This window comes from Liolophura sinensis, chromosome 7 (assembly GCF_032854445.1).
Source record: "Liolophura sinensis isolate JHLJ2023 chromosome 7, CUHK_Ljap_v2, whole genome shotgun sequence".
Classification (NCBI taxonomy): domain Eukaryota; kingdom Metazoa; phylum Mollusca; class Polyplacophora; order Chitonida; family Chitonidae; genus Liolophura; species Liolophura sinensis.
The window spans coordinates 51042874-51114962 of NC_088301.1; the positions used below are offsets into that span (position 1 = coordinate 51042874).

General features: G+C 38.7%; 4 protein-coding genes across 5 annotated transcripts; all 4 read left to right on the forward strand.

Annotated features, from left to right (window-relative positions):
- The first annotated feature begins 8407 nt into the window (after positions 1 to 8407).
- On the forward strand, positions 8408 to 13991 carry LOC135471006 (elastase-1-like). The gene is made up of 5 exons (XM_064750054.1): positions 8408 to 8610; positions 9107 to 9206; positions 11503 to 11761; positions 12427 to 12560; positions 13467 to 13991. The coding sequence occupies exons 1-5, from the start codon at positions 8408 to 8410 to the stop codon at positions 13671 to 13673; spliced, it is 903 nt and encodes a 300-aa protein (XP_064606124.1). The 3' UTR covers positions 13674 to 13991.
- A 7984-nt stretch (positions 13992 to 21975) lies between these two features.
- Positions 21976 to 40370, forward strand: LOC135471233 (protein artemis-like). Its single transcript, XM_064750361.1, has 11 exons — positions 21976 to 22115; positions 25350 to 25404; positions 25958 to 26039; positions 29402 to 29461; positions 30702 to 30757; positions 31908 to 32009; positions 32423 to 32636; positions 33500 to 33607; positions 36654 to 36917; positions 37460 to 37583; positions 38407 to 40370. Exons 1-11 carry the CDS (start codon positions 21995 to 21997, stop codon positions 39468 to 39470), a joined length of 2250 nt encoding a protein of 749 aa, XP_064606431.1. The 5' UTR covers positions 21976 to 21994; the 3' UTR covers positions 39471 to 40370.
- Positions 40371 to 42315: 1945 nt separating this feature from the next.
- Positions 42316 to 53938, forward strand: LOC135471562 (monocarboxylate transporter 4-like). 2 transcript variants are annotated; one of them, XM_064750841.1, is made up of 5 exons: positions 42316 to 43125; positions 47318 to 47579; positions 50439 to 50582; positions 51020 to 51829; positions 53208 to 53938. In XM_064750841.1, the coding sequence occupies exons 2-5, from the start codon at positions 47354 to 47356 to the stop codon at positions 53474 to 53476; spliced, it is 1449 nt and encodes a 482-aa protein (XP_064606911.1). In that variant the 5' UTR covers positions 42316 to 43125; positions 47318 to 47353; the 3' UTR covers positions 53477 to 53938. The 2 variants fall into 2 exon arrangements, with proteins under 2 accessions (XP_064606911.1, XP_064606912.1); XM_064750842.1 differs by lacking the exon at positions 42316 to 43125 and having other exon boundaries at positions 47092 to 47579.
- A 1373-nt stretch (positions 53939 to 55311) lies between these two features.
- Positions 55312 to 56850, forward strand: LOC135471007 (potassium voltage-gated channel subfamily A member 7-like). Its single transcript, XM_064750055.1, has one exon. The coding sequence runs from the start codon at positions 55312 to 55314 to the stop codon at positions 56848 to 56850; it is 1539 nt and encodes a 512-aa protein (XP_064606125.1).
- The last annotated feature ends 15239 nt before the right edge of the window (positions 56851 to 72089 follow it).

Consider the following 72089-nt stretch of genomic DNA (forward strand, 5'->3'; position numbering starts at 1 on the left):
TTCATGATAGTTTTCCAGCAAACTTAGATTAAATGTTAACACTGACCAAGTTACAGACAACGGCAATTGCTTTACTGAATAATCAGTTATCTAGTATAGTGAGTCTTCTATCACTTGCTTGTGACTCACCTCTAGGTGATGATTATAGAAAGTGTCATGTGTCTGTAAGAAAATCATTTATTCTTGTGTGACCGGAGACTACTGACGGACTGGAATTCTCACTGGCTTATAACGTGCTATAAATACAAATCTAGACAAATCCTGATACCTTTGTCATTCCGAGGAAATGTACAAAGCTCTTCTTTGAATGTCCTCCTTCTCGATTACATTAGAAAATGATTTTATTGTGACTTATTGTCTCGGCCGGGTGACAAGACTTTCGGTAAGTTTAAATGGCACGTCAATCTCACCGATCAAGCAAAGGACGTTCATACATCCATGTGCACCATGTTCACCCGTCTTTTTTAAATATGTTTTTCAGGTACCATGGTGCAAATTTTCCTCCACTTCCGACGAGAATGGCTTTCTCATTTTCTGGGACACAGATTCCAGTTACCTGTTAATTAATTGATTTTGTATGGATCCTTTGCTTATGCCTCCAACACTAAATCACGGTGATCATATGGTTTTGTTGACTTAGCATCGCTTCTACTGAGACACATGAACTTAATATGCAGCCAAGTCTCTGACCATAGGACAAACCGGCCGATTTGTCAAAGAAGACGGAGGGTTATGCTTCAAACCAAGTGTTTCCCGTGACTTAGTACCCTTCACTCAGTTAAGCAATAATATTTATCTACCCTTAAAGTTGTTTACGCCAATAATTCAGTGCGAACTGAAGATGAAGGGTGTATAGCAGATGATAACACTGTATATACACGCCGCTTCACCATAAGAAACAAGCTACGTTCCATTGTCTGTTATACATTATCTCTTAGATTAGATTTGAAGCAAACAGTTCAGTGTCAGTCGAACTCGCCAATCGTGCTCAGTTATATCTTTTGCGGCGCGCTTCCTCTATCCACTAAAATAAACTGTGGTCATCAGTTTCCCGCGAGTTAAACCTTCTGTAGTACTAATTAACCAGGGCGTGATTGATATCAATAGTCCCTGTGATTTACACATTAAATCAACGAAAGTCAAGATAATTGAACATCAAAGCAATGCACACGTATCTCTACACCGCCTCCATCTAACAACTCTGAGAGAATCTAAAGAACACTACATTAAATCTGCATCCTCACCCTTTTGTAATCGTGAATCTGAAATTTAGCACATAGACTTTTATTGCCGTTGACCTCAGGCCCCAGGATCATGACGTTGTCTTACATAATTCAGATATTAATGTAGCTCGGTAAAATCCCAGCCCATTTTCAAAACAATGTATCCGTAAGTAGAAATATTACATACTGATTGTTCAAATGTTAACGAGCTCCTCTTTTATAATTGGTTTGGAGCTCGCGGCATTAAAGAAAACATGAAAGAATAGTGTGTTCCATATTTCAGGTTAAAATGACCCAGCTTGGAGAGGTCAAAACCTGTTATGTTACCCTATGTGTAAGGTACATTGACAATTACATGTATTTAGCACGCCCCGAGCATAGCTGTCCCGAATATTACACTAATGTGTACTGTGGTAGTTAACAACATTTTATCATGTATTTGGAAGCTGTGGGAAAATGAGTCGAAAATTCCAGCGTCGATATGCCTCGAAAACAAGCTTTCCTCAATGGTCAGTTGATAGAGGTCACCTGGATATGTCGAGTTTATGTATGGGTTTTATTCCAGTTCTAACACACAATAAATAGTCTGCGCTATGAACTATAAATGGCCTGATGTAGGAGGACGGTTTCATCCAATAAAGATGTAAGCCGCTGTACAATGCATCTGTCCTGCTTTTATCTTTTAAGCGTTGACTTTGTATCAGACGAATGGCAATACAGGTATTACTCTAGTGAATTACGGATGGCCACGTTGTCCTTAAGAAATGGTAATTAACACCACAACGAAATACCGTGCGTCATACCTTTGATGGCGTAGCCACCTGGCTTTTATCAGAAGTGCAACGCTATGGTCACTGTCGATAGAAACAGATTGTTACAAAATCTAAGGTAAGTTTGCTTCTATGGCCATTATCTCATCTGTCAAAGCAAAGTAAGACATCAAATCCTTGTGCAACCTTTTCTCGTTAGGATTCCTCGTTGCCAAGTCTAATTTCATTCGACGGGAGGCAGGTCGGTGCTAGCGGGGCGTGGATCTTTGTGGACACTTGTTTCCGTTGATACGTGTCGGTGAAGTAGAGCGGGAATCGTTCATTAACGACCCTGTCCGGCGAGCCGTGAACACACGTTGCTACGATGTTCTTCGGCCTCTACTTGCTACTGGCTTTCGGAGGTGAGTTATGGATTCTTTCTATCCTGATGATTTATGTGGATATCTTGGTTTGAATAAGCTTCTTTCTCTTGCATTTCTTTGCAAATGCAGATGGTGCAAATACAACAAGGCTTTTCCATTATTAATGTTTCTTTGGGGTGTTTTTGCACTGTACGCCTTTGTATTGTTACAGCAATGCTTTCCGTTAAAATGCTAGACTACATTTTATAATTCCACGAAACAGTATTTAATCCCATTTTGTTAACTTTCTTTCAACAGTAACTTTGTGCAAATCAAAATTTTACCTAAGGAATTATTACTAACACCTTGTATTTGAAAATGCTCCGCAGGAGAGGAGAGGTTATTTGGCTATTAAAGAAGACACCATACAATATGCCAATACACCGCACTCATAAAATTGTCGGGGGAGTAAAATTTTAACTCCTATAATCAGATACAACGCTCTCAAACTGTTGTTTTACAAAGTGATGCATATTTCTTACACATGGAATTACAGAGGAGTCATGAAATAGATTTACAGATTCCAAGCGTTGTAAATTTTTTTCTTGGCTTGTTACTGATCTAAAGTTACATGTTGCCTAATATTAGAGGCTTTCGAGATGACAGCGTTGTAATATTTGGAACTGAAACGTATTCTTTCATCCAAGGTTCTGGAACTGCATAAGGCTTCTTGTGACCATGGCCTTATCTAGCACTGTAGAGCTATGAAGGGCTTCTGTCCTCTCCTTTTCTCAGCATCAACACTCAGTGATAAGGAATGCGATGGTGTAATATTTTATTCCCGTGTATCATTTTCTAAGAATCAATTAAGGATGATTCCTTGGACTTTGATAAGGAGGGCTAGTTTTATGTGTTAGATAGCTGACTCGTTTCGCAGTAAATTACTGTATTATTTAATTTTAACACATATTTAAATCTTGATTTATGAGTTTAAGGCACAAACACACATCCTTTTTCCAGGAACGAGCATTTTTACGTCAGCAATTAACGAGGAAGAAAAATTATATTCTTTATAAAATATGATAGAAAATAGCCACGTAGCAAGGAATATTTGTGAATCGACCTTTTGTAATGTCCATACATGCAAGAAATTGGATGTCGACAATGCATCGTTCTTTTAGTTGTAACATTTCTTATATTTAAATCACACGTTTCAGCTTTTTAACAAATAGTTTTATTATTTTAACATATAGTTTTTGAATTTTGAGTAGACTGTGTTTTTCTATGTACATAATTTGTCCAATATATTTAACACAAGCTCTGTATGTAAAAAGTGAGCCATTTTATTCCATATTCCACGTCAAAATGCATTTTAAAATCTGAAATGGTAGGTTGTAACTCATGAAGCTAGAGTGGAATGGTTCCACAGTTTCTTCACTGAGCGGCAAATAAAACCAGTCACCAAACTGAACAAAATCTGTACTGCCTCAACCTCACAAAAACAGACGACTGAGTCAACTATGAGAAATATAATGGATATGGAAACACTTCCACATTGATACATCCATGCAAAATTAAAGTGATAAAATTGCGATCCACCTATTCACAGATCGTCGGACCTGTACGTCCACCTGCTGGGTGTTTGCGCCTATAATGGCCGATAATCTAACCTAGCATTGTAATCTCGATAATTGCCAGAGTTACGAAACGTCACAGCTTAGCCCGGATAAATGCTAGACCACTGAGTAGTAAATTAACCCAGTCAATCTCATGCACTGTAAGGTTCATATTGCTGGCAAGTGATAAAGGTGAATAGTTCTCCACGTGTTTGCTATGGATACGCCCTGCAGGAGAAATAAATCCAGTCGTCTGTGTAGTGAATATTGACAAATGTATCACAAACAGTCTGCAAAATGGTCATGGACTACACATTACCCGTTGTCTTGATCTCAGCTAACGCAGCATCTGTGTGGTGTCAGCTGAGAGCTTATAAATAATTTACCATAATCCTTATATGGCCTCCAGTATGTTATATCGGCATGTGCATAACATCCAGTTTATATAATAGCTTCTAATGAAAAACTACAGAACATCAACCACCCATGACAGGCCTGATACACCCACAGTTTGAGAATCACACTATCAATGTCAATTACTTCTTTTATATATACTTTGATGACGCTTGTTCGTTATCTTATTTATACACGTTTAAATAGGAAATAACGGTTATACTTCTAAAAATTGTTATATTTAATGCAAAAGCAAATAGTTTCATCTGGATTTGAACCTCCAACGTCATTAGAGGGTTAGAACAAGGTGTTTTGGGCCTGCCCTCGATCTAGAGGATAATCTAAATGTGTGCATCTGTGTAACAATATACACAGAGGTGTACGAGGCGCGTGGAGATGACGTAAATCTGTTGAGGCCAGTATAAAATATAGCCGACTATACACGACAGTCTGCAACACAAATTTCAATTCTCTTTTTAGTTTGAGCTAATGGGTTTTGGTTGATAGAAGCCGACATATCACAATTCCCATTATTACATAAATATTGTCAGACTAGAAATCTAATGCATCAAATATCGATTTTTACTAATTTACATCATCTATTGTCAGAACGGTTAATATGAATTGTGTAAAACTAGGTGACATTCCAAGTGTCCGAGTCCATGGATTGAGTTTCCAGTACAACTTGGAAAGTGTTAGTCGACGACCGGCAATAATGTAGCCTCGAGTGATCAATATATAATGTCAACAATCTTCGGAAAAGATAACACTGTTACATCGCATTTGGTGTCCTTGGCACCAATAGAGAGCATGGTCGTTTACATAAATACAAAAGGCTATACGCTTGGAGATTGAAACCAGAGCAACAGTGTGATAGCTGTCACACACAACCGGTGAATTCCAGTCTCTTGTCAATTCACCTCAGTTAGAGTTTTATTCAAACTGTACACGAAAAAAGGCACAAAGGCCATGACAGATAACAGATTTGCGCCATAACACTCGTATTTTCCCGTCACAATCATCAACATTAGATTACACAAGTAAAAGTAAAGGACATATTTCACGAGCCTTAGACTTCTCGTAAATTGTATGTTGGTACACTATTCTGTAGTGTGACAGTGTCACAATCAAAGGAGCACCACTTTTGTTCATTATCAAATTTATTTAGAATTGTAATGAAATTATCCCAGAAATTTGTAAAGGGAATATACGCTAAATCTATCTGCTTGAAATACTTGTGCATTTGTTTAAATCCATTGGTGATAACTAAAAGATTTCACAAAATACCAGATATGTGCCTTTGTCCATTTAATCACAAACTATGTGTGCCCTGAATCTGACCATTGTGTTATTACAAATCTATTGTTACTGCCGTAAGATAAGATTATATACATTATACTTCACTTCTTACACTCGACTGGTTGTAAACGTACTCACTTATTGAAAACTAAAACAACAAATACACACACCCTGATATTGAAATATGCACCGTATTTAAATTAATAAGGTAAATGGTAATCCTGGTATTCTTGGAATCTTGCAGTATAAATGTAGAATTAGCTGCGAATTGTTAAGGTAACAAACATCCGCATTTGTGTGATATATGTGAATAAAGTTGCAAAGTTGTACTGAATCAGTCGACTCATGGTTATTTACGGTGGCTCCATTCCTTAATCTCCGGTAAAATATCGTATACAGCTCGCGAAACTGGCGAAGGTATCCCACTGGAATGCTTTGATCAGCTTACTTTGGTAATTGTGGCTCGATGTGGGTCTCATTTCCGTTCATCATCGTTAAAGGTGACGTATGCACGTCAGACGATTTCCATTTAGGGATACATCTATTTATCAGATCGTTAAACGTAGTGCCAGATTCACACAGTCCCTGTATAACAATTAAATGGCTGGAGTCTGGGTAGTGTTGCATTTCCCCATGGGTTGTCAAAGACGTTCAGAATGAGCAGTTCCGGATATATGGCTGTCTAGCCACCCACACTATATGAATGATCGAAAGGCTATTTCACTTCGTCACTGCAACCATTATTATACGTGTATTTCATAAATACAGCGAGTGTTTCCATATAAATGGTTACACACCTGCTTTGATATGCCAGTGGCATTGTGTTCATTGGTAAGACAAGGAAAATTACATGGCTAACTTAATTTGTTTGTAGGTTAATGTAATTCTGGCAAGATACTGCCAGATAACTCCTATCAAAATTCCCCTAACCCTCTAAGGGTGAGCTGAGCTTTAATAATTACCTATTATGAACTATTTACCAATATCCCGGACTGCATTAGTTACATATTTTTCTTTACAGCGTCGACGACGTCAGGGTTCGATCTTTGTAAATATTTCGGCGGGACATGCGGCCAGGGTTGTACCAATACTTTGACTCATAGGTGGAACATTTCTCTCTGTCCAGATGAAAGGTTACTGTGTTGTGCAAATCTCCCTGTTTTACCTCTGCAAAGTCAAGGTAATGTGGTTGGAAACTGAAATGAATTTAAGATGTTTCTTTAAGGTGATAGGCCTACACGTTCGTTGCTTCGATTTGTTTAGAGATGTTTTTTACAACACCAATGTGAGCAACCTGGTGGTTTAGTCCGTATAGTTTAGTGTTGACATATTTTATTGTCTCAAGAACGGATTAACGAACCTGTAAATCTAACTTCCGTAGTCAGACGGGTCAAACTGATTTCCCCCAAACGGGCTATCATTCTGTTCATCGCTTACAGCTAGACAAATGGCCACTAACATTCTTGCTCCACACAGTAGTCTTCGATATTCTTGCAATGTTCAAATCCACGAGAAGATTAAAATATTCATGTTTTGGCTTTACAGCGCAAAATCCGCTGAAAGATTACCTGTACGTTGCTTTGTTGGATAGTTCGTGTATTACAGCTGATATTCTGTTCTCTTTCGCTGTAGTCAACAACCTTTACACACACCTAAAAGGTTTTTTTTGTTTTTTAATTCGTTTTATTTATTTACTTAGAACATCTTTTCTACAGACGTAGGTCAGTACATGCATGGACACATGGAGGCCCAATCGAACCTTATAAATCTTATATTTACAGTAGTGCAAGTGACCCATATTGGTGTCTCGAGTGCCCGAGGCTTGTTTGGGCACTGTATGGGACAGGAGCTAAAAGCTCTTCGCGCGACTTTTCATGGATGAAGTGCTGGGTACACACCTCTGATGGAAGCGGTTTAAAGCTTGGAACAAATCGGATATATCGGCCTTAATGTTTGCTCTTAACGGCTGAAGCATGACTGATGGAAGAATATAGGTATAAATGAAAGAAAAAAAACTCACTTGGAGTGAAACTTCATTTTCAACTGGCATCTACACCAGAGGGTCGGAGTGAATGTTTGGCAGCCACCATATTCCAGCATGTTTTGATAAACCAGGAAATTAATTTAATTTATTAATCCTGCATTTCATTTACTCCCTGCTACAACCCACTGCAGTATTTTCGGCGAGCATCAACGTCCACGATATCCTGTTCTTGGCTTACATATCTGTATGTCCACACATCCCGTCTCCCTCTTGAACAGCGCACCAATTCAGTAAAAAGTGTAACATTGGCAATCCTTTTACAGGGTCGAATTCCACAGCCGCCCCGCAGTCCACAACGACCACACCGCCTACAACGTCCACATTGGCAACAACAACTCAGACTCGACAAACCCCAGTAGCATTTTCGCTCCATCCACGTCGTAAGTCTTGAAGAGATTGATGTCATAAAATGATCATTTGAGTGACTGACTGCATGTAACAAAGTTAGCTGTTTTCCCGTATAAAGTGCACGCAATGTTACCTGAACCGTTGAGCACTACATCAAATTTCCAATAACCTTAGGGATCGGGTAGGTCGTTGAATTTATCGCTCAGTGTCATGCACATATGTCCTCCCTTGTCTTTCACACACGATATATCTGCATCCGTTAGATGATTTTCTTGTCAAATAAAATACAGATTTCATCTAATGCATGTGATAATAAAGAACAAATTTCCATGTTCTTCCATATCGATGTCTTCTTAAATGAACAAAACATGATATGGGATCTCTTCCATTTGTAGATAAACGCTGCGGCACGGTTAGCAGTCAGAGTAGATTAAAGAGAATTGTGGCTGGTAACTATGCGCGCCAAGGGTCTTGGCCCTGGTTAGTTTCTCTGAGGACCGCTCTTGGGTACCATATGTGCGCTGGGGTGCTCATATCTCCAAAGTGGGTGGTAACCGCAGCTCACTGCTTCAGATTGTAAGTACCATTGGCTGATCGCATGGGACTGTCATTATGAATTACCAGTGCTGATTTTCTTCCACCGAATATTGTACTGAATGTCAGTAAAACGATTAAAAATAAACCTTTGCACTGTCTTTCTCAGGTATAATCCGCTTTGTTACTATTTGAAATAGATACAGGAAATATAATATAATTAAAGACGTACATGACAGATTTGACATAAGTTAACATAAATGAGCGCAAGCAGGATACATGAACAGGATTTTTGGTATGTCACGCTTTTGAATTCTTTTTTTGTTTTCTCGAGTAGCAAAACAACCTGATGTGTCTGCCGTTATGTTCTGGACGTATGAATTCGTTAAAACTCAGTTAGAGGTGACTGAGTGCAAATCCCGTCAAGCGAAGTGCCTTAGCCAAACAAATATTCTGAACTTAATTAACTCAGCTTCCTAACAGCATTTTGTGTTAAGTAAATCTTGGCTTAATATACATTTACTGTGTTTCCCCCCAGTTTTCTCTACCCCAGGTTCTGGAGGGTTCGCGTGGGTGAACACAACTTGGCCACCCGTGACGGCACCGAACAAGACCTTCGGGTGCTACAAATCATTAAGGTAAGCTTTGTGATAAAATGCTGTAACTCAGCATTGTATATCTGCAGGAAAGTGTATACTTATTGTAGTATACTTATTGAATATTCCAAATTAACATCGACTCGAATCGTTAGACGCGCATCAGCTTACAGGCAAACGTAAAACAACGAATACAGTAGTAATATATTTTTGTGACAAAAAATAGGCTGATCTAACATCGACGTTCTATCTGCCCAAGGTCTACCTTGAAAGGAAAACATATATGATCGTCCAAATGATATTGTCGTCTATTGCCAAGAACATTTTGGGTGACCAGTATGTTTTATTGTTTTTAACGGTAGGATCGGTGTTGTTTTAAGTTTCTCCTCAAGCTACAATTTCATGACATAACACAAGAGTTTGTTGGTGAGAGTTTGTGAACCGTATACCCAGTGTTAAGAGACTCTCACGTCACAAGAAGTTTAGTCAATCTACAGAGCTTTTAATGTAGAATAGCTCTTAATGTCCATGTAAGTAAAAAACGTTAAACAGTTTATTAAAAGATCTAGTGAAAGAAAATATAAAAACAAACTGAAATGACGTCAGAGTTCCTCATACCCCCCCCCCCCCCTTTCCGGCAGTAAGGCCCCACCTTACAATTAGTCCAAAATACGAACAACTATTTTTAATATTTTATTTGGCTGTGAGGTTTCTTAATGTTGAGCTGTGTTTTCAGCCATTTATATAATATAACATATATCAAAGATACGGCGAGTTGGCAAATTGTTACACTTAACCGGTGGAATCTTGTCTCCACAGTTAACATCAGTTAAAGCTTTATTCGAACTGTTTTTGTAAATTTGCTACGCCCTCACCATTTTTGATTGCTGCAAAACGTGTCCAACGTTCAGAAAATGGCTGTAAATTGGACAGTGTTTGTGGGGGCCTAGGATAACCTAGGCGGTCTAGCTATCTCATTCAAATGTATTCCAAAATTACTTCCATAAGAAAGTGTGAACCTGTGTCAAAAAAAATATTTTTCATATTAGCCTCTATGCCCGATGATTACAGGCCCATAGTATATTAAATGTTTATTACTGCAATCAAAAACTTGTATATTTTAGTCCTAGAATAATTCTAATTCATATAACCTTGGTCGTGATACCTCATACGGGTAACCGGCACATCGATTCGAACAGTATACACACGCTTCATCTACCGCTATTTCACATAAGATGATTATATTGCTATGCCACAGACTCGGCTCCTCTTCCCAAATTAAAAGCTTTTTTTCCAAAGTAGTTATTAGTTGCTTCTGTCCCACATCACATAGAATCCAGCAAATGCTACATATTGTGACAAGATATATACGCGCCATGTGAATGATCCTTCAGGTATCCAAGGGAGGGTAATAAACAATGTCAAAATCCCCACGTCTTCGTATATAGATATAAGATGCGATGGGCCATCTGGCCAGTATGTAGTTTTCTTTAATTCTAGCTAAGGTGGAATATATTATTTATAGCATTTGCTCTATACGATGTTTAAGGCTAGATATATCAGATGAAAATGAATGAAACGTCTGGAGCCTGATATTAGTAATGAATGTAGTCGTGTTAATATGTTCTCTTATTAACATAATTCTTCATAACATATTAGGAAATATTGTGATATGAAAGCATCCTTCTGATATGACTAGGCATGTTAACAGGTGTTAAAGGACGGATTCAATCCCACCTTTTGTAATAAAAGACTTACAGCATTTAGAGCAAAACCAGAGCAGTGACTATGATATGATAATTGACAAATGCATGGTCACACGTAATCCGTGAAATACGGCAACTTGTCAGTTCACCTAGGGTTTATTCTAACTCTTCATGCAAATGCTTAAATAGTAGCATATTACACCCCTCTCCTTCACCCGAGGCCATGAGTGAATCAGAATTAGGTTTAAAAAAGGAGTGATGTTAACTGCGATTTATTAGACATCACTCGTCTAGAATTACTTAAAATGTTGTGTTATCACATTTAAGACACAATAACATTAAAACAATACAAAGGACGGTCACTGGCTGACAGGTGTAATCATGCCTATGTGAACCTTCCGGTCATTAAATAAACAGTTCAGAAAAGGTAAAACAAAAACTTGGAAAATTCATTTTGTTTTGTTTTGTCCATTTACATTAAAAATATGTTAACAATGTCCCGGAGATTGAAGGCGTTCATACAACGGTGACCTAAGAAACGATATTTGTGACTTTCTGATTTTGATAACTGATATAACTCCAAACATCTCACAACATGTTTAAAAATTACTCATTTCCAATACGTGTTACAGTACCCAGGTTACCAAGACAGGTGGCATGCGACATTGAATTCAAAGAGAAATGGTCAGCTGTCCGGGCGCTTCAGTCACGATTTGGCCCTGGTGAAGTTGAGAGAAGACGCACCTGTCGACCAACCCTTTTGCAACTCCATCTGTTTAACATCGCAGATGATGCCGTCTCTGGTAGCCAACGTCAGTGATATTGACCGAGATACAGTGATTTTCACAAATAATAACCAGTGCTGGGTCGCTGGCTGGGGAGATACCAAAGGTAAAATTCGTCAACTTCAGGGAATTGTATTCGTCCACTAAATATGACTATATATGATCAATTCAATTTCCTTGCTAAATGTTTTGCCAAAGGTGGAAAGGAACTGGTCTCTTTCGGTTCAGGTGTTAAAGTATCATTGAACTCTATATCCGCATATTAGACTTGTTCTTTGATACGTCCGTCAAACCGACAGGAATCTATTGGTGTGTATTTTCACAATTTCCAGGGCATTCTCCTAGAGAATCTGTTCATAGACATAACACACACACACACAATTACTATTCGTCGAGAAAAATTGGAATATGGTGTGATTAAAAACAATTACTGGTTTCACAGATAGAGCAAGAATTTATTCTATGGCTCTTTTACTGAAGCCGTAATAATCATATCCCATGTACTATAGCTTAAATATTCAGAGTAACTCCCCTGAAGGGATTCAGCGAATGGTATTAATTTAGTTTTATCATCCAAATGTTATCAACTTATGTTTCCCGGGAGAATAAAAATTTAATTCATAATGTTTTCAGTATAATCCACATCAGGCAACTTGACGCACTGCTCCAAATGATAAAAACAGTTTATTATCCACCTTGCGAATCTGTTTGACTCATTGATTAGACGGTTTATCGTTTATTGAATATTAAATGTCATATTTCCTCTTTTAGAAAATTTCACCAATACCTCGTTAAAGGAAGTTCAGGGATATGTGATTGGTCATGAGCAGTGCGAGAGTATTTGGCAGAAAGGGATCGGCAGCGATATGGTTTGTTTTGGAAATGGAACTTCTGGGCCATGCAAAGTAAGATATCATAATTGAGGCTATGTAGTAGTTGAAAGACTTTATTAAAGATAAACCCCAGCCTGCAAGCACTGTGCGTTGCAAGCATATCCATCAAAGATTATATCATCTTGCCCATCTAGACAGGTCACGTCATTTAAAGGGTTAATGTTATTTATAGATCAGTGATTAGACATGCATGCAACCGAATATACGGTCAATCAATACATCAAAAGCCTGATTTCATTTGCATTAGAGATAGTTGTGTCAGAGTAGAAGGTCTGAGCGAAGTCAATCTATCTTGGTTACAAATTGCATGCCAAGTGGAAGGGCCTGTGTATCGAATAATAAGTCTGTGGGTAATGGCAACTGGAGACTTCCAACTTCAATGATATTACATGTACCTGAAAATAATAAATTAATAGAGTAGATTATATGACAATCGCTGATGGAGAGATGTAAAGTATTACATTGAAGACAATGATAGAGCCTTGCCATATGGTCACTTGTACTAATCCAGGCCTAGATCACCTTGGTGTGCTTTTACCTTATACAGTTGTCAGGAAAAAGACCTTGGTTTCCTCAGACACTGCATGTCTTTCTCCACCCGTGCATTTATCACCGTCGTATCTTAATGAGATAGTCTTGAGGCGCTGGTAAATTACGAAATAAAATCAACGAATGAACATGATAAACCCCTCCTTCTGCAGAGACTAATCTCTACATGGTGTCTTAATATATGCCAATATAAAAGATTACATTGTGTTCATGTTGTGTTCATATGTTGAGTTCAATTTATCTGACGTCACTAGTCTATAATTACTTAAACATGTGTCATCACATAGAATAAACGTTTAAATGAAAACAATACAAAGGGGCCAGGCTTTAAGATGTTCACGGAAATCTTAATTTTATCATTATCCCCAGGGCGATTCCGGTGGGCCGCTGATGTGTCGCAAAAATGGCCAGTTTTATCTGATCGGGATTGTGTCGTGGGGAACAGAGCAATGCATTCGCACAGGCTATCCAAGTGTATTTACCAGGATCTCCAACTACATTCCATGGATCCGTCAAACCATGTCCGGCGTGCCAAGCACACAGGACGACCAGCCGGAACAGGAGCCTTTTGAATAGGCCTCCGGCATTTCGGACGGCCTGGAACTATAACCAGGAAAGGTGTAGCTCCAATGCCGTATCTAATATAGTATGAAATTGGTTTTGCCCTTTCAAGGAGATGCTTGGTTGGAAACAGGGAGACTCTCTTGTGAAACGTAACAACCCGAAGTCAGGGGAATGAGTGACACATCCTTGACAAGCACAAATTTTAACACCAATCATCGCTGAAGTGTGATTATTTGCATGCAGTTAACATGGAATGAAATAATGTGATTTGGTGGACTGACGGGAAAAACCATGATCTTATTACTGTTATGAGTTTGTGCAAAATAAAACCTTCCCACAAAATTTCTTCTACCTTTTTATTGCCATGATGCCTGTTTATTACCCTTGTGTTTGTTGATCAAAGGCGCATAGGATTATTACCGTCTCACCGATGACGTAATCTATTACTTTGTTCTCTCCAATATGTCTCCATGTGTGTAAATATTTAGCATAATTATTCTGATGGAAATAAGAAATAGAAGAACTTGACCATTACATGGTCTGTACGAAGTTGCTTGCGTATAGTAATTTATGATACCATGGTTAGTCGATGGAATACTAGAAAAGCTGTTTTATACTTAACAGTCTGCGCTATTTAATAATGTATTAAATTCCTCTCATCAGATTCCCGTCCTCGCACCTACTTTCATTGTTATGTATCTAAGCGCCATCTACTGGTGAAACCTTGTAATACTTCAACGGTGACCACGTAACAAATGCTGCCCATATTTAGCCATCGATCAACACCACAGTCGAAACAAAACAAACGAAGAAAATCATGAAGTTTTAACTTGCAATTTTAATTATACAGTTCCATTATGAAATCCACACACAAGCATAACAGTACCTGCTTCGATTTTGTAGTCTGTTGTCTTTGTCAAAATTCACCAAACCATCAATTAGAGACGGTGAAAGACATACCTGAGGCAATACCATTTAGATACCATCTGCTGTAAAGCAAGCCTCTATCACATCTTCCAGTGACATTAAGCCATGGCCATTCATTCACCTTCAAGCGGAGAAGTCACAGGGCATGGAGTGTAAAACTGGTACAGCGATTAAGGTAAATGGTCACATGTAGCCGGTGAAAGGCTACAAGGGTTTATTGACTTCGACATTACTTTAGTTCGTGTATTATGTAATAATACATGAGTAATGTAACACCCACTGTGTAACGAAATAAAAACGTTCTTGTAATACTGTATAGCCGGAGGCAATTGTGTCAACCTTATAACCTTTTAACCAAGAGAGCGCCGAAGGTTTACAATTCCATTGGACACTTATCTCTTTCCAATTCGTAAACTCTTAGGTAACACCCAGCGACACACATGTACATGTCATAATGCGTGTTATTACATAAGTACATTTTTCAATACAGTACCCGTTCAAATATGATTATATCTCACGACAAACGTTATTTCGTGAAACAGTGATATTACATTATATGGGATTTTTTATCACATCATCACGGTGAGAGCCGTGCTTTAATGTTAATTTATTTCAGGGTAATGATAGCAATAGTACTTCTGTCTAGATTAAGTTACAACAGCAACTTAAGAATTTCACTAAATCTGCCACTATTAATCTAGTATCTTCAATGCCGCCGTAATTTTTGCCCATTTTTGTTACTGATTCGCATGCAAACAGAAAGTTACAGAAAGTTTTCCTTTTAACCACTGATTACTCATTCAAAAGGTAACTTGTATTTTATCACTGAAGGAATAGGGTACACAACTGGGCTAATGCGACAGGTGAACCTTAAACAACTTGAGGCTGATACACTCATGGATACATATCACTTCGGTGCACTTATGACAGTACTGTACTGATAACGTTTTTGTTGGACTGGAATAGAACTCTCACTCCTTGTAACCATTTGTCTCTTCCATACGCAGTCACAGCGTACGGAAGAGTAATGGGTATTCCTTTTCAACAGAAGATACGAATGTTCGCTTTCATTTGTGATCTGAGAAAATGGATTTCAAATTGTTCTTGCTTCACCGATCTTGTTAAAATTACGTGGGTAGTAATTACGTGATAATTTTCCAAGGTTTCTTGGAGGTTTATTTATTAAATTTTGTCACCCGAGTTGATCGTTTTGTATCTTCGCGCTTTCTTGATGAGGCAGGGAGAAATAAAAGTCTGACTGACAGTTTGTGTCTGGTATAACATGAGATGCCTTTGGTCTAAACACAGCAGACACACTAGTCTCTAAAGTTTAGAACAATATTCAGTTTTTCCAGCTAATTTATTATTAAAGCACATTGGGAGGTTGTATACATGTATTGTTACGGAGCCAGGTAACACAATATTGTAAGGATCGTCCATAAAGCCTAATCCCCAGGGACAGACTTGTTTCAAGCAGGGGCTCCCGAGATTGTTAGACGAACCAGAACACACTGGATGAGTTTGCGACAGTTTATTGAAGATATATATATATACAGAGAGGTAATGCGCACGCACCGGCGTGAGCACTTCGTAATCAGGACAGAAGCTGGCGTGATAGGCTCCGATAGCCTTCTGCAGGCTGTAAGCTTCGTTTAATACCCGCCAGGCCTTATTCAGGAGTTTTCCTCAATATCCATATTCAGGAAAAGACACAAGTTCTCCGAGCGAGCTCTGCAAGAACTGCCGTTGTACAACTCGACACCGCCTCATATAGGGCAAATCACGTGGTATATTAACACAGGTAATGACATCTAGTGGTTCATTTACGGGGAGATAATCCATACAAAGGCATTATAAAACAGTGGAGTATTCATTCACAAAACATATTATTGTAAGCAACATAATACAAACATTTAATAATAATACGGAAACCTAACAGTATATTACCTTACATCTATCCTGACAGTTAGCCCAGTTTTAAAACTGCTAAGACAATATTAGAATAAAAAAAACATAAAGAGTAAAACCAGAGGAATGATGATGGTGTGATACTTCACAAATGATCATTGCGTGATAATATACTTTAAGGAAAGTGGGAATCTGATGATGGTTTACTATATCACTGACAACTAATTCTCTGCGCTGCTTATCGTACAAATGTTTTCAACAGTTACTTGCTTCTAAGATCCCTGGACATTTGGGTGTGGGTAAGACAATTCCTAAGATAAACGCCAGGTACCACTGGTAGTCCATAAGGGAAGACATTCGTCAGTGGAGCAAACAATCTGACAAATGCAGTTCACTTCCTCGTGCACAGCTAAGCAGTATTTAGTGGCAGCAGATGTGGAAAGACTTTCAGTTGATGTACTTCGTCCATTTCCTAAAACAAAGAAAGGAAACCAGTATATATTAGTGGTTCAGGATTATTTCACAAAATGGGTACAAGCATATGCAATAAGAAATCAAGAGGCAGAGACAGTGGCAGGGAAAATTGTGAAAGCGTTTCTCTGTAGATTTGAAGTTTCGAGACAACTTCAATCAGACCAGGGTACCAATGTCCAGTATAAATCACGGACTGAGGTGTGCTAACTCCTACAAAGCGATAAAACAGGAGCAACTCCATATCATCCCCAGTCAAATGGAATGGCGGAGAGGTACAAAACAACACTAGAATATGGTAGATAAAATTCGTCCACCTTGGGACAAACAGCTTCCATCCTCACTTATGGCTCATAGATCGTCGCAACATGATGTAACTCGGGTATCTCTAAATATACTTATATTATTATATTATACTTCGATCGTTACATGATGAATTCACGTGGTTTTCCTGGATTTGTTTGCAATTGTGGAAGCAGATATCGCTCCAAGTCAAGCCTGTACAGGCGCAAGCAGGTGTGCTGTACCAGAAGGGGGAGAGGTACTGCTTTTGTTATGGCTGTTTTGAAAATCAATCCAAGCTGTAGTAGAATTTTGAATCTTGCGTCAAGGCCCTTCTGGTGAGATAATGCACTTGCCCTGTTCAGCAATCAAGGAAACCATCAAAGCCTTCATCAAGAACTTGAGGCCGTGGTGGATTCAGGAGTGAAGAGTATCGAAATCCCTTTTCTTGATGAGAGTCAGTCAAAAGCTACAAATATCACATGCACACCGATCGCGTAGGTCCTGTCCACATTATCCCTTGTTGTTGCACCACCACTAATTCAGTCTCATCTCCCTTCAGGACTGTTCAGCCTGAGTATTTTTCTACTGATACTCAGACCAAACAAGGGCCTTTGTTTAACCATATCCATACTATAACAACTACAAGGTATCCAGGAGGACGGGTTGTGAAACATGAGATAGTGAAGAGTCACTGTACTTGTGGCCTATGTGCCAAATAAATTTTGATAGTACATAAACATTTCTTATAAAGGACAATCATTTGGACACTTGTGATATCATACCATTTAATGACTTATTAATATTTGTAACTTTTATGATAAAAACCTCAAGCATATTTTAGAATATTAAATTTTTCATATTTTCGAGATACGTCTGCTTGTATCCTACATCTATAAGGTAGTTATGTAGTGTGTAATGATTTCTACCTGAAGATTTCAATCCTTGAGTTACTCAACAACAATGTCCTAGTTTCATGAAGGTTCCAATATTATGTTTACAGTTGCAGATGTATTTTACGTTATCCCATGGCGAATAATTAGAAAGGGGGCATGATGTAGCAGGATTTGAGAAATAAATGTAACATGGGAAGTTGATCATATCATATTCATGTTTTTATGAATTTTCATGGAAGTTTTGTGAAGGCTGCTGCCTAAGGCCATCCTATTTAATTGTAATCTCGTAGGAAGTTTTGAATTTATGTTTATCTGTTTCATGAACAGGCCACATTGTTGTTGTATCGACATAACCAGAGACTAGAAGATGTATATTCATCGTGTTGAATTAGATATATGAAATATATGAACAGTTGCTATCAAAGCGCAACTGAGATACATATTTTGTTATCGACAACTGCTATTCTAGGCCCAGAATTCTAATTCTGATTGCACTCAGTCGCCTAGAACATATCTTGCGTCCTTCCAGCATCACTGAAAAATGTTGACTGCTTCTCTATGCATGGTTCCGTCCTATTTTCCTACTTCACATACTTTCTTTGGTTGTTTGTGTTATACGTCGTTTTGGGGATTGGCCTTGCGATTATTGGCCCTTACGCATAGATTCAAACATATTAAAGATAATTAGAAATACTCTTTAGCAACGTAGTGATAATAATGTAAAAATTACGAAACTCTATGTCAATGTCTTATCTGGAAAACCTATACTTTCTATTTCATTCTTGTTGTATACGGTAAAATGACATTAATGGTCCTCAGATCAACCTTGAAATCAGATGTTTGTGCTGCCGCCTTTTTTGTACTTTTTATTTGTAATTATGGTGTCCATAGAACTCGTTTGAAAAGGAATTTATCATTCAATACCCTTTTATGAAAACTGGATATACTTTAGGAGAAATATGGATAAAATATGGACTTCTTAGGCATTGGCATATAGATTTTGGATTCAAAGGAAGGCCATTATATTGCAGTTTTTGGTTACGATCGCGATGACGTCATCATGTCATCTGTGTTAACAAACTGTCCAAAACTACTCTCCTGACCAGTCAGCCTCCTATTTTGGTTAACTGCTCCGCCCACACCATGTGAAAATCTGTAAATAGGCTGATTTTTCAGCGTCTGTGCATGGCATTGGAATCTGCCAGATGTGGAAATCAAACTCTTTTGGTAAGCATCCTAGTACGTATATATCTCATTAAGAGAGGGAAAATTCTTGTTCGGTGAAGTAGGAAACAGTCCCAGTGTCAAGAACGCTGAATTGTGATCCAGTTTAACATCTCTGAGACCGTTGACGCTTGGTGGCAACAAGTCTCATGAAACCTAGTATCCAGTGTCAGAAATCTGGAAATCTTTCCCAGTCCCAAAATTCTGGGACTCTTCAGTCTCACGAAGCTGAAAATCTTGTTCCATGCAGTCTCATGCAAGTGAAAACTATTTGGGATTTCAAAAGCGGACAATATAGACTATATACCAGGATATATAAACTGAACTCATAATAAATAATCACCATCTGATTTACTGGCAATCTGTTGCCGGAGAATTTTCATTCTGAATGAGAACTTCGAATCTGATATACAAGTTATAACCGGCTAATAACCTACATGCAGGAAATTTTGTAAGATAAGAAATAGAATCGACGTCTCTAAATTCAGGGGAGATAATCCTGATTGGTTCAGTTATTGACTTCACTCGGACCGTTAAATATCGAACAGGATTGAAGTGAGTGAATGGTGGTGAGTGAATGGAAACGCAATCACCTAAGAGATTTTCCCTCTACAACATGCATCTTAGTTGCGCTTTCACTGCATATCCAACATGGCCATCTAATTCAACACGATGAATATAAAGTCCCTAGCTCTGGGCTGAGCGGAATTAGACACAATCGCGAAGCAGAGCATCAGGGATTCTGCACGCCCTGTCCATATTTACTTACACGGAAAGTATACTCATTGGAAAACCTAACTTAAAGTGACGGCCTGTGATGGAATAACTTTGGCAAACCAGTTTTTGCAGCAACAACTTGTGACGTTGATTGAAATCGTCACACAAGACACGGGATCTAACAAATGCTACAAGGCGTGATATGTATAGGCCATATGCAGGACCCTTCGGTATATTGCTGACCAAGTAAGAATAATTTACGATGTGAAAATTAAAACTATTCCTCTTGTAAAGTTTGAGAGAGAGGAAACCGTTATGGTCTTTAAACAAATATAGGTCCAGATAAGATGTACCATCTGGAGAGCCTGTGGTTTCCTTTAAATCCAGCAAAAACTATTCACTTTTCGCTGACACAAATGTATATGTGCACTTTCTTTTCCATGATTCCGTCCTTTATATACTTCCTTAGTTCTTCGTTTTGTGTTGATTGTCCATTGGGCAATTGGCCTTGCGATTATTGACCTGGAATGTCCATCTTGGTTGACGGCTGGTATACGAATGTCTGCTTTGACACATAGATTCTGCCTTATTCACATTGGCTATGTCACAATCCCGTACATGATTACACTTAATTATAGGCCTAGTTAATTTATTTATTATATTTGTTTTATATGAATCCGGGCCGAGCCCAGGGCCACCCACTACCATCCCAAGGTTGCTGGAAGATCTTTCCACGTACGGCGGGAGAGGAAGCTAACCATAAGCTGGACGAACTCACAGCAACCGCATTGGTGGGAGGGTGCTATTTCATTGTGCCGTACTGGCCCCCTCTAGTTAATAGATATTCATCTCTGCATTCAGGCATAGACATATTGTACACTTATAAATAAACAGTATCTTCTTATTCCACAGAAACTCCACAGAAGAAAAAACACCATGCCCCTAAGAAAAAATATTTAGAATAGCTGTTGAGTGACCAGTGAGAACCATGGACTTTCCTGAATTCGCAAACTTTTCCATGGATCGGGCATATACTTAAATTGACAAGTTAGATGCATAAAAGTATAGGCCTATGCTCGATTGCTTTATAATAGGTCTGGCAGAAAAAAACACTTACCATTATCTTTTAAAAGGGGACATGGTAAATGTTTCACAGATCTGTCATATGATTTACAGGGCAAAATTCGACATGTCAACTCTTGTCTATGCAATGAAACACAAAACGTTGGATCAGTAACGAAAACAAACTTGACAGTAATAACAATGCTGGCAGTTGTCTTCCTGTGAATTAGCAATTTTATTAAAGATGCACGAAACACTTGGTATTCATGTGTTAGTAGGCCTATGGAGTATATGATGTGGAATACATATAAAATCAAGAAAAGTTTCTCAGCTTTCTTCTACGGTGGGCAAAAATGGATTTAAACTACAGTTTCCCTAGGTCCCAGCAGTCAGATCGGGAATGAAGTATTTATTTATCTATTTGATTGGTGTTTTGCGCAGTAGGCTTACACAAGAATATTTCACATGTTCGACGGACGCCAGCATTATGGTGGAAGGAAACCGGGTAGAGCCCGGGAGAAACCAACGACCATATGCATCCGAAATTAAGTACCGGTACCGGTATCATGCTTTGGTGAAGTCAAAGTCGACAGCTGTCTGAACCACTTTGTTGGGGTGAGAAAAAAGCATGTTCTTCGATGAGGTCAGTTTCGATTATTGGCGGAAAGTTTGCATAAGCTAGGTTGTTAAAAGATATAAAATTCGTTGGATAAAATATGGATCACACTGAGTTCATATTCAGATGAGCTATGATTAACGTGGGTACACGGGTCAAAAATACAACCCTTGTTACCTCCCCTGTCGTAACACAAATCAAGGTTTCTGATCGGCGAAGGAGGTGACACAATGAGTTCCTTCCCAGGGAAAATGCGTGAATACGACAAAATCTCCCTTGATAGGTTTGACAATTACAAGGGAAGTTACAACTTGAAGTCGACAGTGTATTTTCTGTCACATTTTCACAAAGGTATGTTTATACAGTTTCTTCCGATAATAGACGGTAGATATTATTCATGACCCAGTTTTCGTGTTTTGATGCCCCAAGTGCTGAAGTTTGCATGAAATGACAAGCTTTCTACGTCTTGGTAGGCTGTGACAGTAATTAATAGTGCGTGTTGTTATTCATCTTAAATGATAAGTGTCCAGGAGCACGCGTCTCCTCGGGTGAAATTATGTAACAGCAACAATATACACTGAACAAAAATATAAACGCACGAACAAATATTTTCTGTTATTTTTATGTCACAAAATGTAGTACATATCCCAAAACAATGGGACATATTTCTGAACAATTCAGCTTCAATTTGCGAGCATTGCAATCAATTCTCAAGCAATAGCCCTGCAGTAATGGCAGGAAGAGGACAATGGGGGTCAATGGGCCAAGTTCACAGACGTCAGTAACGCGTGTGATCACCATTAGCCTCGCGTAGAGCTGTACACCGGCGACGCATGGACATCACCAAGTTGTCAATTGTGGGCTGGGGGATGTTGTCCCAGTCCTCCTGGAGTGCCACTCGCATTTGGCGAATGTTCTGGGGAACTGGAACCCGGTGGCGGACACGCCTATCCAGAACATCCCAGAGGTGTTCAATGGGTGACATGTCTGGTGAATACGGCGGCCAGTTGAGGACAGGAATATCCTCCTCCTCAAGGAAGTCCCTGCATATCCTGGCAGTGTGTGGGCGGGCGTGGTCGTGTTGGAAAGTCAAATGATGGAGCACCACAAAGGGCGCAACAGTAGGTCTAAGGATTTCATCTCGGTAACGTTGTGCATTAAGGTTGCCGTCGATGAAATGCAGACGTGTGCGCTGTCCATGACAAATGCCTGCCCACACCATGACACTTCCGCCACCATAAGCCACCCGTCACAGGACATTAGCGTCAGCATACCGCTCACCAGCACGGCGCCAAACCCGAACTCTGCCATCAGCATGGTGCAGCTGGAAGCGAGATTCGTCACTAAAGAGCACAGTCCTCCAACGAGCAAGTGTCCAGCGCACATGAATATTGGCCCAGTCCAGTCGTGTCCAACGTCGGGCTACTGTTAGGTCGATGCCCTGGTGTGGTCGACGTGACCGCAGCCGGTTCCTGACTGTCTGGGCTGAAATCCGCCTGTTGTGAAGACCGACAGTCTCATCAGCAGTCCTGGTTGCTGGGCGGGTCCGATCACGCAGGTGTTGGAGCCGCATGTGCTGGTCTTGTGCGGGCGTGGTCACACGTGGCCGGCAGGCATGTGCGCGGTTGACTGTGGTACCAGTCTCTCTGAAGCGAGTCCTCAGGCGGCTGATAGTGGAATGATGCACATTCAGTTGGGCTGCCACAGCAGTAACAGATAACCCAGCATTAAGCATGCCAATGGCATGCTCCCTCATGATTTGTGACATCTGTGGCATGTCGGCATGTGGCACAAATCCACACTTTGGGGTGGCCTTTTACTGAGCAAGCTGTAAGGAATGTCTGCGTGTTGCTCACGCACACTGACCATCGCACTGTCACGCCCCATTGGTCACATGAGTTGACTTTCAGCATATGAGTATACCCACTCAGAATGGTCAGTTGCAATGGGACCACTTGTGTTGTGCAACACGAAGGACCCATTAAACAAATATATCACTGGTTTGACCATTTCCAAATAATGGTCAGTTTGACTCGGATATATAGGTTGGTGCGTTTATATTATTGTTCAGTTTACTTTGAAAATCCATTCTGTCTAAAAGTTTTGGTGGGTAGTGAATAGTGTGAGAGGCGATTTTATTTAACTTATATCCAATCCAAACTTCATGAAAATAACACTTCTTTGATGTGGTGCAGAGCGTACATGATGGTGGTAAAAAGTGAATGAAGTCATGTTCACCTGTCGGAGGTCATACTAGTTATTTATTGTACAGTAGTTCATGTGTATCTGTTGGACCAAAAATTACCATAAAGTTTGACACAAGGGAATGTTTTAAGGGTGTGCATATGTGACATTTGCCAGTAAATGTGCAGATCTACATATGGCTCTTCCCTCTTCACCAATGTGGTCGCTGTGAGTTCAAGTCCAGCTCATGCTGGCTTCCTCTCCAGCCACATGTGGGAAGGCCTGCCAGCAACCTGCGGATGGTCCTGGGTTTCCACCCACCATAATGCTGTCCGCCGTCGTATAAGTGAAATATTCTTGAGTCTTGCGTAAAACACCAATCAAATAAATAAATAAATAAACATCGCAACAACCTACACATCAAAACCACTACCAGAATATATAGTGGTAGTGCATAACATGTTCAGAATATATGCTAATTAAATCCTTTCTTATTATGTCCGATAATCATGTAAGATAATTGCAAGTATCACAGCACTGAGAACTGTTTAAATTATTAACTTAACCACCCAAATTAAGACACAAAAAATATGCTTTTATATTCCTCAAACTGAATCACGGCCTCAACCATGTTTACCTGTAGTCCAAGAAGTTGAACATTGATGCTTTTTTTTTTATTCCTGTCATTCATGGGTTCACCAACTGACCAGGTAAAATTTAGAAAGAGAAGACATTTTAAATAATTAATTTTACAAAAAAAGTTTCCCAGCATGCAAGTGCCTGGAAGCGTCCTTTCAAATAGTACAAGTTGAACAAAACAGAAAGAGTCAGAGCGGGGCTACAGTCACATAACAGTAATATTAACATTGATTTGTTTATCATCGAGAGACAGCTGATGTATTAAATATCTAGTTTTCCAAAAACAAGCAAAGTCTGCAGTTATTTGGATCCGTGCCTCAAGGTAAATTTGCAGATGGAAGTTTTGTTTTCTAGGATTTGGCGTAGTTGCCTTTCTTACCCTTTCCAGTGCTTCCTCAGTATCGGTACTCCTTTGTGGATTCATTGAGTCTTTATTACTGGTATATGTCATTTATTTTTTTATTTATGAAATATTTACAGGGTTGTCTTCGACATTATGGCCACCTATAGATATAATATTTATATATACATTATGCCACCCCTGAGCCATTATACTGATACGGGTTAACCAATCGTAGCACTATCTCCTTGATGCTGAATGCAAAGTTCCTCTTTTTTTTTCTTAAGGTCGTAGGTGTGACCCGATCTAGTATTAACCCTGGATCTACTGCCACAGTAGCGAAACCTCTACCAGCTGTGCTATTGGGGCAGGTTCTAATATTGTGTTCATGATTAAATAGAACAATTTGCATTTCTTTGCAGATCACACTGTTGGTCTTAGCTCTGACAGTTTTTTTGAGAGGATGAAGATGAGCAGGTAACGTATGACATTTCCAGCAAAACTCATAGTGCGGTGTATTAGACTATAAAAGCCATCAAATTAACACATCAGTATTCTCTATTTGAGTGGTTTTCACTAAGTTTTGATTTGATGTTTTTCAAGTATTAAAATCATTGCCACTAATTATATTTCTGAATTTCTTATATTGCTCATGATATATAAAATATATACATGGAAATATGGATAATTCATTTGTATTAGCCAGACATTTGTGTTATGTTGTATTAGAAAAATTACCTGTGATTGATTATTTTTCACTTGGCCGGTTTTTGTAACATTGCATTGCGATGTACATAGTAACCTTTTTGTACTGCCATTGTACATAGTAAACTGTATAAGAACAATTCCAATTTCTATTTGCTATCCCAAGCATGAACAACAATGGTATTTCACTATAAGCCCCTTGAGAATTTCATTTATTTATTTATTTGATTGGTGTTATATTTATTTTATAAACTTTGTTATATTCTATTCATTAGATCTACTGAATGTCAGTGTGGTTCAAGGAAAATTACTTTCTTCCTTGTAGAAAAGTGTTTATTTACTGTACAGAAGTAACAAAAATCCTGATGCTAGCAGATGACCACTATAAGCACTTGGAGAAATATGTGGTAAGATCACTGTCACAGTGTACATACAGTACTTGGCTAAAAAATTTGCCCAAAAAGTGCATTTTTAGGAGCTGATAGATGCTTAAAAAATTACTTTTGGTGCTGAAACTTATATTCCTATCATCCAATCTTCCAGACCAACCTCAAAACATTGTTCTAAGATCAACAGAACTTTCACAGTCCGGAAGAATGAGTAACATATGGATGCAATCTTAGGTCAAATATAGTAAAATTGGTATCTTTGTATATCTGACATTAAATGTGTGTTTGTAACAAACTTCAGTTGATACAAACAAACATCTACCATGGTTGCGACTGACTTTATAGACAACAAAATGTGCTGATATTTGAGATAACCCACTTGCTAACTAGTGCATATAGATTGAATCTGTGTACATGTGTGCATTCGGAAATTTTGACATAAGTCTAAAGGAAACCTTGTGATTCTGGGCCCTGAAATCAAACCTAGGTCGGGTGATGCTATGGTACTAAGACTTTGGTGGCATGGACTCACTCTGCCACAAGAAGACACAGTATTTATGTGTATGTACACAAATATAATGACTCATCTTTGTGACTGAAAAATTGATAAGTACATAAAAATCCAAGCATCCACACATATACATACATGCAAGTGCATGTAAATTCTGTGAATTGTGTTGGCTTGTTCGAGTGTAGATTTACATTATGTAAAATGTTATGTTAAATACTTGTAGATTGTGTCAAATTTGCTCAAGTATCATGTACGCACTCTTGAAGACTTGTAAACTTTCTGGTATACATGTATGCTCACAGAGATTTGTCAGCTTGCTCATATATGCTCACACAGACTTGTCAGCTTGCTCATATATGCTCACAAAGACTTGTCAACTTGCTCATATATGCTCACAGAGACTTGTCAACTTGCTGGTGTATGCACACAGAGACTTGTCAGCTTGCCCATATATGCTCACAGAGACTTGTCAGCTTGCTCATATATGCTCACAGAGACTTATCAGCTTGCTGGTGTATGCTCACACAGATTTATCAGCTTGCTCATATATGCTCACAGAGACTTGTCAGCTTGCTCATATATGCTCACAGAGACTTGTCAATTTGCTGGTGTATGCTCACAGAGACTTGTCAGCTTGCTCATATATGCCCACAGAGACTTGCCAACTTGCTGGTGTATGCTCACACAGACTTGTCAACTTGCTCATATATGCTCACACAGACTTGTCAACTTGCTCATATATGCTCACACTGACTTGTCAACTTGCTGGTGTATGCTCACACAGACTTGTCAGCTTGCCCATGTATGCTCACAGAGACTTGTCAATTTGCTCATATATGCTCACAGAGACTTGTCAACTTGCTCATATATGCCCACAGAGACTTGCCAACTTGCTGGTGTATGCTCACACAGACTTGTCAGCTTGCCCATGTATGCTCACACAGACTTGTCAACTTGCTCATATATGCTCACACAGACTTGTCAACTTGCTCATATATGCTCACACTGACTTGTCAACTTGCTGGTGTATGCTCACACAGACTTGTCAGCTTGCCCATGTATGCTCACAGAGACTTGTCAATTTGCTCATATATGCTCACAGAGACTTGTCAATTTGCTCATATATGCTCACACTGACTTGTCAACTTGCTGGTGTATGCTCACACAGACTTGTCAGCTTGCCCATGTATGCTCACAGAGACTTGTCAACTTGCTCATATATGCTCACAGAGACTTGTCAATTTGCTCATATATGCTCACACTGACTTGTCAACTTGCTGGTGTATGCTCACACAGACTTGTCAGCTTGCCCATGTATGCTCACAGAGACTTGTCAATTTGCTCATATATGCTCACAGAGACTTGTCAACTTGCTCATATATGCTCACATTGACTTGTCAACTTGCTGGTGTATGCACACAGAGACTTGTCAGCTTGCCCATATATGCTCACAGAGACTTGTCAGCTTGCTCATATATGCTCACAGAGACTTATCAGCTTGCTGGTGTATGCTCACACAGATTTATCAGCTTGCTCATATATGCTCACAGAGACTTGTCAGCTTGCTCATATATGCTCACAGAGACTTGTCAATTTGCTGGTGTATGCTCACAGAGACTGGTCAATTTGCTCATGTATGCTCACAGAGACTTATCAGCTTGCTGGTGTATGCTCACAGAGACTTGTCAGCTTGCTCATATATGCCCACAGAGACTTGCCAACTTGCTGGTGTATGCTCACACAGACTTGTCAGCTTGCCCATGTATGCTCACAGAGACTTGTCAACTTGCTCATATATGCTCACACAGACTTGTCAACTTGCTCATATATGCTCACACTGACTTGTCAACTTGCTGGTGTATGCTCACACAGACTTGTCAGCTTGCCCATGTATGCTCACAGAGACTTGTCAATTTGCTCATATATGCTCACACTGACTTGTCAACTTGCTGGTGTATGCTCACACAGACTTGTCAGCTTGCCCATGTATGCTCACAGAGACTTGTCAATTTGCTCATATATGCTCACAGAGACTTGTCAATTTGCTCATATATGCTTACAGGGACTTGTCAACTTGCTGGTGTATGCTCAGACAGACTTGTCAACTTGCTCATATATGCTCACACAGACTTGTCAGCTTGCCCATATATGCTCACAGAGACTGGTCAATTTGCTCATATATGCTCACACAGACTTGTCAACTTGCTGGTGTATGCTCACAGAGACTTGTCAATTTTCTCATGTATGCTCACAGAGACTTATCAATTTGCTGATATACATATATGCTCACAGAGACTTGTCAGCTTGCTCATTTACACATATGCTAACAGAGACTTGTCAACCTTTCATACATGCATGCTAACGGAGACTTGTCAACTTGCTTGTATATGCTCATGGAGACTTGTCAATTAGCTCAAATAGGATATGCTAAGGGAGACTTGTCTTCTTACTCATTTAAGTACATATATATGCTCAGAGCCTGTATCTTGGTTTACATAATATATATCAAGTGCATGTACATGGAGATTTTGTCAGCTTGCTCAGAAATGATTACATATACATGTACAGGTAGATATTGTTAATTTACTCAACTTAATTGTCAAGTGCCTCATGCATTTGTAGATGTTTATGTCAGTTCATTGCTTAACATCTGGGTCTCTGGAGTACATCCATATGTCTCCAAAACTACAAAACATCATGCATGTACTGCGTGTGAAACATATAAAAAGGATTGTTGAAAATTGTTGTATATTTGCCAGATGTGAATACTGTTTCATCTTTAGAGATTTTACAAAATAATTTACAGTTTATACAAAGCTGTACTTGTGCATGTAGCTGAGTTGTCAAGGTATTGCAATTCCATTTTTAGAAGACGTTAGAAGTGGACGTTCCAACGCGCATAGTAATCCCAGATGAATATACAGATAAGGTATGAGTTTGTTGCATTTAATTTTTACACCTTAGTATTGGCACTAATAGCAGTTCATCATTTACTATCATCAGAGGGGGGCCTCCGTGGCTCAGTCGGTTAGCGCGCTAGCGCAGCGTAATGACCCAGGAGCCTCTCACCAATGCGTACCCTGTGAGTTCAAGTCCAGCTCATGCTGGCTTCCTCTCCGGCCGTAAGTGGGAAGGTCTGGCAGCAACCTGCGGATGGTCGTGGGTTTCCCCTGGGCTGTGCCCGGTTTCCACCCACCATAATGCTGGCCGCCGTCGTATAAGTGAAATATTCTTGAGTACGGCGTAAAACACCAATCAAAAAAAAAAAAAAAAAAAATCATCAGAGGACTCCAGAATTTTTCCGTCAGATGCTTAAGTCTTTTTCAGGTGTGTCAGTGTAAGTAGTACAGAATGTCATAACATTTGTGCACCTATATTTACCTTTGTTGTGAACGATCCTTGCCCTTCAATAGCCAGGACACATGAAGTGTGTGTTCAAACCTGGCCTGGAAATTGGACAGGGAATGTGTAGATTCCCATGCTGTCAGTGCTTGTGGGGTCATGGCGACATTAAGCCTTTGGCCAAAGATGAAGGCTGTCATTCTACAGATTTAAAAATTCGTGAATATTCTTTTAAACAACAATCAAATAAAATATCTTTGTTGTGGATACTTTGGAGATTAACATACTTGTGGGTTAACCTAGAAAATGAGCAACCTTTGCCTGAACATATTAGATATCTATTTTAATCCATTCCCACTTCAGGAGAATTGTTGTGTTTTAACTTTTATCCTACCATTGATTGAATCATTTGCCATATGCTGTGCATTGTAAGCGTCACAAGTTATAAACACAGTAGTATGAGTACATTGTACATTATTCTTTCCCTTCTTTTACAGTTGATTTTACATGTATTTTCCTGTAATCTGTAAATGTTTTACACAAACATTTCAAAGTAGACATCCCATCCTTCCCTTTTTGTTGGGTTTTTCCATGTTGTCTTTTACCCCTTTCACACAGGCAAAGTTAAGCTGTTTGAACTTGCGAAAGTGGCTTTGAGCGAGTTTGATGTCGTTTGACTTAATCTGGTGTATTTGCCCCAGCTAGCAACATGGCTTTAAGCCAGTTTCAGGCCATATGGTTCAGATTTGATCGGGTTTAAATTTTGGCCATGTAAACGGGGTAATAGTGTCAGTACCGTATCTTACATGTGTACTTCTACATTGTAGGATGAATACATAACTGTAACCTTGATACCAGCAGGACACTGCCCAGGCTCAGTGATGTAGGTATACATACATGCGTAAACGTACATCTATGGATACGGACTCCTAACAGCACAGCACTCTCTATGCTCACTTAACATCACTGCCACCGCTACACTAATTCTTTTGATTTTTAGGACATAAAGTAGTAGTGCTGAAAGCAAAGAATTACATTTTTCTCCCAGTTTTTTTGGAAAAGTAAAGATATGAATATGTTCTTCATTAGATAGACCATAAACCATGTGGAAAAAAAGAATCCAAATATTATTTCCTGCTACATTTACTTGTATATTGTCCAAAACGAGCAGACCAGTGTCTGACCTTATGCCACACAAGCAGACTTGTAAGCGTTGTGTGAGCACTAATGTCCTCATGTGGACATGCATCACCATGCATAATCAGAATTCATCAGTAAAAGTGCCCATAGCATGTGTGCATACTTTGGATATAAAGAATGACTATGTAGCAAGTACATGTAGCATTATGTCTTTACTGTGTCTTAGCTTATGAAATACCCGGTTGGCATTAAATAACACTGAAAGCAGTCTTAAGGTCATTGTTAAAGATTTATGGTTGTATTAATAACATGCTGTGGCAGTTCAGCTTATCACATAATAGGCGTAGCCTTTGGTAGTTACATGTACATACTCATCTGTGCTTCGTGCATGGTATTTCAACCTCTTACCATCATCCTGTGAGTTTCTAATTGCTTTGCGCTGCATAACCTTTGCCCTCAAAGGAGTTTCCATGCAACTCTGACATACATTATCATACATAATCAGCATGTGGTTTTATCTTCACCTGTATTATTAATTTCAAGTCTTTGGTTTAAGTGTCCATACATGGGTTGTTAATTAGGTCTATTACAACATTTATGTTTAGAATTTTTTGGTATTCTGACGTTTTATAGCCTGACGATAAGTGGATATAGCCTGAAGCTGTAAAATCTGTGGCTTCTTGTGGAGAAAATCGCTTTCAGGATGCAAAACATTGAAATCCTTTGTATAATTCTATCTCAATTTTGTAAGACCACATACATTTTTTTAGAAAAAAATCTTTCAGAAGTCCTTGTATGGAACACTGCCTGTCAAAAATTAACTCATTTTATATTTTTCATGGATGAAGAATATACCACATGCTTAATGAGATGTACATGTGCATGTATTTTAGGTTTCTCATTGAGGGTACTGAGGGAACAGTTCTGTATACTGGGGATTTCAGGTGGGAAGGAAATGAAGTTACTCGAGTGCCTTGGTTTAGATCAGGTGACAGGTAAGTAGTTAGCTGGTACACATACATTAATGTGTCTATAAGTTTGACATCATAAAATATATATCAATTACCATCAACAAGTGAAAAATTCATGATTATAGCATTCAACACCAGTCAAATAATAATAAAAGAATTTAATGTTCCATAGCCTTTTAGGGTTTGCCCTGAATTATTTATTTATTTATTTGATCAGAGTTATATGCCAGACCCAAGAATATTTCAGTTATATGATTAACGGTGGGAGGAAATCTAGCATAGCCCAGTAGAAACCCATGACCATCATCCAGTTTTGTCCTGAATTAAGTTTAATATATCTCCAAGTGTTGTTCATCTTCAAAAAATGTACATGTAGTGATTCGAATCACCACATACATGTAGTTATAGTTAAATGTACTGTTACAAATTTGTTTCAGTATAAAAGACATCAGAAGTCTGTATGTAGACACCACTTTTTGCATTCCTGAAGCATTCTATATTCCGAGCCGTGCTGACTGTGTGGAAGCCTTATATGAATTAGTGAAGAACTGGATTGGAGAAAGCCCCAATAACTGTGTGAACATTTCATCAAAGACAAAATATGGCCATGAGCACTTACTGAAAGGTGTGGCTGATAAGCTGGACAAAAAGGTGGGCCGGTTGAATTTTGAGACTTCATTGCAAAGTAAAAAAATTATACACTGAATGTAAAAGTGTGTGTGGGTGCTTGATGGCTGATTTGGACAGGAAAAAGACATACAAATTGTTTACTCTAAGTTTTTAGATTTTCGAAGATTTTGTCTCCGTGTACCTCACAAACTCTTTACTTCCTTCACCTGGTATATTAGAAAAGTTGAATTTTGGTTGAAGCACATTTTTGACAGACACAGTCTTCAGCAAAGCAAAACAAAAACACTTCCTTTGGAGAATCAAAGCAGCTTCACATATGTATCTTTTATATGAAGCCTGTTCAAATTGTTTTTAATTTTTTTTGTGAGAAAACCTAACTGTCGGATATCAAAGGTTTAAGTACTTTAAAGGTGGGTTTACCTAGTATCAGCATTTTTTTTCTTCCTTTTTTAATGTTTAGCTTTCAACATTTTCAGTTTTCTGACCCAGTTACTCTTTTCAGTTCCAGTGCTTTTGATCACCTTTCCTCAACTGCAGTTTTAGAACACACTAACTTAAATACACATTCCTCACATGACCTCTAGTGACCTCTACATTATTTGGAAACGAAACATCTTAGTGGTGTCAACTATCAGTATCATATTCTCAGTGTCTTATGCTGCTCTTTCCTTAGTGCTTAGCTTGTAAGAACCACAATCAGATGCATGGAATCATGGGGTGCACAGCATATCCTTTTTCTTGCAATGATTCCTACATATTGACTTGAATCTTGAAACACAACTGTCATTTCAGAGCTTCTTTGTGAATGTCTTTCATTTGCTGTTTTGGTGGAATTTTGAGTATTTTGTGGCATATTGATGCCATTTTTTGTTTGTTTTTTTCAGATTCATGTGTTAGCTGACAAGCACCAGCTCTATGAGCAGATTCCAGAACTACAGAATGTGTTTACTTCAGATCCCAGTGCCACACCCATCCATGCCTGCTGTTGGGAGGTATGTTTTGCCCACTGCCACTTGTAATATATCTGTGTTAAGTAGCTAGCACAATTAAGACTAATGTGATAAGCATATGCTTGTTTTTAGTGCTTAAAATAATGGAGGTTTGAGAAGCTTAAAAAGAGCCTTGGATGAAATGCTCTATTGACAGTTTCTTAAAATACGTTCAACTGTGGGCTGATTGGTTTACACATATTTGTACACGTAAATGTCACACTTCCTACTTAAAGTTTTTCATAATCGTTTCCGTAACTATCAAGGTTTAGCTTAATAGAGTTGCACTGCCTACATCAAATTACCTAAAAGGAGCATTTATACAGGTGAATAAATGTCATAAAATATTAGTTGTAGTGCTGAAACTTAATTTTTCCATTAGTTTTTAAATACCTTTCAAACAAACCACAAGAGAACTCCAAGAATCAGGCAGAGAGTGCAGTTGTGCGCAAATTTTCGAGTCAGTTACGTTATCAGGGGTCTACGCAGGCAGTCTTGCAGGACACCTGTTGTTTTTTTTGGATTGTTAGGTTTCCCAGCTTTGCTTGGAAAACTGTTGTTCTTGCTCAGATTATTTTTTTTTGTTCTCTGACAACTGTTTTTTTTTTCCGTTTTACGAGAAAACTGCGTGTCACAGCTGTTAACTTTCTACACATGTTCATTACCAAATCGCTTGGGCTGCCTGCTGGAGTATAAAACTTTTCCCACCTGTGACCCATTCTTCGGCCATATTGGAGCTGTGTGGAAATCTAAAAAAAAAATTCTTCTCCAAAACCACTGACCCAATTGCATTGAAAATTGATATGCGTGTACAAGACTACAGGGGGTATCAGGATTGAACATTTTATGCAAATCGGTCGAGAAATGTGGAAGCTTGCTTGTCTCGTGATGACGTGTGGATAAATTTTGAAAAAACAAGATAGCAGTTAGATGTAGTTTGGCCTACTGAATACAGCTGTGGTTTTAGTTTTCTCGCATTTTGTATAGTGTTTTTTTAAATAGCAATTATAGCTCATTTCAGGGTCATTTTTCAAATGTTACATGACTGAACACCGTAATAGCTATGAAGCTGAAAATTGGTCAGTAGATAGATCAACCACAGATCTTCATTTTTGACTAGGACTGCACAGCTACGACTGATAGTTTTGCCATTGAAACGCGTTTAAAAACTTATTATTTTTATTGATAATCAGCTCGTAAAATTGCAATATCTCCAGAACCGGTAAAGGTAGAAAAAACAAACTTGGCATTTTTAATAGCGAACATATGATGCAGATTTTGAGGTTTTGTGCTGTTTGGTCAGTCATGATTTATCAGCCATTTTGAATTTTATTGCTAAGCTTAAACCATCTTTCTCTGTAAATCGGCTAATGATCTTTGGATGAAAATTCACGTGCAAGTTTTAGGTGGATAGCTGTACATATGTTGTACAAAAACTTCTTGTTTGGTATGCAAGTTGTGCTGCAACTGACCATTGAAATTAGTTTAGTTTTTTAAATTAGTTTTATGACCAAAAAAAAACATCAAAAATATAGCTGCTAAACCAGCGATGCAGGGGTTCAAGCCGGTATTGCTGGCCTACCATACCTTCACTTCACTTAATGGTGTACATGTATAGATACATAACCAAGATAGATACAAAGTCAACATTCTTCGTAGTCATAAGTACACTCTGTGTATCATGCATGTAGATGTGCCAAAGAGAGTAAATCGACCAAATCTGGCAATATTTAAAAGCATGCATGTCCCCTTTTTTAACACAGCTCAACGATTTTCAGCATGCATAAAATACATGTATTGTGCTTTACGCTCAGTGCTTTTCAGCTGTAACGGTTTTCAGCTTTACAGTTGTGGCGGTTTTGTGTCACGTGACCTGCAAATATGGGAAAAAATTGAACTTTTTCGGACTTAAATGGCCATTCTCGACAAAACTGTTCATCAGAGAAAAGTAAAAAGATCAGATTAGTGATCAGAACATCAAACTACACCAAGCAGAGTACTTAAAATATTTGAATTCAGAAAATTTTAATCACGTGACAGATTCGGTAAGCTGGGATCAAACTCTGACATGACTGACTGGTGTGAGCGATACAAGCCCGGCGCAATCTGCCTAATGTCAATTTCCCAAAGTCAGTCATCTTTGCCTTTCAACTGCCCAAGACACATCTGCATCACACCACACAGCCGGGAGATGGTTAGCGTTTAAGTCCTTCTGTAATTAGGTCAAGTGAGGGAAAATTTTTGCCAGCATCTCCCTTACTGTCTACTCTATTATCTATCTCACTAAGTCCGGGAGGCAGTTGCAATTTGCACTTCAAATTTCCATACATATTTTCTTTAAACTGATATCTTTCATTTGAGAGCATAAAAATCAATACATAACCAGATACAGCTGTACACGGCATTGAATCTTTCAATGCGACCTTGATGATGCTGCACTATGCTCAGTGAGAAACATCGATCCCTTCTCAGACTTATCAGGCCTTTTGGTAAGAAATAAGGCCAAAAAACATGGCCCGTGTAATGGCAAGTTCCAAAATTTGGTCAAAATTGTGATGTCTTAACTAGTTTCGAAATTTCAATATTTTTTTGAGATATAGGCAAAAAACTAAAATTTAGCTACATAATTTCAATGACCTGTTCTCAAGAACTATGGGAGCTAGAAATGTGCAACTTGCACCAAATTGTAGCCCAAGACATGCTCTCTCTGTGATATGCCAATGGATTTGAGCTACGATCAATAGTTTTCTCGCTAGAATTGTTTAAATGACACATCATTTTTGGTTTTTCTTTTTTTTTTTTTTTTTTTAGAAATAGATGTTAATTCTATTTGCTTTAACACGAAGTTAGACAGGAACTGGACTAGGTTTATGGTATTTGACCCAATGCTTTCTGCTGCACTGTCCATGGTTTCCAGAAACGGTTGTGTTCTATTTGATGGCGTAGAATGACAACTGCAACAACAAACGATGTGTACCCCGGCTGAAACTGCTTTGCAGTTCTAGTTTATAATGTGATTGTGAAGATGATTGACCTTGTATCTTTGCAGCCAGATCGAGACACAAGATCTCGGTTGCCATGTGGGTTTGTACCAGCCAATGACACTGATGTCAAGGTCATGGTGGTTCGACCGTCCACAATGTGGTTCACGCAAGGAGTGCAAATAAAGGACATTTATGTGAAGACTCACTATATTCACAGAGTTTGTTATTCGTTTCACTCCTCCTTCAGTGAAGTCCGGGATTTTGTTACCTTTTTGAAACCCAGGAGAGTTTACCCAAATGTTGTACCACCGAACCAAACAGTGGAGCAGGTAGGTTACCTGTTGCTTATAAAGACTCAAACAACTGAAATAACATCCAACATCCATAAGGTGTATTCAGGTAGTAGTCTTGTAAATGTACCTCAGTATGCCTTGATTCACAATTGAGAACAAGAAGTGTGCATGTTGAATGAGGACTTTCCAAAGTAAAATGATGGTTAGAGATGATCACAAGAGGAAATGACGTATTTCTCATTTTTCAGTTTGATGTAAGCTCAAACCAAGGAGTGATCAATTATACTACAGTTTACATATATTTTAAATATACATGTATGAGGAATTTTATGATGTTATACAGAATAATTGTACTAACATATTGGTTAATGTAAGTTGATAGTTATAGCTTATATTCTGTAGAATGTATATGGAACATATATGTGTTTGTTACATGCTAAAGTAGTACTGTGGTATGCTTGTAACTATGTCTTGTGTTTTTATACATGTATATGGTGGATTTTTATGTAGTATGTCTCTTCAGATATATACTACTTTTATATTGAAACAAAGGGCTAAATCTGCAAATTTTGTTCCAGATACAGGCTAGACTAAACCAGTTCCTGTCCTTAATACACAAAGACCGTGCGAGTGGGGATGATCAAGTACAAACAAAACCTCTCGGAATACTTAGGAAAGTCAAATCCACGAAGCAATACAGTGGTATGCTGCATGTACCTGTTTTTATGATGATTCAGAGTAGTGTGTACATGTAAGAATGTACAATGTTCCTCAGCGTGTGACTGTAAGCGTACATGTATCTATCAAATTCTGTATGTAAATATATGTGTTTCTTCCATTCACTCATAATGGTTAAATGCTCTTTACTTGTTAAAAAGTAATTGGACAGAGAAATTGTAGGATCCCTTGCTCTCCAACACTGCTTTTGTGGCCATGTTGTGTTGTGTCTGTCATATGTGGGTAAGTTTGTCAGAACCTCACCAGATGTCAGGGGTTTACTCAGAGCACTCTGGTTCCTTCCACTGGTAAAGCTAATTGTCTTCATATAAGTGTAAAATTCTTTATATGGAGTTAAACTATATCAAATAAAAATCCAAAATCCAACCTATAAATTTATACATAAATTTACTTGTAATTTTAATCATTATATACACACTTTGTCTGGAATACTCTGTTGGTACATACATGTATATGCATTTACCTAGTGTTATCCTTCGTTTTAACTTATCTCATATAAATAGTCAGGGACATTTATTGTTTTCAGTACCGGTAACCACTAATTTCAAGGTTGTTGATCTATGCCTCCATTGCCAGGTATGCCTGGTGTGTACACTCCCATCTGCCAATGATCATGGCTTTTCTCTAACACCATAACTCTGGCCACTGTCTTTTAAGTGAAATATTCTTGAGTAGGGCATAAAATACCAATCTAATAAACAAATGAAATAAACATGTATGTCTTGCAACTGCACTAATGTGACTATGGGGTATTGCATTATAATCTGTGTTTGGTTTCTAATCTCAGGATCATTAACGGATTCAGAAGAGCTGTGTTTTGATGACGAGAAGACTCCCAAAAAGCGAAGTAGGAGAGCATCAGCAGAGTCCATTCAGTCAAACAAGGATTCAAGTGAAAAATTTCAGCTTTATTATTCTCAGTTTCTCCGTGACAGAACACCAGACGGAAGTCAGGAGAAGGCTTTGGCAGTAGTTATCTCCCCTTGCAAGTCTAGCAATGAGAGTGCATCTTCATACTCTCCAAGTTGCCATAGTGACAGTGAAATGGATTTGACAGGCAGTGGTAATGTGGCCAATGTTACCATGATGAAGCCAGCTGTTCCGGACACAGGTGGCAGCTATATGTCTTACATGAGCGATGATGATGACGACGACTGTGATAATGCAAATGTGGAATCTCTTTCATCAGCAGAATGTGAGAAAAATAATTGTAACGATGTATTGGATCCCAGTGCTTTGACAGTTGGACATAATGCAACACTTGCCATCTCAGTCACTGAACACGATAGACTGCAAAACAATAAATTTGTCATAGGAAACAGTAGTTCTTGTGAACGTGCCTCACTGAGTATTTTAGATGTGTCTGATGCTGACAGCGATATAACAGTCTCACCTGAAAACGTTGCTCTGAGGGATCAGCGGGATGACTTAATGCTGGACAGCAGTCCTGATGAAGTTGAAATAACTTACTGTTCTGTACGTTCCAGTGGTAAAAAATTGAATGAAAATAGTACAAATTCTTGTCTAGTAAAAGACTTTCAAAGTACATCACCCTTGAAAAGTGAGCTGCAAAATAGACACAATTTGGACTTAAATTTAAAGAAGGATAGTGGTGCCTTGAAGTCTTGTAAGAGGCCAGGGTGCTCTAACGGAACGGCAGACTCACCAGCAAAAATTCCTAAATTGTCCCCATCCATTTCTCCTAGTCCCCGTGGTGTGATCCACTCTCCTCTGCGTCGTAGGCCACCTGTGGCACAGAAAGTCATTCTGGTGGACCTGACTGCAGATAGTGACAGCGATGACAATGCTTGTGTCATTTGGCCAACCAGTGACTCCAGTGTAAACCAGTGAGTGATTGGTTTAGGGGACTGTGTGATTCTATAGTCAGCCAAGAGTGGGCCAAGGTAGCATAGTTTAGGGGAAGTGAAAGGCCACAACCTTTTTTTGTAAAATATTGACATATTTTAGGAAAGATTTTTATAGTATATGCATATTTGAATTTTAAAAATTTGCATTTGTATGTACGTGTATATACTCAATATAAAGTACACAGTTCTCTAAAATATTAAATTATAAATGGTTAGTATATATATATGTGTATGCTTTAAACTGTTTGCCATGTGAAGATGAAAGTTTCAGTTAAAATGCACATATCAGCATTTTTCATGCTGTATATTATTTTATATTTGAAATGATTTGTTTTCTTTTTTGTTGTTTGTTTGTTCGAAGGGTTTGTAGAGAATTTTATTTCACAAATTTTATAGATTGTCGTATATGTATTGTGGGGGCCTATGTGGCCGAGAGGGGTAGCACGCCAGTGCAGCACCATGACCCAGGAGCCTCCCTCCAATGCAGATGCTGTGAGTTCAAGTCCTGTTCATGCTGGCTTTCATGTTTTTTTTTTTTTGTTTTTTTTCTGAAATTCTCTCTGGGCTCCGCCCGGTTTCCTCCCACCATAATGCTGGTTGCCATAGTATAAGTGAAATATTCTTGAGTACAGTTTAAAACACCAATCAAATAAATAAATAAATATATGTATTGTTTTCATTTTGCAATTAAATAATTTTTTTGTGCTGTGCATAAATACATTTTTAATAGTGTCCATCAAATTTGTATTGTCATTTAAACATTTAGATTGCAATATAAAAAATTCTTCACCTATCATGTTCAGCACAGGTACTCAACACTGACATAGGAATCAATGAATGAAAGTATCTGAAAAGGATTTCAAATTCTTATAAACTGGCTTTTTTATAATAACATCCTGATATGAATGAAACTGACTGGCAAGTTGAATGTTGTCTCATAATAACAAAACTGTACTAATACAAAGTGGTATTTATAATATGTTATAATAGACTTACTTAGCCGGGGACTGGTTTGTGTTAAGCCTGAGCAACTACAACAATGAAATTTAGAGGAAATCAGTATGAATAAGGTAAATATTATGTTTGTATTTGTGCTACTACATATTTGTACTTGTTACCATAGAAATATATATCATGTTGTCTTAAGATGTTATAATCGATTGCAGATTTTAAGTTGTCATTTCTGTATTTGTTTTTCATGATGATAAAGTTAAAAAGTGTAAAAGCACTTCAACCATATTGTAAAAACACCAATCAAATTAAATCAAAATCATGAAATGTCATTTTAACATAGCATATTTGCTTTGTGCATTTATGTTTTTGTTGAGTGTAGTTTAATCTAGTGTGAATTGTTTTAAAGATACATGTAAATAAAATATTTGTACAAAATGTCTAACATAAATAAATTCAATCCAATGAATACATGAGTCATCATATTTACTTTATTACTTTCCCAGCAGAATGTTTGTAGAAATATTAACCATCCACTTCTTTACATCGATTCCCATTCTTACAACATTTCCCATATAAACGACAACAGCAGTTGAACAGCCACAGCTGAAATCAGCATGCAGAACCATATCTTTGTCTTTATATGTTGTCTCTATTTACCAACTTACTTGTTTCGGTAAGCCTGTATTCTCACTACTTTCATTTGCAACTCATTGTCCCTGTGTTCATCCCCGGGCTGTGCCTGGTTTTCTCCCACCATAATGGTGGCCGATGCCTCATGAGTGAAATATTCTTCAGTACAGTGAAAAAGACCAATCAAGTAAATAAGTCTCTGTGTTCACATGGGCATCTGTATAACATCTCAGTGTCTACGGGCTTCAAAATATACCCGCCTGTCTCATTTGCCGTAATCATCTCACAAGTGTTCCATGTATTTTTGAGAAACACCAATTAACTAAATAAATCCCCAATTCCGACTCCATCTTGCAGTTTTCACACACCAGTCCCTATTCACACAATCCCCAAAGTCCTCCACACCTTCTGAACATATCACCACCATCCCACCATCCTCAACTTCTCAACCTACACCTATGAAAAACCCAGTTCCCTCATTGAACAGCCCATTCTCTAGCATCCCCAGTTTCAAACATTCTCAACCTTCCCATTTCCTACACTCCCCAGCTTCAAACCTTCCAAGCTTCCCCTTCCCAGATTAACCTCTGTCCCCATTCTACCACCAACCCTTAAATGATACCTTCTACCTTCTTAACCTCCCCAGTTGCTACTCCTATCACCACCCTTTAGTTTCTAACTTCTCAATCCAACCCTACCCCTTAGCCCTTATTGTTTATACCTTGTCATCCTTCTCTTCTCCCACCCTGCAGCTAACCCTAAGTTCCTACCTTCTCACCTCCTCTGTTCCCAATGACCCGCTACAACTAAACCCTTAGTGTCTACCTTCTACACCTCCCCAGTTCCCACGTTACCACCAGCCCTTAGTTTCTACCTTTTCAACATCTGTTCTCACACTACCACCAGCTATTAGTCTGTGTACAAATTTTAAGTAAGAGAGGAATACCTGTGCTGTGTGATTGAGGTTTTTTATTTGATGCCATCATGAAATGCAGATGAACATCTAATCGGGGGTGAGAAAAGCACGTTTCTTTTGACCAGGTCACTGCTTCGATCGTGTTGTGTATAAATATTGTTAACATAATACAGTGTACGTGATATGTTATGTAGGTCACTGTGCACGCTTCGGTTGGCCTACGTACTTAGTGTTACACTAGTTCGCCTATGCTAGAATGTAGCGCTGGCCAAACGCATGCACAGACGTTCTCAAACGGCTGTTTCATATGTAATGTACCCGCATGTGCACCGTATGGGCAGATAAATTCACAGTAGTAGACTGGACTAAAGCAGGAAAACTGTCTAGATCTGTTTCAGCCAGGGTTAATTCAATTCTTTTCAGGTACTCGATTTAGTGGCCCGGTACGGAACAACTGATTCCCAACGAAGCGTAAACAGCCCTGTGATCAGTGAAGCATGTGTTTTTTGCAGCCTGACAATTCGCCATGTGCTACAGTGACTGAAAGAAGTATGACAAGACCAGATCCTGCTTCATCACACAGTAAAATGCCCTCTTTGTTCAGGTATTTAGTGAGACAGATTTGTTTGGACAGACAGAATTTTGATCCATCCTTAGTCTTCTGTGACGTTATGCATGATTTAACCAGAATTATCCGTGCACCACATCGCAAACCTGGGAGGAGACCTTCTAACGGCACGCCGTAGTGTTATACTAACGGGTATCGGATACGCTCGCAGTTCAGCCTATCTCTCTCTAACCTGGTCCGCACCATGATCGTGTACTTATTCTTGTCCGGCCAGATACACAAGTCTTTTTAATGTATGCCATAGCGGACAATTAATCACCCCTTCCAGCCATTTGGTTCATACATGTGGGCAGTAAATGGGAACAGTGGACGTGGTCGTGACTGACCTTGTGCGTGAGCCAAAAGATGACAACATTAATGCGGGCTGATAATATAGAGTACCCTCATGAAAAAGATGGCCTGGTTTTTATTTCCACCCTGAGTTTAAGTCCTAGTGAAAAATGAGCAACGGCAGTACAGATCGAGTTCTCGCTTAGGGCAAAAGGTACATTTGTAGAAGATACAAAACAGGTAGGCCCCTAAATGCTCTTTGATTGCTACTTGTACTCTAACCTTAATTTGTCAGTTGTTCAGTAAAGCAGATATTTAATTTATCAATTAAAATAACCCATAATATTTCGACAAATAGATTTACGGAGCTGTTTACGAATACTTTGGCTTACTAGTTGTATGAAGGGAAGTCAAGTACAGGTTGGATAATTAGCTACCGATATTATTAATAAATATAAACTGCACGCAAATTTGCTAAATGGTAAATAAATATCGGAGTCATTTTGAAAGTCTCATATATGTCCCCATGTTGATCACATTGGCTGTGGTTTTGGATTATGGTCGAACCATATATTATTACCCTGCACAAATATTTGGTTTATTTTATTATTTCAGCGTCTGTTATAGTTAATTAAGGCAGATAAATTCCAGGTGGGTAGTATAATCGCGAAATTTTTTTTTCCATTAAAACCACCAATGCTTTTCACAAACTAAGTCATTACTGATGTAAACACAGCTAGTCATTTAAAAATCTTAATACTCTACCAAATTTCAGAATCGTTGAAGAAGAAGAGAATTATTGTTTTTTTGCACAAAGCAGGATTTTCAAGGACAACAGTTTTTGATGGGACAACGAATAGTTAATACCGGTATGATAAAATCTCGAATATGTCTATCACATTTGCAATCTTTTGTTACATTGTTTATTATTTTATTGTTTTAAGGTATAGTAGCCGCTCTGTTGATGGAACATAAATCACACCCTTAATTTAATATCAATCATGCCTCAGTCAGTATGTCCTGGAAGACGTCGAAAACGGGTCTAAAGTTCGAAAATGCTGACAAGTTCGCAATTTAGTAATGTCCATTTATGTTTTGGAAGAATTACCGCATTTTGAACTTTACTTTACAGTAGTAGATTTACTACGGTCACTGGTGTTAGTCTGCTGTTCCTGGAAGCGTGTCCGAAAAAGACACTCGTTGAAACCTGCACTGTTGAGGAGTATGGAAGTGCGGCTAAAAATTGCAGTCGTGCGAATCTGAACAGATATATACGAGGACAAACTGCACTGTTTAATTAACAGTGGACAGCTTGCCACAGGTTTTTAGTTAACCTTGCTCTCTACAATCTACATCCTGCGCCTCAAAAGCAAACAGATGTAAGACGCTATACTTCTCTCTATATAAATACGTTTGTATGTATTTATATGTATATATTCTCTAGTTCTGTGTTCATGGTATTAGATCATACAATTAGAGTGATTTTCTCATCAACTTACATACATAACGGCTTTGATATTTTCATCGATGAATATTCCACCTTTAAATTCATGGTCACCCGTATCTGCATAACGGTACCAGAAACTATATACACCCTGCGCAACGTTTTCAAGTTTTCACTGGAGCTCCTGAACCGAGTCCTGCATTCATTTGTCACGTGATACTCTCGTGAGATTGTCTCTTTACAGACATGTTACTGGTCCGTTTAAGTCACGTCATATCGCTTGTGTTGGGGGACTTGAATGCACGCTCGTTTTTCTCTATAGTGTTGCACTCCTTTGACATCCCAAAAATACAATCTATTACGTCAAATATACACAACATAGGTTTCACATAAACTACATGCTGAGACGTGCACTTATATCTCAGCTCACTCAAGAGTAGTGTAGTGTCAAACCAAGAAAGGAGGGTAATCATTTAGGTGAGTTTTTCATGACTGGTTATATTGGCAAAATAACATTATATGTGTCAACTACATTAACTTTACTTAGGTTACAACTTCATGCAAATCATCGATCATTTGAGCAAAAAAAAAAAGTATTGCTTTACGAATTATTCTGCCATTAAGTATGTAAAATGTATTAAGGGTTTGAACGGGTACTGTCGGACCGGTTAGACATTTGTTTTGGTTTTTTTTTAAATCCTTGTACTTTATCAGATAGTAAGGCAGTAATGTTGTTAAATTAAACCAGTATAATCAAGGAAATCAGCAAAAGTACATGCTTCAATAAGTGCATAATCCATTTAAACGTGAACGAGGTCCCTGTCGGAAAATTTAAACTGGACTTAAACGCAAATTTTTTATCTTAACTGTAATCTCACTATATTTCATTCAAAAGTGTAATTCTGAGAACAGTTTGCATGGAAACGCCTAATCACTTCATTTTGCATCCTATTGCCACTTCTGTCCCAAAGCAGTAGAATTAAAAATAACGGCTTGAACGACCTACTTCCGATGCATATTAGGACATATTAGGTAGCTTATAACACGACGACACACACATTAGTTATCAAAGGAGGCTGTACGATCATCATGTCATTGTCACTGCGACCTTTTGTGTCGTAGGTCGAGTACTCAGCTTTGCTGTATTGTCTGTTAAGGACCCATTCAAGAGCCACCGAACATATCTGTGGTACAACTCCCCTACGTATACGGCACTGCATGTGGTGTACCTTAGATTTTGTATTGAAACAAATCCACTGCTTTCTTTAACCACGAATGTTATTTGCTGCAGAAGAATTAGCTGTTTTGAATGCGGTAGGCCTAGGGCCTTAGCTCCGTTGGTTCCGCGGACGAGTATTTTGTCGTCAGAGGCCTACTGGCGCAAACTGTCGATACCAATCTTTACTGTCGAATTGTGGGATTTGTGTGAATAGGAAATCAGATTTTCTCTTAAAACAAAACTGTCTTTTATCTTGGTATCAGCATGGCTGTGTAGCGATCGCAGGTTTTACTTTAATATAATTAGTCACTGGTTTCCTTACATCAGTTGCTTTGAATAATGTCCGACAAAAATCCAGTGTGACCCCTGAGGTCAAGGTCAGAAACGACGTTGCTTCACGCAGAGCTACAGTATATTTACAGTGGGATATAAATTGAGTTATGTTGTTTTCTTATTTCTTTTATGATATACTGGCGATTTTCTTAATTTTATTGGGATGCCCTTCATATAAGGGGTGCGTTTCTGTGTAATCTCCTACAGTAAGAAAGAGAAGCTTATAAAATCCAAATATTTTGTTCTGGCAATTTTAAAATGTGTACAGTATCGTCAGTTTGTACCCTAAGACATTTTTCTTATTTCTACTGATGCTAGACCGGTCAATTTCTTAACTGTATGATGCATTATTCTTATAGCGTCTGCGTGTACTTCAGTATGTTAGAATCTCAGTTTGTCACGTTAGTAAATCCTTGAATGGGTGTTTTAAATATGCAGGAAAGTCTGTCCTTTTGATGTTGCGATTATTGCCGCTTAATTTGAAACTATAACGTTTTGTTGTCGTTTTGAGTCTGCAGTGATGTACATACACAATATGTAACATGTCAGATGCAGACAAAGGAGTTCACTCGTACATGAGTTAAACACTTAGTATGCCAATTATGAGTAGGTTAGATCCGTCAAGTCAAAACACGATGTTATCGTGAACACTTGGCAGTGGCGATAAGATATTAAAGAACAGACTGACCTCGAAAGGGTACAAGTATGTTTTCAACTATTCCACTTATATCGGGTTATTTAGTCCGGAAATCACAGTGCACGGTTCAGTTGGCCTATGATTGGCTGTGCAAAAAGATATAGCCCTACGCTTTCCTTTCTTTCTTCTGCTCATTACATGGTTATGCTCGTCGAGCAAATCGTGATACTAAGTTGTCACTGTGGCGTTGTGAGTTATCCTATTGTGATATTTATTGGTTTGATTGGTGTTTTACGCTGTGCCCAAGAATATTTCACTTATGTGACGGTGGCTAGCATTATGGTGGGAAGAAACAGGATAGAGCCGGGGGAAAACCCATGACCATCCTCAGTTTGCCAGAAGACCTTCCCACTTACAGTCGGTGATATGCTGTAACTCTAAGTACAGACTTGCGGAGTACGCTATCCTAGCCGATGACGGTTAAGAAGAACCGTGCATAGTGTGTGATTTAATGTATAATTTACCCAGTTGTAGTCAGAAAATAATGTTTTAGCCGACGAGGTGTATGTAGGTTTTGGTAGATACGTTACAGAGTATTTGAAGTAAGATGTTTAAGTAACCTATAATTCTGCAATCATTCACATTTCTCTGTAGATGTTATTTTGTTTTTTGTTATTTTTACAGTACACAAGAATGTAGGCTGACACTCTCTTTTATCTTTCTTGAAAGGTTATCATATATACTTATTCAGTTTGTTTGGCTGAAATTATAATTAAATGCCCTTGCCCTTTAATTACAGATGGCGATATAGTCGGGCAACACATAATCTGTAATAATGCCGTTCGGAGTCCTAAGCACGATCCGATTCAAAAGCTCCACGAAGCAGGACGAAGGGTGGGCCTGGGTGATTCTTATTGCGGCTACTCTAAACTCCTTTGTGGCGTTGGGATCCGCACTCGGATGTGGGGTGTATGTCTCCGAAGTTATCCAACGATGGAACTCGAGCAAGGCCACCGGGGCATTTGTAGGATCTCTTCTGTTCGGCATGTTCTCATCCTCTGGTAAGGAGATTCAACTGAAATGAGATATCAGCTGTGACTGTTTATAATCTAGAAATGTGAAAGAGAATTGGTGGACTCCCAAATCTCCCAATAAGTACAGTAGGTTGGGCTTTGATTCTGTGCCCTCTTCGTACCATCAAGTTTTTGATTCATGTCTGTCGCTTGTCTTTTGTATTTTTCTTAAAAAACACTGATGTAAAATTAAAATTGTGCTTAAAGTACATGGCCCACCTTTATCCTACATGAAGTATCTTCGGATTATCTTGAGAACTAGTGTAATAGGTGGTTTTGAAAATGGGCCTTAGCTGTGTCATAACTGCATCTAATTCCGCTGACATCTTATTCCACATGTTATTACATCGACGTGATGTTTTTTTAAGCATTTTCGATCACAGCGCAACGGAGATACATATATTTGAATTTGATCTGGAAATCCTTCACCAACAATACGAGTTTGACTTTTGAATTGGATACATCATTGAAAACTACTGACTGATTCTCTCTTACATGTTTCCAGTTTTAGATGTTTAGCTTTTAAATTATTAATACAACCAGATTTACAAGAAAAAGCGGAAATGTTGCATTGAATTCACCTGGCATATGGATACATACACACTTCTGCCATTTGGTACTTTATTTTAATGTAACTGTGTTAAATGTGATGACAACAGCATTTTGCGTAATTCTAAACCAGTGACATGTAATAACGATCGTGAAACACATTATTATTATTAGGTGGCCCTGCCCTCTGCTGGGACATTTATTGAAATCGTTCAGATTTTTATTATTTTTCTTCCGGTTTTTTTTTAAAGCTTTTTTGTTTTAAGAGCTGTACAAGGAAAAGGTTTTATTTGATGTTGTTGAAATTTGGTGATTATAGAAATTATGGCGATTACGAGGCAAATTTTGGCTGTTTTTGGTTAACGTTGGTCACGTAACATGGCGGCCATCTTGGATTTAAATCAAAACCTTTAAAAATCTTCCTTTCAAGAACCAACTAACGGATTCTTTTGAGATTTGATATACTTGTAGAGTGATACCAGTTAGAATGAGTTTGAAAAAATTTTTGCAAATGCATTGAAAACTTTGACGTCATAACAAGTGTCTAAGTTTGATAACGTTTTCATGCATTCTTGTGTATTTGACAACGCTGATCGCCAATCTGCTTTCGGATTTTGCCTGTTTTTGTAACTTTTGGTGGTAACCGTACATGTACAGTTACACAAAAGATCAGCCTCCTGTCACACAAACCGAGAAATGAACAACTCTGCCTCATGTTTAAGGCCATTAGCGGGCAGTTTTCAATGTTTGCACGAAAGCCAGCTCTGTTCGCAGTGCATCATGGGTAATTCTCAACAGTCCCCACGATATTCTCCCGTATCCCCTGTGCTATCAGCAATATAAAAGAAATCCAAAGCCATGCCTAAATACACGAACAATTTCTATCCACACATGTACCTGGAGTCATGACGAGCCCCAAAATGTAACTCTTATTAGGTCAAATTCAGCCGTTAAAGGAGAAGAAAATTTAAACATCAAATTTAAATCAAATCAAATGCCATTGGAAATAGTATTCATTTCGTCGCAGGTGCATGCCATAAAAAATTCTAATATGTACCTCAAGTTGATAAATTATAAATAAAGTCAGCGCCAAAATCCGCTGTGGGCGACTCCATTTTGCATAAGAACTAGTCCTGAAGTCTTATGTAGTAAGAAGGTAGTGAATAGTACAGCTCGTTTTCCTCTTGATCAGGAAACCGGAATGTTGAATGTAGGTTCCGAGTTTACACGAACAAGCTGGCAGTTTTAACGACTCTCATTTCCTGAGGGGCAACTCACCCCCAGCATAAATTACAGGGTGTTAAAGATGGAGGATTCGATGCACTCCGCGATTCATGCCAGCTTTGCCGTTTTCAGGCTTTACGTGTATGACGAGGAAAAATCGCAAAATTATGCAGCAGGCACCACCAGATAGAAAAAAGGTGCTCTTTTCAGCCTATAGTGTCATGTTTTTAAGTAGTCTTCTCCTGTAAAGAAATATCGCGCTTTCCAGTTTCTTTTCAGGTCTAGACGTTACATACGCGTATTGAAGAGACTGGCTTTAGGATGCCCTATAGAAAAGTAACTACGATGGCTTTGCCGCTTATTCCATCTAACTATTTAGACCAAAATTTCATATCCTTATAGTCTCCTAACATTTCGTGTCACCTACATGCACACTGTCCTCGGCCGCTGTCGAAACTGAACAGAGCCCAGGAAAACCAGATGGAACACTATAGTGGGGTGATTGCACACCATGTGTCAAGCTATATGAAATGTATATAGGCTACTTAACCAGGTGCGGTGATGGCCAAGGCCTAATATGAGCAAGGCGCTGTGGTGGTCTTCAACATTGTATATGATGTGGGATTCAAACCCAGTTGATTATTTTTCATTTTTATCTTGCTTTTTCTCCATGCTGTCTGTTTTTGTAAATACTGTTAGAGTTTGCACATGCAGGTTGAATTTCTTGAATTGTCCATTGCCTGTGTGCCCCGGCAGTTAAATCGAGCTATTCGTCTTTACGTGTGTTAGCATCTGTTTGTAAACAGATGTTTTCCAAAGCTTAATTCTTCCGATCATATCAAATTTGGTCAGTGCATTACCTTCATAGTGTTTTCTTATTTGACATTTAATTGGGCCTTGATGCTTGGCCACCGATATCGCTTTAAGGAACCCAGCAGCTTTATTTATTTATTAATTATTATTAATAAATTTTTACATTTAGAGACTGTTATAGTAATAAGTATCCAGGAGTTACAGATTTTAGGTAACCGAATTAGTGTTTTGTCGCCTCTTTAGCGATTTGCTTTCTTGCAGGTCCTCTGACGACAGTCCTTGTGACTAGGACATCTCACAGAACGGCAATTATAATGGGAGGGTTGTTGTCTGCTCTAGGTCTTGTGGCCTCCGCCAATGTCCCAAATATTGTCGGCTTTTACTTTACCTTTGGCATTATGTCAGGTTAGTTCACGTTGTTTTTTTATCAGTGAACTGCAACTGATGTTACCAACTGCAACCGTTGACCCATTCCTGTCGTCGGTCAACGTTTCAATGTCGACACTTGCCGAACTCGATCAACTCTTTGGAAGACATGTAACAGATATAACATACTATATGTATTGCTCAAAGTTAATATTAAGTGAGGGTAAAATTGCTTTGAGACAGATGGCACCAGTAATGTCTTTTTGCAAATTTATATTTACACAAGCGCTCCTTCTCCACAGAGCTGTCATTTGAAAAGTAGTGTAATTATAATTTGCAATATTTCTAAATATGATTTGTGTTTGTAGAAGAATAAGAACCATTGGAAAAGCGTCTGCAATTAACAAATTATGGGATACATTGCATCGTACAAGGCCATCTGTTTTCATGTGGTTTATTTTTTTTCTGTACAACAGGAATCGGCTGTGGAATGATTTTTCTGCAGTCTGTTATGCTGGTTAATCTTTATTTCAAAAGATACCGCGGCATAGCCTCTGGGATTACGATAGCAGGAGGAGGCGGTGGGGTTCTAGCGATGCCGCTTCTTGAAAGGATGTTGATCGAGCATTTTTCCTGGCAGCCTTCTCTTTACATCGTTGCGGGAATGTGCCTTAACACTTGTGTACTCGGTGCCCTTATGAGACCAATACATGTTAAGAACATCGAGTCAAAGTCCAGCAGTTTGGAGGCTGATAGAGATCGCGTGAAGGAAGCTGATTCTCTGACGGAATCTGAAACAGATGAAAACTGTTACGCTAGAGAAGACGATAGCTTGCTGAAAAATAGGACTTACATATGCTATGCTGTGAATAATACTTTGTATGGATTTGGTTGTACCATACCAATTATACTAGGGCCGGATTTGTACGCTGAGACAGGTTTTACAGGGGCTCGAATAGATATTCTTATTGCCTGCTTTGGCGCTGGCAATATACTCGGGCGTCTGGTTGGAGGTGTTCTATGTAACATACCTGCATTGGACAGACTGGCATTATATGTCGTATTAAACATTCTTCTTGGTATGTTTATTGGACTCTACACATTGTCAGATGACTTTGTTTTATATGCATTTGCTTCTGCTGGTTACGGACTTATCTTTGGTGCATTTATTGTTACACAAGCCGTAGTGACAATGGACATTGTGGGACGAAGGAAAATGGAACAAGCATTCTCTTTTGCTTATTTCACCTGCAGTCTTGGCATTATAATTGGCGCACCATTGTCAGGTTTGTACATTTTCTGTGTTACCTCAGCTATTTTGCTGTTATGGTAGTTGAGGACTGATACAGTTTAGTGATTATTATAAAAATGGGTATATCACAAGCCACTTACCACATACCCGTTCACCAATATACCACCCGGTCTCATCAGAATGCTCGTAAAGACAAATCAATCCCCCTGCTTGACTTTTGCTATCTGTTTCAAGCAGTCGAATGTGATCCTAGCCTAACCTTTCTTAAGCGATCGAATGTGATCCTAGCCCACACTTTCACCAGTATACCACCCGCTCTAATCAGAATGCTCGTAAAGGCAAATCGTTCCCCCTACTTTTGCTATCTGTTTCAAGCGGTTGAATGTGACCCTGGCCTCAGTCATCATTGTAAATTATCCTTGCTTGGACAGCAATATACCAAAGGGTCCTGCGTACGACATGTGCGCATCTCGCCTTGTAGCATTTGTTAAACCCTGTGTGTGGTGTGACGATTTCAGTCAATGCCACAAGTTATTATTGCTGTTAAAACTAGTGTGTCAAGGTTATTCCATCTTACGCCTTCACTCCAAGTTTCTTAAGTTTTACAATGAGTATAATTCTCTTGTAAGTAAATATGGACAGAGCGTCCAGAATCTCTCGGCTCTGTTTCAAGATTGTATCTAACTCCGCTTAACCCAGAGCTATGGGCAGTATATTCATAGTGTTAAATTAGATCACCACGTTGAATATACGAACAGCTGCAACCAAAACGCAACTGAGAAACATATTTTGTTATCGACAACTGATATTTAAGCATGGTACATGATTTGAATTCTGATTTCACCCAGTCCCCTAGAATATACCTAGAACATTTGAAACTGTTGACTGCTTCTCTTTGCATGATTCCGTCCAATTTCGCGCTTTGTATACTTTCTCAGACAACCCAGACAACAAAATCAGACCAGCATTTGAATTAAATAATTCTGCAAAGAGAACTCGCTCGGCTAGCCGAGCCACACTGTGTACAAGAAAGGGGTCGTCACGCTCCACAGCGACACGTATAAGCATGGTGGTTTCTGAGCGCTTGCCGTCAGTCTTCATATTAGAGGAAACTATCGCACGTTGTGGCGTGAAACATGCCTTTCTCAAACTTTATTAATGGTTCAAGAGAAAATAGTATTAATGAAATTGCATCCTATTAAAACTGTAAAATCAGATCATTTCACCTCACGTCTGGTGTGAATTATACAAACGGGATCTTTTTCCTTTAGATTTACAGTAGTTCAAACATCTCAGTTCTAAATTTTAAAACATACAGGACTTTTTTTCATACCCACACCCACTATATCAGATAGTTTAGGGGAGGTTCACCCGCTTAATTAACTTTTCTGTTTCATTTTTGTTTTTGACAGGGTCTTTGTTTGACTTGACGAAGAGCTACAAGGGGCCATATTTGGTCGCCGCCATAGTTGTGATATCTTCTTCAGCAATTCTCATACCGTCTTTATTGTCCGGAAATGGGTGCGTTGGACGGTTGCGACGGCAACGTCTGCTAGCAGTGTCACAAATTATCATCGATCCTCCAACGTGCAGCAATGGGGATGCAGTCAGGGACACCGCCACCAGTGTAAAGGGCAATATTGAAAATGTGATGGATGTTTCAGTCAAAGAAACAGCATAACATAGGCTTGTGTTCTCTGACCAAGACCCTTGTTCTCAATCAAGTGCACACTGAAGCACGGTTATTTGTTAATTGTTTATATTGCTGTTTTTTTATACATATATATTTTTAAGAAAGCTCAAGAATCAATGCATTTCCGTCTAGATTAAATAATGGCCTAAGGTGAACAAATGAGAGATTGATGACATGCATTTGCTTCTGCAATTGGTCAGCTTCGGGATTTCCTGAAGGTCCCAGTCCCTAGTCTTTTACTCTTGTACTTTGCCATGCCATTTTGTGTGTTCTGAATGCCACAATAAACATCTTTTCTGGGTCGAAACAATTAACAATATGTGCCACTGCCCACCTCGGAGCGGGACCCTAATAATGGACAGTGGCGACAGTTCACTTAAAAAACATTTGGCATCAACTATATGTTGGATGTGCTATTAATGGAAACAAATAATGCTCAAAGACATCATTATCTCGTATTATGCCATGCCCTGCCATTCTGCATTTTCAAAAAATAAAAGTAAATCATGTTTAATTTTGTGTGCTTAATGTTGATTCCATACATTGGGTATCGGACACCTTGTGTTGTTTTAATTGCCCCATACATACACGTGCGTACCATGGTAAACCGTAATCGAGAATGGATTCAGGGAGCCACCGACCTAAGGCAGGTAAATGAGCGGCATTCTGACTTAATCTCAGGGAATAGTTCAATGTATGTTTATGTAGGGATAATCTGAATGATCTCCCCTTTCACAAGACAGCAGCTATTACGTAACGTGATAGTTTTTGAGACACGATACTACGATACTATTTTTGTCTAACAGAATGAAGGTTACCTCAGTAATTAAAATGTCTTTAAAATTTATATAATATTTACACTGGGATTTTCAATTCGGTTTACAAAATTAACATTTGTCTTGAAGATAGGTCTTCAACGACATTAGGCCGATGTTTTGCCGACTTAACATTGTTACAGTCTCACCTAACCACATATAGCGCGCCATTTAATTGAGGGATCATGCAAAGTAATTCGTTGGGGCTCTATTGAGATACAATCCACGCTGCTTAAACTATGGGCAAATTGTATACTAAACCTATAACATCAGATCTGAACGGATGGGCTCGTTATGCACAGAAGATCTTTCATCTTTTAAGAGATTAAGAGTGTGCCCTACCGGCATCTTGTAATACAATGAGGTCAATTGGTTTCTTTTGTTTCGCTAATGATAGCCGTTTCTAGCTGAAATTCACTAATTTAGTTCTACAATAAATACAATTTACGATTCAAATTATGAAAAATTAAACAACGTCCCACAGGAATCTGTGACTAAGATAAAAGCAGCTGATATGAATATCTTTATTCACTTGTTGACACTCAACAGACACTGCATTTCTTGCTACATTCATGGTCGGATGGACTTCTCACCGACTTATTTCAAATTTTCAGAAATAAGTCTTTGTTGCCAACATTTAGACAAATTCTTACGTAATATGTTGCTTACGTCTTGTGCCAGTAGAAAGGGGGATTATTGTGTGCTTTGGCAAGCCAGGGACACGCTAACAAAGAATAAATAGTTATATCTTACATAACTGAATAGTATATATTTTCTGACAAAAGCTTTATTCAAGGTTGAATGAAGGTTGTTGTTATCAGGATTATACTTTAACAAAAGGGCAGACGGTTACACTGTGCGCAGGGTCATAAATAGACCTAATAGTGAGGCACACCTTATAACATTTGGAATGACAGGGTCACGTTGCAGTTGCCAAATCGACCAGTACATAAGTGACAACTATAGCACAGAGCAGTTGTGTTATAGAACCACGGTTCTCAGTCGATCATGCATTTCGCGTCATATAATACGGAAAGATCCTTCCCCAACAGCTTTGTGAAAGCTGATATTTTTACGGACCAGTTGGAAAGCTCAGAACATTTAAATTTAAATGTGAGTAACCGTAAACTTCGCTACCTTGATCGTTTGGATTCGTGCGACGCCGGGGCTTTACAGGCGTTCCCACTGTTAAACAAATCCAATGAAGTTCAGACGGAGTTTTTCAAAGAGGGCCTGGAGTATCACGACTGCCGTGGATGCAAGCGTGTGGTCATAAATGTAAGCGGCATGCGGTTTGAAACACAGGTAAAAACTCTAGATCGACTGCCCAATACCCTCCTAGGAAATCCGGAGAAAAGAAAAGCATTCTGGGATCCAACTAGAGGGGAGTATTTTCTTGATCGTCACAGACCAACATTTCAAGCTGTCCTGTACTTTTACCAAAGTGGGGGGAAATTGAAGCGACCAATTGAAGTGCCTTCCGACATCTTCTTCAGCGAACTGGAATTTTATGAACTAGGAGCAGCGGTTATCGAGTCTTATAAACGAAATGAAGGATACATGATAGAAAAGAAGCTACCGCTACCTGAAACTAAGCTTAAGCGAGCGCTATGGCTTGTATTTGAAGAGCCGTCGAGCTCCTGGTTTGCAGTTTTCATCATGGCTTTGTCTACAGCTGCGATCCTGGCCTCCCTCGTCGGTTTCTGCATGGAAACGTTGCCTGAATACAGCAAAAACACATGCAGTTATGAAAACAAGCACGAAGTCATACACATACTTTTGGGGAATGCGTCTGGAGACGAACCACACACAGACAATAGTCGTAGACTTACTCCTTCAAATGGGATTGATGTCTCACCTAGACCTAATACACCTGCCCAGGGTTCTTCAGTGGGATGGCTCACCCAGAAAAAGCCTCCAAATTATGGCGACCCCTTCTTCATTGTGGAGGCGGTGTGTGTGTCGTGGTTTTCCATCGAGTTTCTCGCCAGGCTTTATGCTTGTCCATCGAAGTGCAAATTCTTAAAGAGCATGAGCAACATAGTTGACATTGTAGCCATTATGCCTTTCTTCGTGACCTTGCTAATTGGCGTCGCGACTGGAAACTGTGTGGATACCTCAAGAAGTGGTTTTCTCCTTATTGTAAGGGTTGTCAAAGTACTGCGGATTTTTAAGCTCGGTAAACATTCGCAAGGTCTTCAAATCCTGGCCAAAACGCTCAAAGCAAGCTTCAGTGAGCTTAGCTTGTTTGCTATGTTTTTATGCATAGCTCTTGTGTTATTCTCCTCCGCTATGTATTTTGCAGAATTCGAGGGTAATCCGTCTTATTTCCCCAGCATCCCCCACGCATTTTGGTACACTATCGTAACGATGACCACTGTAGGTTATGGAGACGCTGTACCTATTGGACCAGCCGGGAAGGTGATTGGAAGCTTGTGTGTTTTAGCGGGAGTGCTGGTGATTGCCTTACCTGTACCTGTTGTGGTAGCAAACTTTAGTACTTACTACCTTCATGCAACTGGAAGGGGAGTGCTCACTTCGCGATAAATAAGTGAAGTGAACGTACTTGTTATCTATGTATTATCAACTGTAGAACGTAATAGATTTTGCTGAAAATTTACACGAAATTTCCCTACTGTGTGCATTTTACCTTAAATAAATCGATCTGAATTCGATTTAATTGTCCTGAATTCTGACCCCAGTTGGCAATAAACGGTCAACAGTGCTCGAAGGGTGGTTTAGATTCTGAAGTTCGTTGGAGATCAGATGCCTTCCACCTATATGGTACAGATATTGAAAAAAGGCTTAAGTATGTTACGTATTGTAGGTCAAGTGACCGTTGTCGCTTTCAAGTTTGTATGCATGCGTAGTATGATGAATTTATTTTCTGTCGTACACGGGAAAGTCTACCCGCAACCTTCGGGTGTTTGTGATTTCCCCCGGGCTGGCCCATTTCCTTCCATCATATTGCTGTCCGCCGTCGTATAAATGGAATTTTATTCAATTCGGCGTAAAACACCAATAAATAAAATGAAATAATAAATAAATAGGAAAATGACACATGCATGGGAAAGTGCACACGTTGGTGTTCATTGTGAAAAGCGGATTTTTTTTCTGAAATAAATTTGACGTCCATCCTCTGCATCATTGATGTAACACCATGATCAGTGTACAATTCCCAGCAATAATACAATATAAATGGTGTATATAACATGTCTTACCACGTGTTAATGTCCTTCAAGTAAAATATTCTTGGGTGGACGCAGGGATACACATTAATCAATTAATCAGTCTGTTAGGGTGTCGAATTCTGCTTAACCTGGGGCTAGTCATTGTGTTGAATTAGATCGCCCATTTGGATATATCAGCAGTTGCAATTGTGACACTGATATCGACAACTTACCATAAACTAGCATGGTACGCGATCTGAATACTGATTTAATTCATTCGCCTAGAAAATTCCTTGCGTCTTTCCACCATCATTGAAAACTAATGACTGTCTTTGCATGATTTCATCCTACTTTCCTGCTTCCTATACTTTTGGGTTCTTTGGTGGTTTGTGCTGATATATATGTTTCCTTATATACCTTGCATAATGGTGTTCCAGCAAAGTTTAATTGGGATATATATTAATTGAAGAATGAACTCGTAAATGAATTATGTACCGGGTTCCCTACTGAAATGGCGTCATGCGCAGGGTTGATTTAGTTCCCTGAGTTTATTCACATGTGCTCTCTTCACCGAGAAATGTTTTACACTATCATTTAACTTTAAGTGGAATTACCCAGAAGCCTCCCATCAATGTTGTCAGTGTGAGTTCAAGTCCAGATCATGCTGGCTTCCTCTCCGACCGTACGCGGGAAGGTCTGTCAGCTACCTGCGGATGGTCATGGCTTTCCCCGGGGGAAATTTGCTACTATTTAAGCATTAAAATAGTTCATTTACATGAACAGTTAGAATAAAACAGTAAGGTAAATTGACAAGAGGCCGTATATTTAACTTGTGACCATTTATCATGAATCACACATATCAGAACATATTATGTTTCAACTCGTAAAACCATGACTGCTTGCAATTTTCCATACACTGTCACACCCAGTGGTGTTGAGCGTATATCTGCCAGTATTGCATACCTGATCACTGTTTGGCCTCTTTCATCAATAGTTTAAATTTTGCATTCATATGAAAGTCTACCGCATAGAGAGTAAAACCACAGATAAGCTACACCCGAACACAACTATCTGGTTTATGAGGTTTTTGTACACCTTATTTCATGCATGTACATATAAGTACATTCAGTATGATGCGCCCAAAACTTGCGAACATCAACGATTAATTGTAAGCTGCATGCAAATTACAAAGAGGGCATGACTTTGAATGAATGAATGAATGAATGATTATGGTTTAACGCCACATCAGCAATATTTCGGCCATATCGTGGCGAGAACAGGGTGAAAAAACGGGGCGGTTGAGGTTTTCGATATGGTGGTGAGAACATCAAAAACGAAACATAAATGTTCAAAATCAGATAAGAACAACCAAAAAACAGTTAAAACTCGAAAACCAGCATATTTTAAAAATAGTATATCAAGAAATCTTTATGTATATATAACTTTTTATCTATAGATATTTATGTCAATTAAAATCTATATCTTATGATAAAGGTCAATAGCCCTCAAATATTTTATGACAACATCGCCAGCGATGCTGTCAAACAAATCATATATAGAGCTGACCGTGTAGAATCTCTGCCGAACATGGGCAAAGTCTACACAGTCAACCAAGATATGTTTGATGCCATATTGGGCTACACATCCAACACACTCAGGAGCACTGCTCCCATCTAGTATGAAATTCTGTGTCAGATGAGAGTGCCCAATACGACACCTCGTTAAAACTACTTGGTCTCTACGAGACATTTGGTAAGTATAGGAATTGTAGCCAATGACAGGATGAATGGGATGCAGTTTATTATAAACCTGCAAGACCCATTCACCCTGCCAAAGGCGACGAATATATTTAAGGATATTAGACTTTATTTCAGTATACAGGATTTTAACCCGAGATACAGGTTTATACATGGCAGCTTTCGCTTCCCTATCCACGACTATGTTTCCATCCATACCAATGTGACTTGGTATCCAACAGAATATAATATCTTTATCTCTTTTAATTAGTTTTCTATGTTTGGTTATTATCTCAGGTATCAATGGATTTTTAAATTTATTATTCTGAATTGCCAAAAGGCAAGACAGCGAGTCGCTGCATATCACTGCCCGCTGGGCAAAATATGATAAGGCCAGGAGTATAGCCCTGGCCTCTGCAGAAAAGATAAAAGATGAAGGTGGAAGACGAAGAGAGGTGACCCGCTGATCTAAGACAGCCGATGAGTTTCTAAAAGCACCCAGGCTGAGCCTCAAACCCTGGTGATGAACACGATCCAATATTTTATTATACGACTTCCTCGGGGTCAAGATGAAGTTTCCGTTAGTTACAAAAATGCATACCTACGGTTTTAGACGTTGAAAATCTAAAAACATTTTCAGTTGCCATTTCTCGATTTTACTGAGACAAAGCTGCAACTGACGTTCGATGTTATTCATATTTTTAGCTCAGTAGCATATAAGGAAATCATCCACGCGTAAAGAACCTTCTGTGCCAGATGTTAATGTTTTTGCTAGGCTATCTACCTTAAACTGACGATCAGATAAAACTGATATATAAATAAAGGTAAGCGACCTTTTAATGCCATTTCCGCGAGGTCTTTTAAAATACTATATTTCCATGTGGTGTCGTAGGCCTTTTCAAGGTCGAAAAATATCGACACCACATGTTCATTATTAACAAAACCATTACGAATAAAAGTTTTAAATCGAACAAAGTGATCTAAAGTAGATCGACCTTAACGAAAACCACATTGAATATTAGATAAAATCTTGTTGGTTTCGAGAAACCAAACAAGTCTATCGTTGATCATCCGTTCTATAATCTTACAAACACAGCTTGTAAGAGCTATGGGACGGTAATTATTTGGATCAGTATGATCCTTTACCCGGTTTGGGAACCGGAATAATACACGCCTCCTTCCATGATGGTAGAAAATTACCAGTTATCCAAATACTTGAGTAATCGAAAAGCCTTAGTTCTAAAAATACGAACCTGGTTTAAGTTATTATCATTAGGACATATGTTAAAATTTCGCTCGGCATTTTTGCGGTACTTAATGGCTTTGCGACTGTCCTTATCATACTAGGGTTTACTTTTGGATTTTGGATTTGTCGAGGTTTTAGGGATAGTTCTGTCGACAGCTCGTGAAACAAGCTCGTTAAATTTGAATATAGGATCATCTGCTGCATAGAGAGTCTCTATGATCACTACCACAAAGATCGTCATGCACCTTCCAAGAAAAATCCGGGAGAAGTGATGGATCTATGATAGTGAGATCGATAGCAGAATAAGCGCCGCTACCCGGATGTAAATAGGTATTAGAACCATCATTAAAATAACACATCTCCTCCTTAGATAAGAAGTCTTCCACTATCTTGCCCTTATTATTTATGTTATTACTGCTCGAAAGGGGGTTATGGGAATTAAAATCTCCCAGTATTATAAACAGTTTAGGTAATTGTTCTTTTAGATTATGTAACTGAAAAGCTGACAAACAATGGTTCGGAGGTATATACACCGAATATAATGTGACTGTTTCACATAATGAAACACGAACGGCCACAGCCTGAACCTCTGCATGCAGAGCAACAGGGCTGTGGATAATATTGTTATTTATATATATCGAGGAGCCGCCAGCAGCTCGCTCTTCTTCAATACAATAGGTGCTATAAAGTGAATAATTATTAAGAGTTATTTTGTCTTTGTCAGATGTCTTCAGGTGAATTTCCTGAAAACACAGGGCAATTTAAAGATTGAACTAGTGTTATTTCAATAAAATTTGCCTTAACACCTCGACAATTCCACTGTATAATTTTGTATAAAGAAGACATTATGGAGGAAGGCGTATGGGGGATCTTTTATCTTTATGTTTGGACCGATTACGACCCTTTCTTGGAGATTGGCTGGAAGATCTCCCTGGTGCGGGTGATGCATCTATCACATCCACATCTGAGGTTGAAGGGGCAACGTCCTCCAACGATCCAAACCTATTAAAAGTTTGGACAGGGTCCCTAGTGGCCTTAGAGGGACGCTTCGTGGGACCACTTAGTTTGTTATTTTCATTATGATGTTTGTTTCCGGACTTAGTTCTGGCAGTTTTTTTTTTTTTTTTTATCATGTTCAGGTTTATCAGTTTTTTTTTGTATAATATTTACTTGTTTCACTTGCTGTACTGTAGTGGTCTGGGTTGAGTAGGAATTGAGGGCAGGTTGAGCAGCAGGTTGTAAAGATATAGAACTAGGTTTGTCGTTTCCGATGGGCCAAGTCAAGGAGGTTTGTGTAGCTACAGATGTTACTCGCTTGACCACATTGGCAAACGAGGACTGCGGAGAAGTATTAGAGGGTGAGACTAATTTTCGGGTTTCCTGATATGATATATTGTTTTTGACTTTAATATTGATTATTTGTTTTTCCTTCACGAAAAGCGGACAGACTCAAGACGAGGCCTTGTGATCTCTATTGCAGTTGCACTTAACTGTGTTGCTGCAGTCAAAACCATCATGGTCCTCACTGCTACATCTGAAACACCAGTTTATTTTTACATTGTCCCTCGCCGTTACCAAATTTTGGTAAGTTAAACAATGTGTCGTATTAGGGATGTATAAATCCACATTAACCCTATACGGGCCAATGTAGATATGCGACAGTAGAGAGGTACTATTAAATGTCAAAAAGTAGGTATTTAATTTGATGATGTTGCCAGCTTTTTGCTGTGAAACGTTTTACTCTGCCAACACTTTGTGGTTTTAATTCTGTACAGATTTCTTCTTCAGTTAAGTCTATGATATCACCATCCCTATCACGCATTATTCCCTGACAGCTAATCAGGGGATTGTTAGGGGATGTATGAATAGGTATATCAGAGATTTTGTTTAATTATAATAAATGTTTAGATTGTTGTTTCCGGAAACATTCGATGAGAGTGTCTCCGGATCGTAGTGTTTTTAACAGTTTTCAAAGTCCCAGCTGCTCCTTCTAATGTTCTTTTTAACAAAAAAGAATGGATTTTAGAGGCTGGCTGTTGTTCATTCCTAGTGGAGGGGACTATAAAAGCCGGCCAGTTGTCCTGTATGAATCAGATTCTAACTTCCTCTTTTTATCAGCGCCTGACGTGGGCTGACAGGAAGATCTGATAGATAGATCAGAAACGTTTGATGAAAGGTTGAAGGAAGTCATAATAAATATCAAATACGTATTCACGCGATGTGTTCCCCACCCACCACGGAGTGCCACCAAGGGCGATGCCTGAACCTGGGGATACCCAACAGGAAACGCACCACGGACTCCACGTGAGGTATACTCGAATAGACGGCCTTAATTGGCAAACCTATTAAGTGAATAAGGTCACACATGAGACACATACTACTCGATTGACCCAGGAGCCACCACCTCAAAACATAGTCCCACAACAAAAACTTAGAAGGAAACAGTTATTCTCGAAGGATTGATGTTATCGAGAAATGTTTAGGACCACGCAGAAGCAAAACGTGACCAAGCCCATTGATCGGACCTGGCCCACCCGACCCCCTGTCTCTCTCCAAGTAAGGGTTTGGGCGTGAGGATCTCGCAAGACCAGCACACCCTCAGCCACCAGGATCCCGTCCACGGAGATTACGAGTCGCAACCCACGGCAAACAGGCCGCTTCCTGGATGCCTCTCATACAACTGAGAAGATGTGAGCCTATGGTATTCATCGGGCTCAAACAGGAGAGTTCTAGGTTAGTCGTATTTTACGACAAGCTTGTCTAGAGGGCTGAGGTCTTATTCTTATCACCCGAAAACCCCACGGGGGGAGGGGGAGAATGACTTTGAAGACAATGGATATCACTTGAATATAATATGAATATAAGCGTCAAGTCCGACATTCATATACCATTCGCAGTCCATAAAAGGCGTTCCAAGTTGATAATCGCAAGATCCATTTCCAAAACAACGTTTAACACTAACTCCCAAAGACAAAGGTATGTAAGAAATTATACAAATAATTTAAAGCATGTGCTTGCAGCGCGATTAGCACAGGATTTTTCCGGAACACTGCTCCTAAAAAGGTCAGTGAAAAAATCCTTGAGTACGACGCCAAACACCACTCAAATAAATAAATAACCCTCAAGATAAGTTATATCATGGCGGTCACTTTCTTAGGAGTATACAACCGACCTTTGGCAAGTTACTGACGAACTTTTCCACAAGTGAAGTACATATAAGTGGTCTTCATGGAATGTTAGTCAACGGCGAGGTGTCGTGTCTGGTTTCTTTGACATGGTGTTCCAGTCAGGCAGCACCATAAATATGTCAGCATTAGGTCAGACCTGTTACCAGGAGATACCGTCGTGCTATTACCAAAATGATAAATCCAAATAAAACGCACAAAATCTATCCACCCTTCCATCTGCCTCCGTCGCCTTCAAACACAAAAAACTGTTCACAAAGGCATCCTCAAGATCTGGCCCTTGTGGATTGTTTTAATGTGATTGTAAATTAAATACGATTATCACACTTCATTCTGAGTAATTTTAGACCATTTGCCAACTATCGCAGTGTCGTCACTGCTCTGGTTTTACCGTCTGTGCTGCAGTCTTTTATTTTATATAACATTTATGACAAGTAATAAAATACCAAACCCATGCTCCTGTTGTCTAATGTTATGCGTGGCAGATAAAACGTTTATTTTAAAGAAATCAGTACATATAATATAAGTAGGATTAATATGTATTTAATAAATATAGGGATACTTTGGCCTTTGTGGCTTTCTTGCGGCCGGGAATTAAGCATATTCTCCTGCTAAGCACCTGTTAAAGGAAGTCCCATTTCTGGCTCAGAACGAGTTGTGTGAAAGTTAAACTGTGCACTTATGTGGCATGTGCATTCAGACTGCAGTATATGACAGTGAAATGAAAAGAATACAAAGTGCTTTAGATAGGAAATGTTCACAGTGTGCAATGTTGTGACATGCAAATTCGAGCCGAATTGCAGAATATGGCGAGTAGACCACGGATGATTTACCAGATCTAAATTTCTTTAGGCGGGAAATGGTCGATCCCAGTTAAGAAACTATAGTCATTCTTCCAAAGTAACTGGCTCACTTCTATTCGGATAAGTACAGACTTCCTCAGTAGATGTCCTTTGCTGCCAGCCACCGGTAGCTTGTATAGGGTAGGCCCCTTTTACCTATCAAGACCATCTACCTGTCGTTCCAATGATTCATATCCTTTTAAAATAGCACCTATTCACGTGGAGTGTGTGAGTGTTTGGGGTTTAACGTCGTACTTAACGTATTGAGGTGGAATCGTAAACAATACACAGGAGGTAGGCTGGTTTTCCGGAATATCACATGTGATGGTCAATAGAAACACGACAAAAATGTTGTTCAACTTTTGCAGTCCTTTGTGTATTTGAGATTGTGTATGAATACACAGTCTTTTGTGTAACACGAGGAGTAACTTATTGGTGCACGGTTGCCTCCCCTGTTCGTCCAAATGCTGACACTTATCAATATGACTAAAGTTATCAACATTGATATCGCCGCTATCACCAGACTCTGCCGCTCCACTGTGAGTATCGCATATTGGTCTCTATCTGAGGAATGGAATAAAATGAATACAATTACTGACTAAATATAACTCAAAGAGATATTCTTTATTTTAGGCGATTTTATTGCTGATAATAAGTCTCAAGAAGCGTCTATCGTATATATTTCGTTATAAGACTGCTATTATGTAAGTAAATTGCAACGTCTTGTCTTCTGTTGAAAATTAAATATGCCTCCAAACGCTATTAGATACAAACCAGTGAGCATTATCATAGTTTTATGCTAAACATGTTAAGTTTGAAAAGGAAACATTACGAAAGAAAAAAAAAAGAAATTGATTATACAGAACGAAAATACGCCCGAACAACAGTTGCACAATAATACAACTAAATGTAGCATCCACGGTAGAAGATGAAAATACAGATCTAGAAAACTTGTCTACCAAATTAAAACAGCCAACGTTAAAAGGCTGTCTATTACCGTCTAATCCATAACAACAAATATGCTACAAAAAATTTAATATATGCTATAATGCCCGTGTGACCAATCTGCAACAGGTTCTGACTATATAAAAGCAGTACATAATACTACAATATTCTGTGGTGCAGCGCTTGTATCTTATTTTACCGTATCAGGAAAAGCCTTTCCATCACAAGAGAAGAAAGTAGTTTACCTGTTTATTCTGTGGGACTATCCAATAGCCCTAGAATTGTCATGCGATTAAATAAAATATAAAAATATGTCATACAGCATCTATGAATCATTCAATCTATATGTAGATACGGTTCAAAAACAAAACCATACACATTCATCACACGCAAAACTAGAGGCATATTTGACATCATTCGATCATATTATTGGGACATCGATACGCCATTTGATTGTAGCCCTATACTGTTGTGACTATGTGAGTGACTAAATGACGGCACTGACCTGTTAAATGGGCACCCAACCTTTGAAGTATTTCGTCTGTTCCAGAAGTCGGCACCATTTCTTGTATCTTATCTCCCATGGAATCGAGTCAACAATGCGATGAATTATTAACTAACATTCGGCCCGGACGTCCTTATGCCTACGGAGTATATATTGCTGAGGTCACTGATGTATAATGTGTACAACCTGATCACACCTACCAGAGTTTTCCTAACATAGCTGTTACCAGTGCCTACTTCACATGTGTTGTACGAGTGATACTATCTAGCGGAACGGCCTATTGTTTAGGGGAATATGCTGCATACTGTTGTCGACAAGTACGCGCGGGTATTTGGTTACTATGTAAACAACATCTCTCTTCGCGCCGAACAGCTTGTTGTCTGAACTTTGACCTTTGTATATTCCACTGGCATAAACACAGCTCGACACGGTTCATGTCTTGACTCGTCGGGTGATTATTTTTATACCTGACAGGTATTAAATCATTGTCACTCGCTTTTTGACGTCACGGCTATACATGTTATACAGGCTTGAAAACTAGCCTATACATTTAACTATGACAAACGAAAAGCAAACTCAGAGCAAGTATTCTCATAGTGTTTGTATTAATTAACATACTTTATTGTTAAGCCTCACCTCACAGAAGAAACGATTGTACTCGTACTTAGGTCCCTACTCCTAAACAGTACATTTTATATCTTATTAACTGACAATGCGGTAATTAGTAATATTCATGTTTCGATCAACTTATTTAATGGGTAACTCTAACGTGCTACATATCCTGTGTACCACTTGTGATATGAAAACACATACACTGGAAAGTCTGAGGGACTACAGGAAAGAAGAAAAGACTTTGTTAAAGGGGAGAAGGAGTTCCCCGTATAGCATACTAAGCATAAAGATATATTTGTACAATTACAGACGCTTACTTTGAAAACATAAATATTACCAAGTCTTAGGGTGGCAGTGTTCTAAGCAGACGACATGAGGAAAGAACATGGCACGATACTCACCTATTTCTGACATGACAGAGATGATGAAGTGTGTATTATGGGCGTAATGCGAGTCGTGGTTCTTGATACAAACACACAGTATGAAGGAAATTTGATGTGGGTGAAAAAAACACGCCTTTTAGAAGAACATAATTAATTCTGGAGACAAATGCCATCATCAGAATGCAGGCGACCACGTAAGACGATATGATAAAGTAAAATAGAAATAATTGCGCTTGTTCCAGTTGTTTAACGCACACCTGTACTTTGCTCTTTTGCTTAACAATATCATTCAGACGTTAATCTCACTGATTTCACTCTTAGATATCTAGGCTACTTCAGTTCAAGCCTGATTACACACAATGCAATCAATCAGTAAGAATCAAGAGAATAAGGTGACATCTCTATGTCCAATACATTTGACAGGAGATAACACGAACAAAAATTGAGGTACTCGTCAAAGGCGATTCCCGTCACTCTGACTGCGAATTTGTGGTGTTCGATTTGTACATTGAGAAAGCACTTGTAAAAATCCCTGAAACAAGACGTTCAGTATTAAATGAGACTTTAACCATGTGAAAGCTGGACTATAATTTTGAAGCTGAGGGTCGAGATATGGGTCACATTTTGATGTAGGTACATGCTACAAATACATGAACTCACAGTTTTTGCCTCGAGAACGTTATGCAGAAGCCCATTTAAAACTCGACGCCGTCTTTCAGAAAGACACGTCGGCTTTTAAACGGCCCTTCAACATGCAAAACCTAGACACAAAATCTCAGAAAACTAAAATGAGCTTTAACGTGGAACATGTCTATTTTAATATTATAAAATGGACGATGGTTTATGCTTTCGTCAATTTTAAATAGATCCATTTTTAATAGAATAGTGTACGAAGTATAGCCTATTAGTTTCTATATCTCAGTCACACTCTTTTCCTTTTTTGTATGAAAACAAATGTAAACATATAGGTTACACTGCTACAATAGGTGCGTTTGAAGTTGGAACTCTTTGGTAACAGAAACTGTTCATGAATGAAGCTGAGATTTTCCGGTGATGTTAAAAATAGTCCTGTTGTTGTTGTAGTAGTTGGGCCTTCCTCTGTTGGCGATAGGAATCTCCCTGACAGACGGCCGCTGTGCGGTGAGGTATTGTGCCACTAGGCCAAGAGGAGGAGTCGGACCGTTTTTAGAGAATGGCCTGAACAGTCTAGTGTCATCAGCTGTAGAAGGGCGGGAAAAGTCACGTTCATCTGTAACCACAAACCAAACCGCTACAATTAAGTTTGTAAATTATGATATGGTATTATTAAAGATGTACTGCACTTTAGGAGTGAACCCCCAGCAGCTACGAGAGCGTGATAGTGACAAATGTGCACACGTAACCGGCAAATTACTGCCATACGTTTGTTTTTGTTTTGCTTTCCATCATCCATCCAGGTTTGAGAGACTCTCCTGTCCCGAACGTGGGAAGTAGCTTTGTAACAAAATGAACGTGCCATGAACATTAACCATCTAAATGTGTCACACCTCAGGAGGTATATATGGACATTTCTGACAACACTCGAGTAAAAAGTAGCTTTTAAGTATACCACTTAACATTATGTCAGACAAAAGGAAACTTCCGCATATCTGAAAAGTGTAACAGCTAAGCATTGTCAGTGAAAAAAGTATACATTCGTCCATGTAAAGATTTTACCGTTAGATCGGCTACTCAAGGTGTTCCGCACTATGGCGTTGTCTTGTTTGCAAGTTGGTTGTGTCTCTTCAAAACTCCCCACCGAATTTATTTTCTTCAGTTTCTTGGTTTGTCTGTACGCCAACCCGATTATAATGGCTAGTATGTTCACAAATACCAAACTCCCAAATACAATGCCCACGATTGCCCACTCGGATAATTCGAATTCACTGGATGATCGTTCTGGAAAATAAAGCAAACATATTGTCGTCATTTTAATGACCAATTTTGGTGTAATGGCGATGCTTAAACGTTTCACCAATCGCCCTTTTACCTTATATTACATAAGGAATTCAAGTCTTCCCTACGGAGCCGTAAAAGTGGCATCGTGAAACAAAAAAAAATTGGGAGGAAGAGAAAAAAAATGGCATAGTGAAAAACATATTTTTTGGAAGAGGAAATAAATTTTAAATCCCGTCTACACAGGTCAATTCCAGTTGCTTAAAAACACGTGTACATGCAACTATGTCTATACAGAAATAGTGACGTACTAAAAGAACCGCTATAGACCGACTCGTTTTACGTGCACAATGCATTTCCCATTATCTATGAGATAGCTTATAAAGAAAAAGATTTCAAAGAAATATATATGGACTAAACAAAATAAAAGATACAGTATACCGACCTGACCTTATATAGCTGACTTCTTACAGTCTCAACTGCAACAGCTAAATGTGAGAATACATGTACTTGATCCAGCCATGGCAGAACTAAGACGAGCTATATATGAATTAGGACTAAAGGCCTTAACTTTGTGTCACATACATGTATGAGGACGGCTGAGATAAGTTAGGGGATTTGAAAATAAAATTCGCGGCTCCGACTTTGAAATTCGGAGGTTAAAAAAAAAGGATTTTCTCTTCCAAAAACTTTTTTACACCATGTTATTTATTTTATTTTTTTTTCTTTGCTCTTCGAAAATTTTTTTCCCATGTCACATTTTGTTTCTCTTCAATTTTTTTTTCACTATGTCACTTTTACGGCTCCGTACTTTTCGCGATGATAGTATACCATACATTTACTAACGAAAACATTTACCACACTTTTTAAACACATATATAACTTGTTAAACGTTGTAAGCTTACCATCAGCTGTAATTTCAATGTGGAGATAAAACTCGGCCCCATTTAGCCTGTTGACAGTGAATTTAAGTTGTTCATCTGCTTGGTAAAGCTTTTCCACTTTAGGTGGCATTACGAAATTGAAGAGAGCCTGTTAAACACAGAACGGTACTATGTGATAGGTTACATTTGATTTCATAGTACAACCAATACATCACGAACATTTCAACCTGCTCAGAGCAACGTTCATCTAAGGAATTTAAGCTTTGACACACGGTACTGTCGATTTTACTCTCGTTTTTAAAAAGGTGTTTTAAGGTTTTTGTTTGTCAAGAGGTTGGGAGATGCATTCCAACGCAAGACAAATTGCTTCATACCACAAGTACTTTTTTGATAAAACAATGGGCTGTTGAAAACTAAAAGCTTCTATTTCACAACATTCTGACAATTAAGATATTCCACAGGTTATATCGCTTCATGGGGCGAAAATGAAGGTTGTTCTAGGTACATCCGATTTATACGCACACAGTGAACAATGTTTGAGTTTGCTGTATGTCCCTATAGTTAATCTGGATACAACTGAGAGACTAGCTGCTGATTTTTACCTTTGTCCAAAGGACATCATCTACTCCCGCTGCCACCAAGAGGGCGACATCTTTGCTGATCAGGGATGTTTCCTTAAACACATAGCGCAGTCTGGTGTCTCTTTGAGCTGCAGTTAGCTTCATGGAGCAGACTGGCGCATTTGCGTTTTGTCCGTCGATGATAACGCTTACTTGGTCGGTAAGACTTACAAAAGTCTCAGTGTTTTCGCACATTGAGTAGAAGTCAACTGCTAATTCAAACACAGAATTAAGAGTAAGTCTATAAAAACTGTGAGTTCATTATTCATGTCATAAACCTTTTTAATTAAACCATATTTAAATCAGTTTTGTGTTGATTTTTTTACGAAATTTGATTGGGTATTATTGAATGAACTCAGTAATATTTCAGTGGTCTATAAACGTCGGTCGGATCAACAGGAAGAGGAAACACGCGTACACCAGATACACCTTAGCATTTTCAAGAAAAGCGATGGAATAAATTTATTCAGTACATGAAAAGATTTGACATCTTAAGAAAACAAAGCGTGATGCGCTATGTATACACGTCTGTGAGTGTGTGTTTGTGTGACTTGTTGCTATACCAGCGTGACTCGGAGCTACTCACTTGATGAGGCTTCTCCAAGAGAAACTCTGGTAGCAATGATAAGAATACGCCACCAAAGCCAGTTATACTTGTCTGTCATATTGTTTAAAACGTAAGTCGTCTGAAATCGCTCATTTTCCTGGAAAATGAAAAGATTAACATCTCATTTTAAAATCAAAGCTACATAACAGAAACCTAATGTTACAAAACGAATTGTTCCGATTTCTCACTAATAGTTGAGAGAACAAAATTGCAAGGTAGCGAAGTGGTGGAGAATGTCCAATCTACTTACTCTCTAATGACGTGCATCGCTCTGAATTTTCTTACAGAACAGACATTCTGCTGTACTCTAGTGGGTGTGAGTCACTTGTGACGGAACCTTCATGTGATGTACAAAATATGGCAGACAATGACTCTCATTTGAGTCTAACCACCTTTTTCAGGGGAATCAGCTTATAGAATATGTAACCAGATATCCTTCAATGAATTATTCAAGCCTTAAACTTTGTGTTTCTAAAGATATATTGGTTGTTTTTGACATGCTGGAAAGACTTCATGCAATTTTTATAGTGTGCTGCTTTCTCTCTAAATTTTAGGTCACCCTATAATTCAGGGATTGTAAAGTCGTCCGTCTCGGAATGAACTGTTACCTTTCTTGTACAGCTGGTTCAGACGATGAACAAAATGCTTCCTTGTTACTTTAAAACTTAAATGACTATGACACCTTTAAATTTTTTGTGAAAAGCGTTGACTAACATATCTGTGGCGGTTAAATACCATTTCCGGTACAGGCATCTTAGCTGTCTTTTACTCTTATTTCTATATACCAACTTTATGCCTCATTAAAGAACAGCTAGCTTTTGCCACACTATCCTTTTTGCCCCAGATCAGCCAATACATTAACAATACGCGGCGCTATAAGCCAAATAGATTAACCTTCAATGAATCAATCAATCCACCATCATTCCCATAAAACTCGACTCCTGAGTTATTCATGGGAGTAAATAGATGTTTACAAACATCCTTAATTAATAGTTGGTCGGTATATAAATATTATCTGAGCTGACTCGTATCGCTCACTTGTCAGTGGAGTTTTCTACTCATTCGTGTATGACGTGAATCCATCCGTACTCTGCCACATGTATTACATTTAATCGCGACGAATTCGTTGTCATATTC

What these genes read in the sequence shown, in the direction of transcription:
- LOC135471007 (XM_064750055.1), top strand. Translation starts at nt 55,312, where the DNA reads ATGCATTTCGCGTCATATAATACGGAAAGATCCTTCCCCAACAGCTTT.
- LOC135471562 (XM_064750841.1), top strand. Translation starts at nt 47,354, where the DNA reads ATGCCGTTCGGAGTCCTAAGCACGATCCGATTCAAAAGCTCCACGAAG. An exon ending in CGGCATGTTCTCATCCTCTG is followed by an intron (nt 47,580 to 50,438) that starts GTAAGGAGATTC and finishes GCTTTCTTGCAG; the next exon opens with GTCCTCTGACGACAGTCCTT. An exon ending in AATTGGCGCACCATTGTCAG is followed by an intron (nt 51,830 to 53,207) that starts GTTTGTACATTT and finishes TGTTTTTGACAG; the next exon opens with GGTCTTTGTTTGACTTGACG.
- LOC135471006 (XM_064750054.1), top strand. Translation starts at nt 8,408, where the DNA reads ATGGGATCTCTTCCATTTGTAGATAAACGCTGCGGCACGGTTAGCAGT. An exon ending in GGGTGCTACAAATCATTAAG is followed by an intron (nt 9,207 to 11,502) that starts GTAAGCTTTGTG and finishes TACGTGTTACAG; the next exon opens with TACCCAGGTTACCAAGACAG. An exon ending in TGGCTGGGGAGATACCAAAG is followed by an intron (nt 11,762 to 12,426) that starts GTAAAATTCGTC and finishes TTCCTCTTTTAG; the next exon opens with AAAATTTCACCAATACCTCG.
- LOC135471233 (XM_064750361.1), top strand. Translation starts at nt 21,995, where the DNA reads ATGAGTTCCTTCCCAGGGAAAATGCGTGAATACGACAAAATCTCCCTT. An exon ending in AGCACTTGGAGAAATATGTG is followed by an intron (nt 26,040 to 29,401) that starts GTAAGATCACTG and finishes TTCCATTTTTAG; the next exon opens with AAGACGTTAGAAGTGGACGT. An exon ending in CTGATAAGCTGGACAAAAAG is followed by an intron (nt 32,637 to 33,499) that starts GTGGGCCGGTTG and finishes TGTTTTTTTCAG; the next exon opens with ATTCATGTGTTAGCTGACAA.